The sequence below is a fragment of the Xiphophorus maculatus genome, chromosome 18 (genome assembly GCF_002775205.1).
Source record: "Xiphophorus maculatus strain JP 163 A chromosome 18, X_maculatus-5.0-male, whole genome shotgun sequence".
Lineage (NCBI taxonomy): Eukaryota > Metazoa > Chordata > Actinopteri > Cyprinodontiformes > Poeciliidae > Xiphophorus > Xiphophorus maculatus.
This window is the reverse complement of record NC_036460.1, coordinates 3,890,777-3,962,580: the sequence shown is the minus strand read 5'-3', so window position 1 is coordinate 3,962,580 and position 71,804 is coordinate 3,890,777. Positions and strand designations below refer to the sequence as shown.

Sequence of the window (71,804 nt, the reverse complement as noted above, 5' to 3'; positions counted from 1 at the left end):
GGGCTGGTCTCCTGCAACTTTTAGATGTATCTTTACTTCAACACACCTGAGTCCAGTAATGAGATCATCAGCAGGATTCTGGAGAACTTGACTGCACTTAGGAGGTGATTCACCTATTGGATTCAAGTGTGTTGGACCAGGGTTGCAGGACACCGGCCCTCGAGGACCAGGATTGCTCATCCCTGTCCTAGTTGAACGAGGGGAGTCTGAACTCTCGTTCCCAGTACTTCTGACCAACAGGACCCATAAGAACCTTAATAACTTTCATCATTGGGTGAAAAATGGTTTCAAACTTTTACTGGGATGAGCTAAATTTATTATTTTTTTACAAGGACAGGCTCAGGCTGTGGTTGAAACAAGATTAATGTAAAAACTCTAGTAGGGGAGTGTTACGGCCCTGGGCCTTAAGGGCTGGGCTGCAGGTGTTGTTTTTGTTTGTCTTTGTGCTCCTCCCCTTTGCAGGTGTTTCTGATCCGTTGATTTGGAGCGCAGAGTATTTGAAACTTCTGGGTCGCCTTCGGCGTCCAATCTGCCGCTTGACGCTTGTGGTGTTTTGTTGCCAGGCCTCAGCTCCCCTCGTTTGTCTTTGTTTTTGCACTTCAACACTTCCATATGCACTCGTACAACACATCCAAGCATTTGCATTTAACCACTGATACTGACATCCACAATCCATTGTTGTTTGTGTTAATAAATATTCCTTTTTTTTCGCCCCGCAAGGGGTCTTTTTGTGGGCTCTAGTGTCCCTTTGTCCCTTTTTTCAAAGTAGGCTGACAGGAAAGGGGGAAGGAGAGGAGGGAAGACATGCGGTAAACGTCGTCGGGTCCGGGAGTCAAACCCGCGACAGCTGCGTCGAGGCTACGTTTTTGCCTGAATGTGGGTCGCTCTAACCCCTCCGCCACCACGGCACGCCCCTAAATAAATATTCCTTTTTATGCACTTTAACCACTTTATCCACTGCATGGTCTCCCACCATTAGGACGTCGACCAAGAGTGAGCCGACATCTCCACAACACCAGAAGGTCACATCACTGCTTTACAAAGTTTCTCTAGGATTCTCCTCATCACATAATGACCAACAAAACATGGAGAGTCACACCCACAACAACCCCAGCACGGTCCAGCACCATAGTCTTAAGGGATTCAAACAACATAACGACAGACAAGTGACAACTTAATGCAAAATAAAAACTCCAAAAGCGACCACCTGCAGTGTGTCCCCGCTAACTGCCTAGCGAAGAAGCTTACAAACTCAACCCTAGTCTTCGGGAGGCGTAGCGATGGGTTTTTATGCTATTTAAAAACCAGTGGCACGATAAAGGCGACCAGCAGGCTGTCACCCCCTCGAAACCATGGAATGGTGCCGAGCCGATGAAGGGAAAGGGGAAGAAGGAAGCTCTACTCGCCGTTCCAGTGAAACCCTGTTGGGAAACGCCACTAAAACCTGCAAGGGGACACCTGCCCAGAATTTCTCACAAGTGCAGATTAAATACTTGACAATTACCTATATTGTGAAAATCAAATCCATGGAAAAGCATCCCCCTCCAATATCACAAACAATGCGCCACATGTTATCCAAAGCACCTGCTTATCCCCACAAGAGAGCACGTGTCCACATAAGGACAATTAAGTCACGTTACGTTTATTTTTAGAGAAATAAAAACATGGAACTCACTTCCTTAATCTGTTATAAATATTAGAACTTTTAAGAGTTTAATTATTTTATCACATAGTGTTATATTGTGCACTTATGAAAACATGCTGTTTCTAAAATAGCTTTGTTATTTTATTATATATAGTCTTCTAATTGTGCATTTATGAATTTGTATGCTATGTTTCTAATTTTATGTTAAATATTGTTAAGGAAGAATATTTTATAAATTAACTTAGAGAAAGAAAAGGCAAAGACAGACAAGGACGCGTCTTTGGAGAGAGCTGATGCAAAAAAGCAAAATAGTGGCAGCTATCTGAATTGTTACTCCTGTGCACAAAGTCTTATACTGAAGGTGTGTCTTTCCTTTCTAATATATTCAATTAAGGCGTACCTCTGGTTGACCAACTGGAAGCTACCTTGGACACTCAGAGAAACTTAGAACTCCCCCTAATTTACGCCAAAGATCAAAGGCCATTTGCTCTCTGGTTCGACAAAAAGAGCCAACAGCTGCATCCTGGCCTCTGGGTTCTATGGTCATTTTGCGTAAAGAGAAACATAAGATAAGATTTCACAGATACCTGTGGAATCCGGAGTCTCTCCCATTATCTCTCCTTACATAAATTCTCAGGACAAACTTAAATCCAGTAATTTGGTTCAAGGAAAGGTTATCTTCCCAAAACCCAGTTTTTGCTCCTCTGCACCCAGCACCTCAAAAGATTGAGTCTTGCCAAAAATAACACATAAAATCAACAGAACAAAATGAGGTATAATTCCTGAGCAATTCTCTAATACTAAACAAAACATTTTCATTCAAACAATTTCCATTTGATTCTCATATTGTCACAGATAGTACAATTTTCAAATACATTCATCATTTACTAGATTAGTAGTTCTAAAATTAGATAATACATTCTTCATTAAAAACATGCTATTATTACTTAGAAAAATTTCTTAGAAATTAAATGTTAGTGGTTTCAACATTCTATGTTGTATTCAGTTTTACACCATCCCAGATGTTGGTTCTGGAAGACTTTTGATCTTCTGTGAACCAAACAGACTTCTCTCCTCCAGGCTCAAGTGATGGTGCCCTGCAGGAGATGCTAATTTTATGGCCTCCTGTCCTCTGATAAAACAGCAGGAGCCTCATTGAGAGATCCCCTTTGATCTGCATTCGTTCCTGTAGTTTGAATACTTACCCATCTGGTTTAGTTTTAAATCCTTAACACAAACCTGTTCAAAATTAAGAATTGTGTTCAAAATAAGAATGTTCAATATACCTTTTAGACATGCCGTAAGATTAACTGTATTAAGCACTAAAAATAATCATTTTTCCTCAACAGTCCCCCTTTTGAGGTCTGAGACACACAGACATCACAAAAAACTGATTAAGCCTTCTAATAGAGGAACCAAAAACTATGTAGTAAACTAAGAAAAGAAACTAAAAGAGTAGCCTAATTATATAATAGTCCCCCTTTTTAAATAGAACCTCCCAGCTTCACAACTGTCTCATCAGGAGCACCACGAAAAAGCATCTGATAGGGAGGCGGAGCAGGTGGGCCACTGCTTCCCTTCTCAATTGAAACTGTAATAAGCCTAATGATAAGCGAACGGATGCACGGAACACAACAGCATCCACATGTGACCACTATGACCACAAAAGTAGCCACAGAAACTAGCAATGACATGACAATCCCTTTCCATTTACCAAACATATTAGACAACCACCTGTCAATTGTAATCCTGCGCTATCCAACAATTTAATACTCACCTGTTGAACCACAAATTTGTAACCAGTAAAAACTAAGAGTAAAAAATACCTATCATTTTAAAAATATGAAAAATCATAAAACTCAATTATCACAATACAACCAAGCAGCACCACTGCTAAGGTATGCTCTTTTCTTTTATTCCAATATATAATGTTAATAGTTTGTCTGTACTCCTACTGCAGTGACTTAATGGCCTACTCTTCTGTATCTTTAAGGGAGAAGCTTACACAAGTGCAGCTTCAGCTGGGCATGCAAGCAACCAAGCTGATGCAGGAGGTGGAAACAAGATGGAACAGCACCTACTTGATGCTGCAACGTCTGGTGGAGTTGAGGGAGCCAGTAGGAGCGGCATTGGCTGGATTACACACTGACATTCCCTTTTTCACCGACATTGTTGTAGAGTGCCTTTCTTTACTCTCTCCTTTCTATCACGCCACCACAGAGCTCTCTGCAGAAGAACACGTGTCGGCATCAAAAGTTATCCCCCTCCTGAAGATGATAGAGAAAGCCCTTCAGGAGGAAGACACCAAGTCGGCACCTACAGTAGCAGTGGAAATAGGAGAGCAGCTCATCAGACAGCTCAGGGAGAAGCTGCACATGCTCCAGTCAATGAGCATCTTGTTGCTGGCTACACTCCTGGACCCACGATTTAAACTTATAGCATTTTTCAGCAACACAAAAGCTGCTGAAGGAGCGAAGCGCTTGACTTCAGAGTGTGCCACCGTCATCCGACGGAACACAGAAGAGAACACTCACGAGATTCCCCAGGCTTCCACCTCTCAAGAATTCACTGGAGGTAATCTTTAATATTACATTTTGAGATTACTTATTCCTATTACAACACTTACTAACATGACCTGTGGTTTCCATTTAGGTAGCAGACTTTGGCAAAGATTGGACACTAGTGTCATGGAGGCAAAGAGGACTCAAAATGTGTCAGCAGATGCCACCGTAGAGATCCAGCGCTACCTGTCAGAGGCAAACATAAGCAGGCTGGAGAACCCCCTGGAGTACTGGGCTAATCATCGGTCACTGTACCCCAATCTGTACAAACTTGCACTTATTTATTTATGCACCCCGGCATCATCTTTGCCATGTGAGCATTTCTTTTCAAAGGCTGGAGAAGTAGTGTCAAAAAAGAGAAATCGTTTGAAACCAAAAACTGTGGAGAAATTGTTGTTTCTTAATAAAAATGAATGAAATCATCCAAGTTACACAAGCATTAGCCTATTCACTACCCCCTCCCAAGTTCCACGAGCACTTTCACTGTCCTCTGCCTGATTAAGCCCAGGCCATTTTTCTAGAGTCACAGAAAAACATTATTACACAACATGCCATATCACATGACACTACTAATTTGGGAGTAATTACACACAGAGGATACATTCAAACAATATTTTATTATACACATATGTGTATACATAATTCATGTAGACAAATGATTTCGTCCTACACCTTTTGTGACGTCATTCCCAAGAGCCATAATAGACAAAATTCAATGCATCACACATGTTAAGATACAGCTGGCTGTGATTATACACCTGGCCAGTAGGTGGTTTTGTGTGCACATGAAGCTTCAAGAAATGAACCCTTTCTCGAACCAGTTGGCTCAAGTGGTTCAATGCCTCATGAGGCTTCATCTCACCATCACTACCGGTAGCACTGGAGCCAAGAAGGACACGGCCACACAGCGAACAAACGACAAGGACCCGACGAGGACGCAGACACACAGGTGGCATTAAATACACAGAGGGTAATCACAGAAACGAGACACACCTGGGAATGATCAGGGGGAGACAGGACGGCACAGAGACTCAGAAAACTCAAAACACATAGAAAAACACAGATCCTGACAAAAACACATTTAGGGTTAAAACTGAAGAAGTTTACTCTGGTTTAGAGGAAAGTTTGTGTTTTATATCTGCAGATTTGTACAAAGTTTAATAGGATTAAAGAGAATTTAAACCATGACATGAAGTTTTTTGGTGTTTTTGTGTTTACTGATGATGTTATTTTTAAAAATCAGCTTCAAAAGCAAATATTTTGCTTTGTGCTGTTGCTTTTCTTCTGCAGAGCATCAATGCCCCTCCCCCACCTAATGCTGCAAGTCAGCTGACTGCAATGAAGTTTTCCAGGTTGACTGATTGGAAAAACTTCCTCCAAAAGGAGAAAAATGTCTTTTCTTTTGTGTTTAACTTAGCTTTAGTGCTAAGCTAAAAATTAGCTCAACTAATAGATTAGTGGAATTTGCTGCTAATTATGACAGAAAAGAATAAAAATTTAACTCAGAAGTTCTAGTTTAATCTGTTGGGGGATTTTGAAGTCAGTGACTTTTTGCTTAGTGGCGGATATTTCATCATTCAGTACATTGAGTCAGCCAACGCAGACGGAAACTGTGATACTATCCCAAGATGATAATCAGGCAAAAAATATGTGTTAAGAAAAACTGTGAAGGTAGAAATGAATTTAGTGCAAAGCAGCAATTAGTCATGGTTTCTATGTCAAAAAAACCTGCTGGCTTATTAAAAATGTACCACAGAAGCCCGACCCGACTATCAAACAGGTAACTTTGGTCCAACCGGGCTCAGATTTTGGGTCAGAACCTCAGAGGTTCAGCTAATGTTTTAGATTTTCATGTCTCTTCATTCATTGTTTTATGATATAAATGCATGTTGCTGCAGCAACATAAAGGGGCTGGTAGTGTTTAATATTCTAAATAATAAATGTTTTGAGTTAAATGGGCCTAAAATATCTCAGCTCTTTGAAATAAACAACTTTTTCCAGTTGAAGATCTAAAGTTTAGATTTACCCTGAAAAACCTGGTTATGTTGCAACAAAGCTGATAATGTTGCTGAAGTTTCAATCCAGATTAGCATCACTCAGCATGCTCACGCCAGCACACAGAGGCTGAACTACATGCAATTGGAAATAATTACAAAATGGGGCTGCACAGTGGCACAGTGGGTAGCACTGTTGCCTTGCAGCAAGAAGGTCCTGGGTTCGATTCCCGGCCCGGTGTCTTTCTGCATGGAGTTTGCATGTTCTCCCTGTGCATGCATGGGTTCTCTCTGGGTACTCCGGCTTCCTCCCACAGTTCAAAAACATGACTGTCAGGTTAATTGGTCTCTCTAAATTCTCCCTAAGTGTGAGTGTGTGTGAATGGTTGTTTGTCCTGTATGTCTTTGTGTTGCCCTGCGACAGACCGGCGACCTGTCCAGAGTGACCCCCGCCTCTCGCCTGGAATGTAGCTGGGGATTGGCACCGGCAACCCCATTAGGGACAAAGGGTGAACAGAAAATGGATGGATGGATGTTCCAGATTTATAATCTGAAGATGTTCCATCAATCCTCCTGGAGGACAAACTGAAAACTTCTGCTTCTTTCTCCTACTGCTCTCCATCCTTGAATGTCTGCAGATTTTGCTGACATTAAGTTTATGTTTTCTCTCTGTTCCTTCTCTTCATAGCAGCTACACCTGGGCTCATTTCTGTTTAGCTGTGACCCCTTCCTGGAGGGAAGCTGAGCTACTGCTGCCAACAACATCAGGTTCCCCTTCAGTGGATCACACACCTGGATCCACTCCGGCCACATGCAGAACAAAGACTGAACTAAACACAGGAACAACAGAGACTGGTGAAACCCCTGAATCCCAGTAGGCCCAGTATGAACCCATCTTCATGATGAGCTCCTAGGAAGGAGGCGTTGTCTCTGAAAGCAGCCAAAGACCTGAACTGTGACGTTCAGGAAGTAGCAGATAAAAAAGCTTAAAGTAGGAAGTGTTCAGAGTTTGGAGCCACATCCTGATCACATCAAGAGACGAAGCTTCACTCCACATCCAGAGGAAACATGGACCAAACAGCTCTGATGCTGCTTCTGTGTCTCTGCAGCTCAGGTAGGACTCCGCTTTCAAACAAAAACACTAATATTCACTAGAGTTCAAATTAAAAATGATCGACTGATAAACATGTTAAATTTTACAAACAAAAAACTGGAAACTGTTTCTAGTCTCAGATCATAGAGCTGCTGCTACACAGTTAGTGATGTTTATATTGTCTACTTGCTGCTAAGGAGCCAATAAAATCAAGAATTGTTGGTTTTTGTGTTTTTATGATGTAAAGCACTTTGAACTGCCTTGTTGCTGAAATGTGCTATAAAATAAATCTGATTGATTGATTGATAAGGAGAAGCTGCAGAAACTCTGCACCAGCGCTGAATCTGCGCAGTAAACAGGTGGAGCCACATAAAATGGCTCCTTCTGCATGAATTCTGTCATCTTCCTCTTGGCTCCACAGGTTCTCTATGAGGTTCTGGTCAGGCCCGTTTGCTGGCCAACCGAGCCCAGTAGCACCACGGTCATTGGACCGGCTTCTGGTACCGCTGGTTGTGTTGGTGAAAACGTTTGAGCTCCGTCTGACGTGGGAGTGTCTCAGGCAGGATGTGGAACTCACCTGCTGCAGATTAGAATCAATCAACCAATCGATCAGTTTATTTGTAAAGCACATTTCAGCACCAAGGCGGTTCAAAGTGCTTTACGTCATAAAAACACAAAAAGTCCTAAAGACACCACACAGTAAACCAGTAAACAGTACATTTTGTCAAAGTGTCGTCGTTACACATCAAAATGTTGTTCAGTGTTTCATTTATTATGTTTCTAAAGCAAATCTGACCAGCTGGGTTTTTAGTCCAGATTTAAAGGAACTCAGAGTTTCGGTTGTTTTGCAGAGTTAATTGTTGAAACAGCTTTTCAATAATTTAGCTGATGAATGAAAGGTTGGAGATCGGCCTGTGATTCTGCAGTAATGATTTGTTCAGATCGTTTTATTTTTTATATCAGTGGTTTGAAAACTGCTGGGGGAAAAAACCTGATGGGAGCAAAGAGTTTAATATTTGAATCAGATCAGATGAAATGACAGGCAGGACTTTCTGAAGAAAAGTTGTGGGTGTTATTATCTTTGGGCATAGCATCCATATTAGATTTTGTGTGGCAGTGAATGTTGACCCTCTAATATTTTTAATTTTCTCTGCAGCGTATTTGGCAAATTCATTGCAGGCCGAGTTTGATTGCAGGTCAGGTGGTTTGTCAGCCTGTCAACTGTGGCAAATAAAGCTCAATCATTGTTCATGTTTTTGTTTATGATTTCTGCAAAGAATGTTTCCTTTGCATGTTTTAGTGTGGAGTGATAGCTTCACAGTCTTTCTTAATAGATTTCATAATAAACAAAGTTGAGTTTTACTCCATTTACGTTCGGCCCTACAGCTAAATTGTCTTGCAGATCTAAATGTTTGAACATTTTTCCATGGAGGTTTGTTCCTACCAGACACGACCTTCACTTTAATTTAGGCAACGAAATCAATGACATCTGAAATTTTACGATGGAAGTTATCTACCAGCTCATCTACAAGGTTAGATGAGCTGCTCTGATTCTGATTGCTCTGCATTCAGAATCAGAATCTGTTGGATTTGACAACTTTTTACACAAAAACAATGAATTTAACTTTGGTTGGTTTCAGTAAAGACATAAAATATAAATGGGTAGAAAAGGTGAATAATAAGAAACATTTCAGGTCTTACTACAGAGTGTAAATAACATTTAGGTCTGTGCTTTAACTAGGCCATTCCAACATAAAGATGCTTTGATCAGAACCATCCATGATAGCTCTGCCTCTAACAGGAGGAAGAAACAAGAGAAGATCAAATAAACACGATCAACAGGATCCTGTCAACACATCCTGAATCTGTCTTTGCTTTTTGTAACCCAACATGTAAATGTTGTTTCTTCCAGCGCTGCCTGATGAATTCAGACTGGTAGCAGGAAGGAGTCGCTGTGTTGGCAGACTGGAGAAGAAGAATCTGGGAGACTGGGAACCAGTGAATTATTGGAACTGGAACTTTACATCAGCAGCTGGAGCTTGCAGACAGCTCCACTGTGGATCTGTGGTGTCGTTACAAAGAGATAAGGACGGCAATGTAGAGATCATCTGTTCAGGTGATTTCATATCCTGGCCATTGCCTTCCTGTTCTGCTTCCAACTCCACTTTAAAAAAATTCTCACTTCCAGGTCAGTCTGGGCTTCTTCCACTTCACCTGGATTCTCTCTGGTAGATTTTCTACCGGACCAATCAGCGAACAGAAGGAGAAGTTTGAACAATGATTTATTTTCTGTTATTTTAGAAACATAGTCTCTGTAGTTTTAGCAATGCAGTGGAGGAAGTTCAGTCCATGGTGGCCACACTTCCAAATATTGAATTAACTTTAACGGCTCTTCTCTGTTTTGTGGTGGACAAATTATTGTAAGGTAATATCTGCTGGTTGTATTGTCTTCATTCTAAATGCTAGTGATTCTCACCAAATGAAGCTGTTTGGGTTGCAAGCACAAGGTTGGGAGATGTTTTCCTGCAGCTGCATGAGAACCAGAGCGTCTCTCCCTCAGCCTTGGTATAAAACTCCTGCTGTCTCTGCCTGAAAGAGTTTTCAATCGGAAATGTTTCACTATTGATCCTCTTATATGATCTCTGTATTGTGCACAATATGCTAGTAAACCTGATTGAGTGATTCCATCTAACAGTGCTTGGTAATTGATTTTTTCTACATGTTTACAGCCCAGGAAACTTCCAGTAAACTTCTTAGTGTGGATCTGGTGCATTGCATGTCATGGACAAACGTTAGCAACTGGGTGAAATTTAAAAGCTCAACACAGTCCAGACTCTCTGGATGAATCAAAGTGTAGTTACAGAGTGGCTGGTTTTTACCAGGTTAGTGATTTAATGAAGTTTGATTAGATTAAAGGGGAACCAGTGGAGCAGATTCAGGGTTATAAAAACCTCAATGTCATTGAGAAGAAGCTGATCAAATATTGAACTTCCTCCACAAATTAAGTTTAAAGTGTAAAAAGATGATAGTTTTCTATTATTCTGTGATTAAATCTGTCCTCACATTTGCTTTGTAGAAGACAAGGATGAAATATTAATAATTGATAATTCATAGGTTCTTTGTGATGTTGTAGTGTAATTTTCTCTGTTTGTCTTAAGTTTTTTTCCCACCCATCTCCAGGGCCGGCCTGCAGTATAAGCAGATGCTAAAAGTGTAAAGAATATTAAACAGTAGATTTTAAAATAACAAAACTCTGCCCAGCTCCCCTCTCCACCCGTTCTCCACTAGTTGGTTGGTTCCTCCACACAGAGTCTGCTCTGTATTGGAGCTTTGCTGAACAAACTGGAACCAAATTCAGTGAAAATGTTGAAGAAACTTTTTTCTTTCTGCATCCACAGACTCAGTCAGGCTGGTTCAAGGGACCAACCGGTGCTCAGGCAGACTGGAGGTGAAGACCAACCAGTCGTGGTCCTCAGTGTGTGAAAAAGACTTTGACCTGCAGGATGCAGAGGTGGTCTGCAGGGAGATTAGCTGTGGGCCTCCTTCAGTCCACCATGGGGCGCTCTATGGAGAAGCAGAGGCTCCAGTGGGGAGCAGAGAGTTCCTGTGTGAAGGCAGTGAGTCTGCTCTGCTGAACTGCAGCAGCAGGAAGAGTTCAGGTAGAAACAGCTGCTCACCTGGTCAAGCTGTTGGACTCACCTGTTCAGGTAGAGGAGGATCTGCAGACCTGCTGCTGTTCACTGCTTCACTTCCTTCATTAATGAACTCTCTGTCTCTGCTCAGATCAAGACAACATCAGGTTGGTGGGAGAGGCCAGCCGATGTGCCGGGAGACTGGAGATGTTATATCATGAAGAGTGGAGACCAGTGACTGTTTGGTATCGTTACTGGAACATGAACTCAGTTGCTGCAGTTTGTGCTGAACTGGACTGTGGTTCTGCTGTTTCAGCAAGAAAGTCAAAGGAAGCTTCAAAGAGACCAGTTTGGTGGATCAGTTCTAACTGTTTCCAGTTACGATCTGCATTAAAGAACTGTTTACCTTATAATAGAAACAGTGATCAGAGCCATGAGTTCATCTGCTCAGGTAACTCTGAACTCTCATATTTATTTCTTTTAAAATGTTTCTTCCATCAGGTTCCAGATGTCTGCAGAGAAACCGTCACCTTTAACTAAGAACCTGAAACCTTGAGGAGAGAGAAACTGAAATAATTTAAATATCCAGATAAAGTTTTCAGTTTAGCCACATAGATGAACAAAAACTCATCATTTTAATAACTTTTAATCTCTGCTGCTTTGAAGTCGATGCATCAAAATCCCAGGAGGAGTTCAAGGAAATCAGACATTTTCAAAACATGAAAATTAACAGAAAATTAACTTTGATCCAAAATGGTGGACTTCCTGTTTTTAGTGAAAATAGCAGGAAAACCTTTTGTTTGTTATGGTTGTTGGCCTGGCTGATCTAGGGGGCGCTGTTCAGCCGTATTTCCAAATTTATTTTTAATTCAACTTTAATATTAACAATTTCACAGAGTTTAAAGTTTGTTTGACATTTAGTGAGTTTATTAACATGTTTATGTCCCATAAATATGATAATTTCAGCAGAAATAAAAATGAAGGATAAAATTCCAGGTACAGTCGGTTTCACTTCACCTTTGATGCTCTGAGTTTTTCTAGTTTGGTTTTCTTGGCCTTTATTTTTATCAAACTCAGAGATGTTTCCATGTGTATCTATAAAAATAAAGTTCTGAAATATTTTAAACCTTTTTTCTTTCTGCATCCACAGACTCAGTCAGGCTGGTTCAAGGGACCAACCGGTGCTCAGGCAGACTGGAGGTGAAGACCAACCAGTCGTGGTCCTCAGTGTGTGAAAAAGACTTTGACCTGCAGGATGCAGAGGTGGTCTGCAGGGAGCTTGGCTGTGGGCCTCCTTCAGTCCACCAGCAGAGGCTCCAGTGGGGGGCCTATGGAGAAGCAGAGGCTCCAGTGGGGAGCAGAGAGTTCCTGTGTGAAGGCAGTGAGTCTGCTCTGCTGAACTGCAGCAGCAGGAAGAGTTCAGGTAGAAACAGCTGCTCACCTGGTCAAGCTGTTGGACTCACCTGTTCAGGTAGAGGAGGATCTGCAGACCTGCTGCTGTTCACTGCTTCACTTCCTTCATTAATGAACTCTCTGTCTCTGCTCACATCAAGACAACATCAGGTTGGTGGGAGAGGCCAGCCGATGTGCCGGGAGACTGGAGATGTTACATCAAGAAGAGTGGAGACCAGTGGCTGTTTGGTATCGTTACTGGACCATGAACTTAGCTGCTGCAGTTTGTGCTGAACTGGACTGTGGTTCTGCTGTTTCAGCAAGAAATTCAAAGGAAGCTTCAGAGAGACCAGTTTGGGGGATCATGTCTGACTGTTTGCAGTCAGGATCTGCATTAAAGAACTGTTTACCTTCTGATGTAAACAGTGATCAGAGCCATGAGATCATCTGCTCAGGTAACTCTGAACTCTCATATTTATTTCTTTTAAAATGTTTCTTCCATCAGGTTCCAGATGTCTGCAGAGAAACCGTCACCTTTAACTAGGAACCTGAAACCTTGAGGAGAAAGAAACTAAAACTGGTTTAAATATTACTGACAGACTAAATATCTATCATAAAGGTGCTAGTAATCATGTATAAACATGCTAGTAACCATGGCAACCAGTCTGTGATCAGCTCCTGTCTCCATGCCATCTTGTTTTCCACCTCAGATTAGATCCATTTGTCTCTGTGTTTCCTCTGCGTTCCCAGGTCTGCTGGTTGAGCCGCTCATCTTCCTCTCTTCCTCCACTGACGGGGTCTCCACAGGCAGAAAGCAGGGGTCTGAGCTCCTCATTGGCTCACATTTCAGCATCATCTGCTCCATCAGACCTCAGTATGAAGGCGGCTCCTTCCAGCTCATCTTCAGCACCTCTAACTACACTCAGAACCAGACCCTGCCAGCTGTTAATCACTCCGCCCTCTTCCTGTTCTCTGCTGCTGGCCACGCCCACCAAGGAACCTACCGCTGCGTTTACCACGTCTACGTTTTCTCCTATAACTTCTCCTCTATCAGCCAGCCTCTCAACCTCACTGTCTCAGGTAAAGTCATGGAGTCCATCAGGAAAAGTTCTGCTTCAGGTGAACCAGCAGCTGTCTGCCTCATTCATGAGGTCAGAGAGGAGGATTGATGATATTAATGTTCATGATCAGATCTACAGGCAGCAGGAAAACAAGGGTCTATATGATTATTTTCTAGCTGGACTCATCTGATGAAAGCTGATCCTGAATCTGTTTCATTCAGTTTCAGCCTCTCCCACTGCTTTGATCATCAGACTGGTTGTCGTCCTGCTGGGTATGCTGGGATCAGTCCTGGTCCTCTACTTTAAGGTACTGCATGTATCATGCATGATGTGTTCAGTTGGGAAAGTTCTTGCATTGAAGCTGAACCATCCTCTGTTTCCAGGCCAGGAGAAACCAGAAGTCTGGACCAGAAAACAACCATCATGATGAAGGATCCAGAGCTGAAGGCAGCTTAGAGGAGGAGACTGCAGTCTGAAGGAACCAGGAGAAAATGATCTTCATTTCACATCCGCAGGAAGGAGCAGAGACATGTTTCAGACTCCTGGAAATCTATCCGTCTATGTATCTATGATAAAATGTCTCTGTGCTCCTGCAGCAGGAAGGAAGTTCAACATTCAGAAATTTGTATCTGGACTAAACCTACTGAAGTTAAACTTATATAAGAAGGGAACACAAAACAAAACATTCAACAAACAAAATATAACAGAAAACCCACTTCATCAAAATCTGATCTTCATCAACCTTGCAAGGATAGCATATGATAGGATATTTGGGGTCAAAGGTCAGGTAGCCAATTCCATCAGGCCCTGAACCCAGCTTGTGTCCTTGTCTTAGTTGAATTGTGTGACAAATGTAATATAGTTGATCCTGGCTTGTAATACTTTGTCCTGCCTGTAGGTGGTGTATGTCATCACTGCCATGATAACCCATCCAATACATCCAGTTCCCACAAGTCTGAACCAGATGTGATCTGCGCCATCTTAGTAGGGAAGTGCATGCACAATGCATAGTGGACCCATGGCTCCGAGACCAACACAAAGAAAACATGCCGACCCTCTTGACCAATGTGAGAGAGAGATACATGAACAAAATGGCTGCCGTCGAGATCGGCCCGTCTGAGACGGAGAAGGAAAATTTATCAGATGATGTGGACAAGCTGCCTCTGATCTCGTACTACGATAAAGTTAACTACGTAGTCAACACAAAGAGTGCATACGCCGTAAACGAGCTTCACTGCCTGAAATTCATGGACGCATATAATTAGTATTTCAACAGCTTTTTAAAGGAGAGAAAATCTCTCTGTGTGAATAATGAGGTTCTGGTGACTGGCAGACCAAGTACATGTAGCAACAAACATGTAGGCTACATGTCTGCTTAGCTTGCAGATGGGATGGAACATTTTATAGTTACTATGATTATGAGTGAATTAATGCATAACAGTGTTATGATTCTTGTGTAAAGCATGAGCTCATGGGAAAGTCTTCTGAAGCTGTTTCTCTGAACTCTGTATTATTATAAAGTTGTAGAATATTTTCTTCTTTGCATTCATATGACATCCTTAAATGTTTAATATGCTTTATGAAGGAAAATGCATATGCTTGCAGTCAGTTTTGTAGCTAAGTAGATTGTTAAACTGTGTGAATTTAATGAAACCTTTCCTATAAAACAATATGCTGTGTTTTGCTCGAGGCTCTTTCTCCTGACTGTGTTCAGTGAGCAGAGACTCCAAACGCTGTAAAGCCTTCAAATAAATATTGACAAAGAATTTATATATTCTCTCTGGTTTTTGATAGTTTTTCCTCAGTCTGTTAAAGATCATTTCTACCACAAACAGGATCCAGCGAGTTGGAGAGGTCGAGGGCGACGGGAGATCGGATGCATCGACCAGCCAAAGGAGATAAACTTCAGGCCACCTCCTAGTTCAGTGGTGGGCAACTCCAGGCCTGGAGGGCCGGTCTCCTGCAACTTTTAGATGTATCTCTACTTCAACACACCTGGGTCCAGTAATGAGGTCATCAGCAGGATTCTGGAGAACTTGACTGCACTTAGGAGGTGATTCACCTATTGTGTGTTGGATAAGTGTGTTGGACCAGGGTTGCAGGACACCGGCCCTCGAGGACCAGGATTGCTCATCCCTGTCCTAGTTGAATGAGGGGAGTCTGAAGTCTCGTTCCCAGTACTTCTGACCAACAGGACCCATAAGAACCTTAATAACTTTCATCATCGGGCAAAAAAATGGTTTCAAACTTTTACTGGGATGAGCTAAATTTATTATTTTTTTACAAGGACAGGCTCAGGCTGTGGTTGAACCAAGATTAATGTAAAAACTCTAGTAGGGGAGTGTTACGGCCCTGGGCCTTAAGGGCTGGGCTGCAGGTGTTGTTTTTGTCTGTCTTTGTGCTCCTCCCCTTTGCAGGTGTTTCTGATCCGTTGATTTGGAGCGCAGAGTATTTGAAACTTCTGGGTCGCCTTCGGCGTCCAATCTGCCGCTTGACGCTTGTGGTGTTTTGTTGCCAGGCCTCAGCTCCCCTCGTTTGTCTTTGTTTTTGCACTTCAACACTTCCATATGCACTCGTACAACACATCCAAGCATTTGCATTTAACCACTGATACTGACATCCACAATCCATTGTTGTTTGTGTTAATAAATATTCCTTTTTTTTCGCCCCGCAAGGGGTCTTTTTGTGGGCTCTAGTGTCCCTTTGTCCCTTTTTTCAAAGTAGGCTGACAGGAAAGGGGGAAGGAGAGGAGGGAAGACATGCGGTAAACGTCGTCGGGTCCGGGAGTCAAACCCGCGACAGCTGCGTCGAGGCTACGTTTTTGCCTGAATGTGGGTCGCTCTAACCCCTCCGCCACCACGGCACGCCCCTAAATAAATATTCCTTTTTATGCACTTTAACCACTTTATCCACTGCATGGTCTCCCACCATTAGGACGTCGACCAAGAGTGAGCCGACATCTCCACAACACCAGAAGGTCACATCACTGCTTTACAAAGTTTCTCTAGGATTCTCCTCATCACATAATGACCAACAAAAGATGGAGAGTCACACCCACAACAACCCCAGCATGGTCCAGCACCATAGTCTTAAGGGATTCAAACAACATAACGACAGACAAGTGACAACTTAATGCAAAATAAAAACTCCAAAAGCGACCACCTGCAGTGTGTCCCCGCTAACTACGTAGCGAAGAAGCTTACAAACTCAACACTAGTCTTTGGGAGGCGTAGCGATGGATTTTTATGCTATTTAAAAACCAGTGGCACGATAAAGGCGACCAGCAGGCTGTCACCCCCTCGAAACCATGGAATGGTGCCGAGCCGATGAAGGGAAAGGGGAAGAAGGAAGCTCTACTCGCCGTTCCAGTGAAACCCTGTTGGGAAACGCCGCTAAAACCTGCAAGGGGACACCTGCCCAGAATTTCTCACAAGTTCAGATTAAATACTTGACAATTACCTATATTGGTAAAATCAAATCCGTTTGATTTTAGGCTCGAAATAAGCAAATACACTCTGGTCCATTTTGTATACAGTCACAAGTGTCAATTTAAAATGTCATATATATACACATTTAAAGAGCGTCGGTGAAAACGTGTTTTTAACTCTTTGGTGCAGAAAACTGATTGAAAATGTATTTATTCACTGCATTTTAATGTCTGTCTGTGTAAGGTTGAGATGGAACTGCACATGAAAACGGCCCTTTACTCAGACTAACAAAAGATACAATCAAGACTTTGTTACTTTGAATCCTCTACCTTAATACACGCTAACCGTTTACTCGCAACTTCAGCATAACTGAACTTGGACTACAAAATCACTGCAAGAAAAAAAAATGGCAGACTCAATAAATATTGAGATTGTACGATTTAAACATGTTTATATGGAAAATATTTAATTCAAACCAAATTCATTTATGTTCAACATGAGATTTCAAACATGCCTGTCATTATTTGCTGTGTTTTAGTCTTAAATGTCTTATTTTCTGTTTTTATTGCTCTGGGATAATTTCCATTAGGTTCATAATGTTGACTGAAATTAAAATGACCAAGTCCACTCTGACCATCTGGGTCCAGATCCACCGCAAAGATTTTATGTTTTTGTTTAGTTTTATTTAGTTACTTGAATAGTAAAGTCAAGATAAAAACAGAAACAGCTGGGTAGAAACATTTTTTATAGACAGAGATATTAAAAAGTCTACAGTCAGAACATTAAATCTGCAGTAGTTTGAGTCTGTATGACAGACACTTTATACACAAACTCACTTTTTAGACGTTTTAAAACCAGATTCAATTGGTCAGAAATTTAAAAAGCTTATTAAACTAATCAAATGATTTCTGATAGCAGTTAGTTGTTCAACATAGTCTTTCAACTCAGTTTGCAACTGCTCAAGGGAAGGTCCTTTAAAATGTAACCTCCATTGCGGCACAGTCTGCCAGTTAGCCTTTCATGAGGGGTTAAATGCGTGCTTCTGTGCATTTGCATGCGGTAGCTCATTAGTGCTAGTGGCAAAGCATCTACCCAGTTTAGTTTAGTTGATGCACAAATCTTCCGAAGTTTTGCTTTGAACGTGGCGTTGATGTGTTCCACCAATCCTTGGCTCTGAGGACGGTAGACTGAGCCAAAACGCTGTTTGATTTGTAGCTTTTGCAAAATGCCTTTAACGACTTTTTGTACAAAAGCTGAGTCATTGTCTGAACTGATTTCAGATGGTACTCCAAATCTTGGAATCACTTCTCTTGTCAGAAACTTGATAACTGTGTCTGCTCCTAAGGTTTTTGATGGTACTGCTTTGACCCATCGACTGAAACGATCAATTATCACCAACATGTACCTTTTACCTTGAACTGGTTTGAGCATGTCTACGTAATCTATCACCAGGTGTTTGAAAGGCCCTTCTGGAACTGGAATGTGTCCAATACATGGTTTTATGCCTTTTCAAGCACTGTTTTCGGCTTCACTACATTTCTATAGAACCGTCCAACTTTTATCGTCACTTAGAAAAGAAGCTCAAAGAAAGGTGAGCTCTGGATGTGATGCTAGCAAAGCTAGCTGTTCACGGCTTTAACATGAAACAACGCTGTCACTGTGCTGAATTACTGTGAATTATTGTGTTGACTGACATGTTGCATGTATGGGACAACACTGTGACCAAAAGTCTGCAATATAGTGGTGCCATCAGTAGGCCTTGGTTAGACCTCCATAAGCCGTTTTCACTCATCGTAGCACCTCTGCGCACCCAAAGGTTGCGTTCACTGCTACTTGCTTGTTGCTGCATCAAAATGACATCTTCTGGTGTTAAGGCTGGTTCTAAGGCTACTACAAGTGCCAAGATGGCCATTTGGCTCCTGGATGCCATTTTTGCCGATTCATCTGCCATGTTATTACCTCTTATTAAATGTCATTACCTTTGCGATGTGCTTGACATTTGATCACTGCCAGCTTCGAAGGAAGCATCATGGTGGCAATCAATTCTTTCAATTGTGCTTTGTGTTGTACTGGGGTTCCGTCTGCTCTTTTGAAACCTCTTTGCTTCCATATTGCCGCAAATAAAAATCAAACGCCGTGGGCGTAGGCAGAATCAGTGAACACATTTGCGGACTTTGATTTAGCCATTTTACAGGCTTCAGTTAATGCTTTAAGTTCTGCAAGTTGTGCAGAACATGGTTGGTCACATTTTTCAGCTTTGACGGTTACAAAATTTTCACCTAGTTGTTGTACCACTGCAAAACCTGCGTGATTTCCAAGGTGGTCTCTGAAACATGACCCGTCGACAAAATATGTGACTTCTGCGTCAGGCAATGATGTAGACTCCAAATCAGGTCTGAGTCTAGTGTATTTCATTGTTTCTGCTACACACTCATGTGGTTCTCCGTCACAATCCAAAGGAATCACATTTGCTGGATTGCTGGTGATGCATCTTTAAATTGTTATGTCTGGATATGTCAAAAGTAGCATGTATTGCAAACTTCTTGCGTGTGTTACAACAAACTTTGTTACATTCGGCTTAAAGCAGAACTTACAATACACACAAGGGAGATCTGTCCCAGGAATCAGGTAAGGTATGCTACCCCCTTAATTTGTAAAAATAAATAAATAAATACCCAATCACACATAAGAAATAAGTTGATCCTTAGCAACAATGATTTATTCAAAAAGAATTTCAATATAATATAATAATAATAGTTATCTTGATACATAGATCGATAACCACATTCCCTCAAAAAAATAATTATGTTCAGTTGGTTTGAATCAGCAAAAGACCTAATTAATTAAATGTCCAAAATTTCCCCATCCTTTGTTCAAAGAGATTATTGTCCACAAAGCAGTTCCATATCCTCAAAAAATAAACAAAGTCCTGGAAGTATTTCCCCGTTTTGATCCAAAGTCCCGATCCAAAATGAAAAATCCTAATGTCCAAACCCCTCCCAAAAAAGATACGGAAAAAGAGTGGTACCACCAAAAATCCCCAAAAAGAAAAGTACCGTCCAGATCTCACCGGGAGCGTTTTTCTTTCCCCTCGGTGGCGTCCTCTCGCACTGGAGGCGTCCACTTGCACCGGGCGCCGTTTCCTGGGTGCAAACTCCGATCCAGTTCCTAAATTACCATCTGTGGCACGGGGTGAAACTTTGATCGCTGTTTTTTAAGTCTTTCCTTTGATTTTTACTAGTTTTAAACGTTCAGACCAGTCAAAACTCCCGCTGCACAGATCCCACGGTGAGCGTCTTCCTCCCCGCTTGCGCCTCCCTGCGCCGACGCACACGCCCCTTTTTAATTACTAATTTGTTTCACACACACCTGAAAACATCAGGATTTACCCGAAATCAGTTATAAACAGTGGAAATTGGAATACTTTTTAACAATGAAATCACAGCAACTGTTCTACACGACAGGTTGATACATTTACTTTTTAATGTATTTATTCAGAAAAAAACAAACATAGTGGTTATGTTACAACTTCCCTAGGTTTATTAACTTTATTTAATTTTGTGGTGAGTTAATATTGTAACTGGATAACCCATTGTAATGGTGGAAGCTTTTTCATAGGCATGGCAGACTGCTGCTAGCCCTTGATAGCATGGTGGCCAGCCTTGTGCTACATTGTCCAATTTTGTGCTGTAATAAGCAATTGGTTGTTTTTTCCGACCTGCACATGTTTCTTGCATCAAAACTGCTGTGACATACATGTCTTTTTTGTTTGCAACATATAGGTAAAATGGTTTATCATAGTTGGGAACTGCTAGTGCAGGGGCAGTCTGCATTTCACATTTTAGAGTTTCAAAAGCTACTTTTGCTTCAGTTGTCCATTTTAGCAAATTCTTTTGGTTTTGATGACCTGGTTCTTTCATGAGTTCTCTGAGTGGTGCTGTTTTTTCTGCATAACTTTCAATCCAATCAGCATTGAAACCTGTCATGCCCAGGAATGTCATCATTTCTCCAACTGTTCGTGGGCATGGAGCTTCGCTGACACCCTCTAATTGAGAAGGTGATATGCCGATACTCCCTTCTGAGAGTTGTCTACCCAGGTATTCTACCTGTGTCTGACAATACCGTAGTTTCTCTTTGGAGGCTTTGTATCCCCCTTCAGCCAGTCTTTCAAGGACTTTTATCAAATCACGATGGCAATCATCCAATGAAGGTGATGCGATTAGAATGTCATCAACACATTGAAGCAATGTGCTTTTTATTTCCAATCATTCTAAGTCCTGCCTAAGAGTTTGATTAAACACATGTGGACTGTGTTTGAAACCTTGTGGTAATCTAGTGTAGCTGTACTTCTTACCTCTGTAAGTGAATGCAAACAGGTATTGAGATTGTTCTGCTAGAGGGATGGTAAAAAATGCTGAACACAGATCAATTACTGTGAAAAATTTTGCTTCAACAGGAATTGCAGTTAAAAGTGTGTGGGGGTTGGGCATTTCTGCCCAAGATCTATCTTCCACCACATCGTTTATTGTGCGAAGATCATGTACTAGACTAGGTGTGGGCAATCCTGGTCCTCGAGGGCCGGTGTCCTGCAACTCTTATATGTCTCCCTGGTCCAACACACTTGAATCCAATAGCTGAATCACCTCCTAAGTGCAGTCAAGTTCTCCAGAGTCCTGCTAATGACCTCATTATTTGACTCAGGTGTGTTGAAGTAGAGATACATCTAAAAGTTGCAGGAGACCGGCCCTCGAGGCCTGGAGTTGCCCACCCCTGTACTAGACGATACTTTGACTTATCTGCTTTAAGAACTGGAAAAATTGGAGTATTGCATGGACTTTCAATTTCCACCAACACTCCTGCTTTTAATAATTCTTCAATAGTTTTGCTGATTCCTTCTTCTGCTTCAGTTTTTACTGAATATTGAGGACGAAATGGAAGTTTAACATTTGATTTCAGTTCTACCTTAAATGGGTTGGCTGATTTTACCAGTCCTACATCTGTTTCATGTTTTGACCACACTGGTTCAGGAACTTGTCTCAACATGTCATGCATTAACGGATTTTCATCCAACTCATCTTTTTCTTCTGTTTGTTCTGTGTCATTAATTGGTACAGTTACCACCTGTGGTTTTGCTGTCATAGAAGTTTCACTTATTATTTTAATCATTGTTGCATCATCTGATTGAAAAATTAATGGGCTTTCTGTTTGTTCCCATTTAATCTGTGTCGCAGTTTTCATCATCGGTCCAAGATCTTTGGCATGGAAGTTTTTATTTACAAACAATGTTATGTGTAGTACAGATTCTGCAACGTTGTACCATTGCGAAATGAAATCATTCATCTCTACATTGGGAGCTGCTCCGTTTCTCCCAACGACAATATATTGGGACACAAGGTTCACTGTTTCACCTTGCGTTTCTTTGTCCCATTTCAAACTCTGTGCTTTTTGAAATGTCATAGTACATTGTGCAATGATAATCTAGAAATGGTTTTTTAGCTTCAGGAATTTGTATTTGAATGTATTGACCCCATTTAGAAATTACTTATACAATTGAGTTATTTATGTCTCCCAACCAATAAACTTTAGCTTCATTTTGTTGCATGTACATTTGAAGATCCACACCTTCTTTCTCAACATACACCCCCTGAGGAGAACATCAGATTTTTATTTTTAATTTGCATAGAGCATCTCTTCCCAACAGATTAATTGGTGTTTGATCAGATACCAAAATTGGTATTTTTATTTCATTGTCATTAGTTACAAGTCCAACAGGAGCTGTCATTTGGATTAATTGTCTTGATCCCGAGAACCCTACTGTTGATACAAATTTATCAGACATGGGGAGATGCGTTGCATAATTTTTAACTCACACAAGTGTAAGCTGCTCCTGTATCGACCAACATTGGAGTTTCTCTGTTTTCAATTTGAATTTTCAATATTGGTTCATCGTCCGCACCTGTGGTTAGAATTGGGTACTGACTTTCTCCCCTTGGGTCCTCTGGGCATCCTTAGTATCCAAAATTCAGTGGATTGTATTGAGCTGGTGAATTTTGTTGGACTGGTAAATCGTATTGGACTCCTTGTGAGTCGTATGGAGTTTCCTGTTGATTATAAGGAACTGCTTGGTGATTGTATGGAGCTGTCAGTGGACCTGGTCTGGCTCTACCACGCGGCCGTCTTTGGAATGAGTTGTCACCACTTCGACATTGGTCAGAGCGATGTCCAAAAACATCACATGTCCAGCATGCTCCGGGTGCTCTGGTTGGACCGCCTCGTCCTCTGTTAGGCCATGAGGGGCTTCTTTGCTGTCTTCCTCGGGGCACAAATGGACGTGAGTTCCATGGTTGTGGGTAAACATTCACCACTGGTTGAGAAGGTTGAGTTATTTGTGGAGCTGGAGGATACATCTGTGGAGCTGTACTCACTGCGTTGGGAAGGTTGGCCACATTCGGGCTAGGATGTTGGTCTCCCCTCACCACTGCAGCTTGAGTCTTTGTCTTGCTGCTACTTTGAAGTTCTCCAAGTTGCAGCTGAGCCAGTTTCCTTGGAATGTTTTTGTCTTGGTCAGTGAGTTTTTGTTCATCTCTTCTGGATTTTTCTATTGCATGCACCACATGATCGCGAAATTCCTTGTGCGGCATTGACATCAGAGCCACCACGTCTTCGAGTTTGGTGCGCACTAGTTGTGGCATCACGTCCACTATTGATTTCGGAAACACAGCTGCAATCATTGGAAATTCATTAACACCAGACTCCATGTCCTCCTTCCACCTTCTCAGCTGTCTGGTGACGTAAGATGCTGGATTCTCTGAGTCACCGATAGGGTCCACTTTGTTAGGAAATTCTGCCCTTAAGGCAGCTCAGATTGCCGTCCGGCAAATATTAAATTCAATTCCATCTGCTCGTTCTTGCAGCATCCATGGATGGTTTTTCAAAACGTTCTGCATGGTGGCAGTTCCGAGAACTTTTGCAAAAATGGCTTTGATGTCTCCCAGTGCCAAAATTTTGCCAACTGTTTCTTCTTCTAGTACTCTTATCCATTTTCCTGCACCATCATGAATGTCTGGCAGCCGCGAGACTAACCCGATCAGATCCATCGAGGCAAATGGTAAGTATTGAGCAACGTCTCCTTTTAATATGATTGGTAATTGCTTTGAGGGGTCGTAACGATCAGGTTTGCGTATGTTAGGTCTGGATCTCAAATTGTATTCTTTTTGTTTTGGGGCCATGTGTTGATTTTTTATCAGGTGTGCTCGTACATGGACCAGCTATTGCTCCGTCTTGGTCATCTTCGCATCCTGGCTCCTGTTCAGCTAATCATGCAAGGCTTTCATCAATTTCCTTTTCCACTTCCTGTATCAGTGTCTGATTTTTATCACGTTGCAAATCAATGCCTCTGTGGTCTAAGCTTAACCAATAAGCATCTCCGCTTCTGCGACTTCCTGCATGACCGACTGGTAGCAGTCAAGAATTTTATTATTTCCAACTGTCCGTGTTGAGGAGCATCCAACATTAGTGGTTTGAATTCCGGTTGGAATTGGTGGCATTGATGTAGAATGTCTGCCAGCTGGCTTGTAGCCATCTGCATTTGCATGTGATGTTGATGATTGCATACTCTTTGCATGCTTATTAATTATGCTATAGTTTCGTTGAGGTGGACCTTCATCTTCCGGTGAGCTTGAGTTCGTCTGTGGTGCACCTCTGGATGGAACTGGTGTTTGAACTACTGTTGGCAGTGCTGCATGCACTGTGGATGATGTATCTGATTGAGCTTCCTGCTCTTTATTTTGAGGTGATTCAACATTACTTTGTCTAGAATTCATTAGTTGGTCATCGGTCCTGTATCCAAAATCACCTGTAATGTTCAGGACTCCTTTCAGGGCTGGATACAACCCTGCAGGATTCATTTCGTCATCTTTGGGTTTTTCATAATTATTTTTGAGCTCAATAAGCTGCTGCTTTAAGTTCTTCCTGTATTTTTCACCTTCTTCCTTGAATAGTTGTAAAATGTTAAATTCTAATTCTCTTTTAGCTTCTCTTTTCTTACTTTTATTTTTTGCTCTGTAGTCAGTGATTCTCACTTCCATTTGTTCGCAAAGGGATAAGTCAAAGCTCCCATTTTCCGGCCACGGCGATGGAAGTCCTTTTGTTCGCTTCTGCCATTTCTTGGAAATTTTAGGAATTTGAGAAACATATTCTGGGTTTTTTGAACCAACGATCACAGTCGGTATGTTGCTCCTCTTGTGTGTTTAAGCAGTTGTTTCACTTTTTGAAATTCAGTTTAGGTTTTTCTGTCAGTTGCAGTTTTCTTATTATTCAACTTTTTATTTTTTGAAGTTAGTTAAAAATAAATTGATAATTTAGTTATTTGTGCTTGCTGTATTTGTTCCTTGTAGTATTGTTTGCTTATTGTTGCTAAATATTTCTAAGTATGTTATGTATTCGTCAATAGATATTGCAGTTTAGCAAGTTTCATGCAGTTATTCAACTCTATTTACAGTAAAAATATACATTTGAAAGATGTTCAACATAGTTCAGTGTCACAGAAACAATGATTATTTGGAGTAAAGTCTGTTTGAGTTAATTTAAGGCTTATGCTTTAAACTTCTTCTTCTGTATTAGAACAGATAGGAGAGAGAAAAAAGGAAAAAAGCTCACTGCTGATGCTGCAGTCCGAGAGAAAGAAACAGAAAGGGCGGGAGGGAGGCGAGACCGACAGGGAGGGGTAAGCAAAAGGAGAGAGAGAGAAACAGAGCGGGGTAGAAAGGGTGGGAGGAAATGTTCGTGTGTCTATTTCTTGGAAATCTGCCAAAAAATGTCTTTCTTTCTTCCTTACTTTACATTTGTGAATCAAGCCAGCAGAAATGGCTATATTTTCCTTTCTTTTATTACGCAAGTTACGAACAGGATAGAACAATTGCAAACAAAATTAAAGACCAAATTTTAACTCTTAAGCAGAGCACGGCTTCAACGCTTCAACGTTACCTTGAAAGCAAATCAGTCATTTAAAAAGCAAAAACATGCACATTTCAAAGTTTACAGTATATACAGAGCATGTCGTTTGAATACTTACACAGCAGACACATTTATATTTCTTCCTCCTATCCCCAGAATCTCAGTCATTCTGTTTTATAGAATCTCATTTTCACTGGTGTAAGTTGGTAAGTAAAGTTCAAAATAAGAGCATGAATATCAACATGTAACTACTTTATGTATTCTTAACAGTCTATAAGCAACACAGATGTTATATTTCATTCAACTGAAGATTTACAAAATAACCAAGTAAATTAGTGATTTAGAGTTAATGTGGAAAATTTTATTCAGGGGGATCAAGTTTGCTAAAGGTTTTCAAAGTTAAATTTAGTGCTAAGCTAAAAATTTACTCAACTAATAGCAGATTAATAGAATTATGAACTCAGAAGTTCTAGTTTAATCTGTTGGGGGATTTTGAAGTCAGTGACTTTTTGCTTAGTGACGGATATTTCATCATTCAGTACATTGAGTCAGCCAACGCAGATGGAAACTGTGATACTATCCCAAGATGATAATCAGGCAAAAACATGTTTTAACTAAAGTTATGGAGGTAAAAAATGACATTTTTTCCAACAGAGCAATTAGTAATGTCAGAAAACCTGCTGGCTTATTAAAAATGCACCACAGAAGCCCGACCCGACTATCAAACAGGTAACTTTGGTCCAACCGGGCTCAGATTTTGGGTCAGAACCTCAGAGGTTCAGCTAATATTTTAGATTTTCATGTCTCTTCATTCATTGTTTTATGATATAAATGCATGTTGCTGCAGCAACATAAAGGGGCTGGTAGTGTTTAATATTCTAAATAATAAATGTTTTGAGTTAAATGGGCCTAAAATATTTCAGCTCTTTGAAATAAACAACTTTTTCCAGTTGAAGATCTAAAGTTTAGATTTACCCTGAAAAACCTGGTTATGTTGCAACAAAGCTGATAATGTTGCTGAAGCTTCAATCCAGATTAGCATCACTCAGCATGCTCACGCCAGCACACAGAGGCTGAACATCCAGATTAATGTTTAGATTTCTCTCTCTGCCTCTATGAAGCCTTTCTGCTCTGATGGTCAAAGACTAAAACTGAAATGAAATGACAGAAAAATGTCTCATGAAAAAAATCTATTTAAATGTTCCAGATTGATAATCTGAAGATGTTCCATCAATCCTCCTGGAGGACAAACTGAAAACTTCTCCTTCCTCTCAGGGCCGTGCAGAGACGTATGGAGGGTCAGGGGCTCAAATTTAAAAAAGGGGCACATTGAACAAAAACTCCGTACAGCAACATAGCAACAACCCATATTAATCAGGAATCTAATTGGATCCTACTGTATCATCGCCATCATGCGGGGAAATGCAAAGCAAATCTAGTCTATATTTTCCCCAACAGGTATAAAGTTTCTGTTTCTGCTGCTGACAGTCCTGGAGGGCTGAGCTGATCTGAGACTGTAGCTGTTAAACAGACCAGAGGAGAGAAGGTCAAAGGTTATAAAGTTATGAAATCAGCTAATTTGCTGCCATTTTACTAATTAAGCCCTAAAAATATCTATTTAACCTCTAGAACAACCTGGCTGCAGACTGATTTATAGATCAAAAACTCAAAGGGGTTTTAATCTATATAATAGTTTGATGTTAAACCTCTAGATCTAGAATTATAAGACTGAGATATCAAGGCAAAGAAAACTCAGTAGCTGCTGGTAGGGGCCATTCAGGGGCCTCCAGACACTCAGGGGCCTCCAGACATTCAGGGGCCTCAAGACACTCAGGGGCCTCCAGACACTCAGGGGCCTCCAGACACTCAGGGGCCTCAAGACACTCAGGGGCCTCCAGACACTCAGGGGCCCCTAGAAATGGTTTAATTGTAACACAGACCGTAGATCTAAACCTGTAGCATCATTTATAGAGAATAACAATGTTATTACATTTTATTTAATGCATTCAGCTGAGAAAAATAAATAGTACATTTAGGATTTAATTAGAAAGTTTACTTTGTAAAAGTTTAAAGAATCATCTTGATAGTTTGATTGTTGTGTTACCATGGCTACAATATGGTGTAATCTTTGTGTTTGAATTGGTTTGTTCACAAATACATCACAGCAAATAACCAATAATCAGTGATTGATTTTAAACTGGGCCAATAAACCTGGTCTCCTTCTCACAGATTCACTTGATCGATATTTAAACATGTTAGTGATGCTGAGGTTCTTAGTAGGACGGGTTCTGGAGGGAGGGGGGTTCTGTCTAAGGCCCCATATTACCTTGGGCCGGCCCTGGAAGAACAGCTGCTGCGATGCACATCTCTGGAATCTACCTGGAATCTACCTGGAATCTACCTGGAATCTACCTGGAATCCACCTGGAATCCCCCGGTGGCCCCTATCAGTCTCCCGATGCCTTGGAGACATTTTGATTCATTTCATTGCGGCATGTTTGGCTTTTTGCTGCGGTTCTAATTATTGCTACAATATTTTCTCTGATGTTTATTTTGTGACTCTAAATGGGCCGAATCTTCCTTTAACACTTGAGGTTCTGCAATAACTTCTATTTACAGCCCAGAACCTCCAGCCCAGATCCTGTCAGCAGCGGCTTTAACCTGCCTGGTAGAAACGTTAAGGAGAAGCAGAGCGAACAGAGAGCTGGTGGTACCAGGTGGTACCAGGTGGTACCAGGTGGTACCGGGTGGTACCACCTGGTACCGGAGCTTTGAGCTGCATTGCGACTCGCGGTGACAGTCGGTACCGTGTCTTATATCAGGATGTCTGATATAAAGACAGATATTCTTTCTATCTGTCGGTGGACCGACCCAGACTGCCTGTAGCGAACCGGGCCTTTAGCAGAATGATGAAGTTAAAGTCACAAGTTTCTCTGCAGCTGAAGCGTTTCTGTGTTTATGGGTCAGGCGGGTTTTGTCCCGCTATTGCAAGGACGATTATAAAAATATAAATAGAAACAGTTTTTCTAACGTCAACATCAGACCTACGTTTTTATTCACAAACCAGTGGATGAAAAAATATTCTGGCCCATAATTTGATAGTTAGAGGCCCAGGTCAGTCCTCCTCCTCCTCACCATGGACCCGGAGTCTGAACAACATGGAGGCTCTGAGAGTCATTATTAGACTGAGGGCAGCCAGACTAGTTTATTTTCACTAAATTATTATATTTAGCTAAATATTATTGCTGAGGGGCACAAACAGGCCTTCTGACATACAGATTAAAAATATTAAAAAAAATTTAAAATTTGAAAAAAAAAAACTCAAAAAGGGCACTAGGGGCATCAAGGATAAAGAGGGCAGGGGCTCAAGCCCCCCTCATCCCCCCTCTACACGTGCCTGCTTCCTCTGCTTCTTCCTCCTACTGCTCTCCATCCTTGAATGTCTGCAGTTTTTGCTGACATTAAGTTTATGTTCTCTCTCTGTTTCTTCTCTTCATAGCAGCTACACCTGGGCTCATTTCTGTTTAGCTGTGACCCCTTCCTGGAGGGAAGCTGAGCTACTGCTGCCAACAACATCAGGTTCCCCTTCAGTGGATCACACACCTGGATCCACTCCGGCCACATGCAGAACAAAGACTGAATTAAACACAGGAACAACAGAGACTGGTGAAACCCCTGAATCCCAGTAGGCCCAGTATGAACCCATCTTCATGATCAGCTCCTAGGAAGGAGGCGTTGTCTCTGAAAGCAGCCAAAGACCTGAACTGTGACGTTCAGGAAGTAGCAGATAAAAAAGCTTAAAGTAGGAAGTGTTCAGAGTTTGGAGCCACATCCTGATCACATCAAGAGACGAAGCTTCACTCCACATCCAGAGGAAACATGGACCAAACAGCTCTGATGCTGCTTCTGTGTCTCTGCAGCTCAGGTAGGACTCCACTTTCAAACAAAAACACTAATATTCACTAGAGTTCAAATTAAAAATGATCGACTGATAAACATGTTAAATTTTACAAACAAAAAACTGGAAACTGTTTCTAGTCTCAGATCATAGAGCTGCTGCTACACAGTTAGTGATGTTTATATTGTCTACTTGCTGCTAAGGAGCCAATAAAATCAAGAATTGTTGGTTTTTGTGTTTTTATGATGTAAAGCACTTTGAACTGCCTTGTTGCTGAAATGTGCTATAAAATAAATCTGATTGATTGATTGATAAGGAGAAGCTGCAGAAACTCTGCACCAGCGCTGAATCTGCGCAGTAAACAGGTGGAGCCACATAAAATGGCTCCTTCTGCATGAATTCTCTCATCTTCCTCTTGGCTCCACAGGTTCTCTATGAGGTTCTGGTCAGGCCCGTTTGCTGGCCAACCGAGCCCAGTAGCACCACGGTCATTGGACCGGCTTCTGGTACCGCTGGTTGTGTTGGTGAAAACGTTTGAGCTCCGTCTGACGTGGGAGTGTCTCAGGCAGGATGTGGAACTCGCCTGCTGCAGATTAGAATCAATCAACCAATCGATCAGTTTATTTGTAAAGCACATTTCAGCACCAAGGCGGTTCAAAGTGCTTTACGTCATAAAAACACAAAAAGTCCTAAAGACACCACACAGTAAACCAGTAAACAGTACATTTTGTCAAAGTGTCGTCGTTACACATCAAAATGTTGTTCAGTGTTTCATTTATTATGTTTCTAAAGCAAATCTGACCAGCTGGGTTTTTAGTCCAGATTTAAAGGAACTCAGAGTTTCGGTTGTTTTGCAGAGTTAATTGTTGAAACAGCTTTTCAATAATTTAGCTGATGGATGAAAGGTTGGAGATCGGCCTGTGATTCTGCAGTAATGATTTGTTCAGATCGTTTTATTTTTTATATCAGTGGTTTGAAAACTGCTGGGGGAAAAAACCTGATGAGAGCAAAGAGTTTAATATTTGAATCAGATCAGATGAAATGACAGGCAGGACTTTCTGAAGAAAAGTTGTGGGTGTTATTATCTTTGGGCATAGCATCCATATTAGATTTTGTGTGGCAGTGAATGTTGACCCTCTAATATTTTTAATTTTCTCTGCAGCGTATTTGGCAAATTCATTGCAGGCCGAGTTTGATTGCAGGTCAGGTGGTTTGTCAGCCTGTCAACTGTGGCAAATAAAGCTCAATCATTGTTCATGTTTTTGTTTATGATTTCTGCAAAGAATGTTTCCTTTGCATGTTTTAGTGTGGAGTGATAGCTTCACAGTCTTTCTTAATAGATTTCATAATAAACAAAGTTGAGTTTTACTCCATTTACGTTCGGCCCTACGGCTAAATTGTCTTGCAGATCTAAATGTTTGCACATTTTTCCATGGAGGTTTGTTCCTACCAGACACGACCTTCACTTTAATTTAGGCAAAGAAATCAATGACATCTGAAATTTTACGATGGAAGTTATCTACCAGCTCATCTACAAGGTTAGATGAGCTGCTCTGATTCTGATTGCTCTGCATTCAGAATCAGAATCTGTTGGATTTGACAACTTTTTACACAAAAACAATGAATTTAACTTTGGTTGGTTTCAGTAAAGACATAAAATATAAATGAGTAGAAAAGGTGAATAATAAGAAACATTTCAGGTCTTACTACAGAGGGTAAATAACATTAAAGTGTGGGCTTTAACTAGGCCATTCCAACATAAAGATGCTTTGATCAGAACCATCCATGATAGCTCTGCCTCTAACAGGAGGAAGAAACAAGAGAAGATCAAATAAACACGATCAACAGGATCCTGTCAACACATCCTGAATCTGTCTTTGCTTTTTGTAACCCAACATGTAAATGTTGTTTCTTCCAGCGCTGTCTGATGAACTCAGACTGGTAGCAGGAAGGAGTCGCTGTGGTGGCAGACTGGAGAAGAAGGATCTGGGAGACTGGGAACCAGTGAAAGGTTGGAACTGGAACTGGAACTTTACATCAGCAGCTGGAGCTTGCAGACAGCTCCACTGTGGATCTGTGGTGTCGTTACAAAGAGATGAGAACTACAATGTAGAGATCGTCTGTTCAGGTGATTTCATATCCTGGCCATTGCCTTCCTGTTCTGCTTCCAACTCCACTTTAAAAAAATTCTCACTTCCAGCTCAGTCTGGGCTTCTTCCACTTCACCTGGATTCACTCTGGTAGATTTTCTACCGGACCAATCAGCGAACAGAAGGAGAAGTTTGAACAATGATTTATTTTCTGTTATTTTAGAAACATAGTCTCTGTAGTTTTAGCAATGCAGTGGAGGAAGTTCAGTCCATGGTGGCCACACTTCCAAATATTGAATTAACTTTAACGGCTCTTCTCTGTTTTGTGGTGGACAAATTATTGTAAGGTAATATCTGCTGGTTGTATTGTCTTCATTCTAAATGCTAGTGATTCTCACCAAATGAAGCTGTTTGGGTTGCAAGCACAAGGTTGGGAGATGTTTTCCTGCAGAAAATGTTGAAGAAACTTTTTTCTTTCTGCATCCACAGACTCAGTCAGGCTGGTTCAAGGGACCAACCGGTGCTCAGGCAGACTGGAGGTGAAGACCAACCAGTCGTGGTCCTCAGTGTGTGAAAAAGACTTTGACCTGCAGGATGCAGAGGTGGTCTGCAGGGAGCTTGGCTGTGGGCCTCCTTCAGTCCACCAGGGGGCGCTCTATGGAGAAGCAGAGGCTCCAGTGGGGAGCAGAGAGTTCCTGTGTGAAGGCAGTGAGTCTGCTCTGCTGAACTGCAGCAGAAGGAAGAGTTCAGGTAGAAACAGCTGCTCACCTGGTCAAGCTGTTGGACTCACCTGTTCAGGTAGAGGAGGATCTGCAGACCTGCTGCTGTTCACTGCTTCACTTCCTTCATTAATGAACTCTCTGTCTCTGCTCACATCAAGGCAACTTCAGGTTGGTGGGAGAGGCCAGCCGATGTGCTGGGAGACTGGAGATGTTACATCATGAAGAGTGGAGACCAGTGACTGTTTGGGATGGTTACTGGGACATGAACTCAGCTGCTGCAGTTTGTGCTGAACTGGACTGTGGTTCTGCTGTTTCAGCAAGAAATTCAGAGGAAGCTTCAAAGAGACCAGTTTGGTGGATCAGCTCTGACTGTTTGCAGTCAGGATCTGCATTAAAGAACTGTTTACCTTTTGATGAAAACAATTATCAGAGCCTTGAGATCATCTGCTCAGGTAACTCTGAACTCTCATATTTATTTCTTTTAAAATGTTTCTTCCATTAGGTTCCAGATGTCTGCAGAGAAACCGTCACCTTTAACTAAGAACCTGAAACCTTGAGGAGAGAGAAACTAAAATAATTTCAATATCCAGATAAAGTTTTCAGTTTAGCCACATAGATGAACAAAAACTCATCATTTTAATAACTTTTAATCTCTGCTGCTTTGAAGTCGATGCATCAAAATCCCAGGAGGAGTTCAAGGAAATCAGACATTTTCTAAACTTGAAAATCTACAGAAAATTAACTTTGATCCAAAATGGTGGACTTCCTGTTTTTAGTGAAAATAGCAGGAAAACCTTTTGTTTGTTATGGTTGTTGGCCTGGCTGATCTAGGGGGCGCTGTTCAGCCAATTTGCCTCATTTATTTTTAAATCCACTTTAATATTAACAATTTCACAGAGTTTAAAGGTTGTTTGACATTTAGTGGATTTTTTACATGTTTATGTAAAAAAATCTGATAAATTCAGCAGAAATAAAAATGAATGATAAAATTCCAGGTACAGTCGGTTTCACTTCACCTTTGATGCTCTGAGTTTTTCTAGTTTGGTTTTCTTGGCCTTTATTTTTATCAAACTCAGAGATGTTTCCATGTGTATCTATAAAAATAAAGTTCTGAAATATTTTAAACCTTTTTTCTTTCTGCATCCACAGACTCAGTCAGGCTGGTTCAAGGGACCAACCGGTGCTCAGGCAGACTGGAGGTGAAGACCAACCAGTCGTGGTCCTCAGTGTGTGAAAAAGACTTTCACCTGCAGGATGCAGAGGTGGTCTGCAGGGAGATTGGCTGTGGGCCTCCTTCAGTCCACCAGGGGGCGCTCTATGGAGAAGCAGAGGCTCCAGTGGGGAGCAGAGAGTTCCTGTGTGAAGGCAGTGAGTCTGCTCTGCTGAACTGCAGCAGCAGGAAGAGTTCAGGTAGAAACAGCTGCTCACCTGGTCAAGCTGTTGGACTCACCTGTTCAGGTAGAGGAGGATCTGCAGACCTGCTGCTGTTCACTGCTTCACTTCCTTCATTAATGAACTCTCTGTCTCTGCTCAGATCAGGACAACTTCAGGTTGGTGGGAGAGGCCAGCCGATGTGCCGGGAGACTGGAGATGTTACATCAAGAAGAGTGGAGACCAGTGGATGTTTGGTATCGTTACTGGAACATGAACTTAGCTGCTGCAGTTTGTGCTGAACTGGACTGTGGTTCTGCTGTTTCAGCAAGAAATTCAAAGGAAGCTTCAGAGAGACCAGTTTGGGTGCTCCAGTCTGACTGTTTCCAGTCAGGATCTGCATTAAAGAACTGTTTACCTTCTGATGTAAACAGTGATCAGAGCCATGAGATCATCTGCTCAGGTAACTCTGAACTCTCATATTTATTTCTTTTAAAATGTTTCTTCCATCAGGTTCCAGATGCCTGCAGAGAAACCGTCACCTTTAACTAAGAACCTGAAACCTTGAGGAGAAAGAAACTAAAACTGGTTTAAATATTACTGACAGACTAAATATCTATCATAAAGGTGCTAGTAATCATGTATAAACATGCTAGTAACCATGGCAACCAGTCTGTGATCAGCTCCTGTCTCTTTCTCATTCATGCCATCTTGTTTTCCACCTCAGATTAGATCCAGTTGTCTCTGTGTTTCCTCTGCGTTCCCAGGTCTGCTGGTTGAGCCGCTCATCTTCCTCTCTTCCTCCACTGACGGGGTCTCCACAGGCAGAAAGCAGGGGTCTGAGCTCCTCATTGGCTCACATTTCAGCATCATCTGCTCCATCAGACCTCAGTATGAAGGCGGCTCCTTCCAGCTCATCTTCAGCACCTCTAACTACACTCAGAACCAGACCCTGCCAGCTGTTAATCACTCCGCCCTCTTCCTGTTCTCTGCTGCTGGCCACGCCCACCAAGGAACCTACCGCTGCGTTTACCACGTCTACGTTTTCTCCTATAACTTCTCCTCTATCAGCCAGCCTCTCAACCTCACTGTCTCAGGTAAACTCATGGAGTCCATCAGGAAAAGTTCTGCTTCAGGTGAACCAGCAGCTGTCTGCCTCATTCATGAGGTCAGAGAGGAGGATTGATGATATTAATGTTCATGATCAGATCTACAGGCAGCATGAAAACAAGGGTCTATATGATTATTTTCTAGCTGGACTCATCTGATGAAAGCTGATCCTGAATCTGTTTCATTCAGTTTCAGCCTCTCCCACTGCTTTGATCATCAGACTGGTTGTCGTCCTGCTGGGTATGCTGGGATCAGTCCTGGTCCTCTACTTTAAGGTACTGCATGTATCATGCATGATGTGTTCAGTTGGGAAAGTTCTTGCATTGAAGCTGAACCATCCTCTGTTTCCAGGCCAGGAGAAACCAGAAGTCTGGACCAGAAAACAACCATCATGATGAAGGATCCAGAGCTGAAGGCAGCTTAGAGGAGGAGACTGCAGTCTGAAGGAACCAGGAGAAAATGATCTTCATTTCACGTCTGCAGGAAGGAGCAGAGACATGTTTCAGACTCCTGGAAATCTATCCGTCTATGTATCTATGATAAAATGTCTCTGTGCTCCTGCAGCAGGAAGGAAGTTCAACATTCAGAAATTTGTATCTGGACTAAACCTACTTAAGTTAAACTTATATAAGAAGGGAACACAAAACAAAACATTCAACAAACAAAATCTAACAGAAAACCCACTTCATCAAAATCTGATCTTCATCAACCTTGCAAGGATAGCATATGATAGGATATTTGGGGTCAAAGGTCAGGTAGCCAATTCCATCAGGCCCTGAACCCAGCTTGTGTCCTTGTCTTAGTTGAATTGTGTGACAAATGTAATATAGTTGATCCTGGCTTGTAATACTTTGTCCTGCCTGTAGGTGGTGTATGTCATCACTGCCATGATAACCCATCCAATACATCCAGTTCCCACAAGTCTGAACCAGATGTGATCAGTGTTGTATAAAGTACTGAAATCTCAGAGTCAAGTAAAAGTACAAGTACCTCTCCAAAATACGACTTTGGTAAAAGTCCAAGTCACTGACTGAAATGTTACTTGAGTAAAAGTCTTAAAGTATCTGAAACTTCTTGTACTTAAGTATGGGAATTACTGTAAAAATGGATGTACTCAAGTAATGTAATGAAAAGTACAAGTAAAAAGTAAAACAAGGCAAGTTTGAATGACATTTCTTATATTTTGGTAAACTTGTCAAATAAACTTAAAATAATGTACCCAACCAAGTGCAGGCAAAATGAAACCTGCTAATAAATTGTTCCAGTTTTAAAGAGTAGCACATGTTAATGGTTTGTGGTTTAGAACTTGCATGCCTTTCCTATATTCGTTAAATTCAGTCTAAATTGCTATCGCTATGGCTTCTGTCCCCCATTGAACTAGGGTGACCAGACGTCCTCTTTTTCCCGGACATGTCCTACTTTTCAGACCTAAAAAGATGTCCGGGGGGAATTTGAAAATTGTCCGGGATTTTGGTCAACTGCCTCAAACACATTACATAGCTTACAGTGCATTATAGGGCACGGCGCTGCGTGTCACGTAATCCCTGAGCCGCGTCAGTGCGGGCAGCACGCTTCTCTGTTGGACCCTCCCACCCGATGCAAGGTGTTCTGATTTCTAATTTCCCCAACACTGGGAGAAGCTAAGCAGGTGTATCCTATTGGAGGTGATGAACAAGCCCAGGCAAGCAGGCTACGGACTTTGTTCGGTAGCCTGCTTGCTACTTGCTAATCAGCAGGTGGGATCAAAACACTTTGTTTCTCTCTCTCGCTTTTTTGTAACGAGTAACTAAACCACACATTGAAAATGTATCGGAGTAAAAGTACGCAATTAAGTTCGGAAATGTAGTGAAGTAAAAGTGAAAGTCATCAAAATTTTTCATACTCGAGGAAAGTATGAAGTACTCCAAAATATACTTAAGTAAAGTAGTGAAGTATTTGTACTTTGTTACTATACAACACTGGATGTGATCTGCGCCATCTTAGTAGGGAAGTGCATGCACAATGCATAGTGGACCCATGGCTCCGAGACCAACACAAAGAAACATGCCGACCCTCTTGACCAATGTGTGAGAGAGAGATACATGAACAAAATGGCTGCCGTCGAGATCGGCCCGTCTGAGACGGAGAAGGAAAATTTATCAGACGATGTGGACAAACTGCCTCTGATCTCCTACTACGATAAAGTTAACTACGTAGTCAACACAAAGAGTGCATACGCCGTAAACGAGCTTCACTGCCTGAAATTCATGGACGCATATAATTAGTATTTCAACAGCTTTTTAAAGGAGAGAAAATCTCTCTGTGTGAATAATGAGGTTCTGGTGACTGGCAGACCAAGTACATGTAGCAACAAACATGTAGGCTACATGTCTGCTTAGCTTGCAGATGGGATGGAACATTTTATAGTTACTATGATTATGAGTGAATTAATGCATAACAGTGTTATGATTCTTGTGTAAAGCATGTGCTCATGGGAAAGTCTTCTGAAGCTGTTTCTCTGAACTCTGTATTATTATAAAGTTGTAGAATATTTTCTTCTTTGCATTCATATGACATCCTTAAATGTTTAATATGCTTTATGAAAGAAAATGCATATGCTTGCAGTCAGTTTTGTAGCTAAGTAGATTGTTAAACTGTGTGAATTTAATGAAACCTTTCCTATAAAACAATATGCTGTGTTTTGCTCGAGGCTCTTTCTCCTGACTGTGTTCAGTGAGCAGAGACTCCAAATGCTGTAAAGCCTTCAAATAAATATTGACAAAGAATTTATATATTCTCTCTGGTTTTTGATAGTTTTTCCTCAGTCTGTTAAAGATCATTTCAACCACAAACAGGATCCAGCGAGTTGGAGAGGTCAAGGGCGACGGGAGATCAGATGCATCGACCAGCCAAAGGAGATAAACTTCAGGCCACCTCCTAGTTCAGTGGTGGGCAACTCCAGGCCTGGAGGGCCGGTCTCCTGCAACTTTTAGATGTATCTTTACTTCAACACACCTGAGTCCAGTAATGAGGTCATCAGCAGGATTCTGGAGAACTTGACTGCACTTAGGAGGTGATTCACCTATTGGATTCAAGTGTGTTGGACCAGGGTTGCAGGACACCGGCCCTCGAGGACCAGGATTGCTCATCCCTGTCCTAGTTGAATGAGGGGAGTCTGAAGTCTCGTTCCCAGTACTTCTGACCAACAGGACCCATAAGAACCTTAATAACTTTCATCATTGGGCAAAAAAATGGTTTCAAACTTTTACTGGGATGAGCTAAATTTATTATTTTTTTACAAGGACAGGCTCAGGCTGTGGTTGAACCAACATCAATGTAAAAACTCTAGTAGGGGAGTGTTACGGCCCTGGGCCTTAAGGGCTGGGCTGCAGGTGTTGTTTTTGTCTGTCTTTGTGCTCCTCCCCTTTGCAGGTGTTTCTGATCCGTTGATTTGGAGCGCAGAGTATTTGAACCTGGCTGTCTCCACCTTCTGGGTCGCCTTCGGCGTCCAATCTGCCGCTTGACGCTTGTGGTGTTTTGTTGCCAGGCCTCAGCTCCCCTCGTTTGTCTTTGTTTTTGCACTTCAACACTTCCATATGCACTCATACAACACATCCAAGCATTTGCATTTAACCACTGATACTGACATCCACAATCCATTGTTGTTTGTGTTAATAAATATTCCTTTTTATGCACTTTAACCACTTTATCCACTGCATGGTCTCCCACCATTAGGACGTCGACCAAGAGTGAGCCGACATCGCCACAACACCAGAAGGTCACATCACTGCTTTACAAAGTTTCTCTAGGATTCTCCTCATCACATAATGACCAACAAAACATGGAGAGTCACACCCACAACAACCCCAGCATGGTCCAGCACCATAGTCTTAAGGGATTCAAACAAAACGTGGGCTAACTCCTCCACCAGAACAGTCATTTCACAACCAGGACAAATCACACTTTTTCCTTACACTGAACTTAAAGCTCAAACAAATCCGTTTGCTGCCCACCAGACAAACTAGTGACACTCATCATTAAAGACGGAGACGAGGTTAGACAAGGCTTAGACACACCTCAACATCAAACAAATTTAAAATTTCTAAAAGTGCCGATCACATTTTCACACTCAAGGCAAGTTCATAACTGCTCCTAGCACACATCTCCAAGATGGTTTTAAGCATTAAAAGCTTCAACCTGATCCATGGTTTATAACGACAGACAAGTGACAACTTAATGCACAATAAAAACTCCAAAAGCGACCACCTGCAGTGTGTCCCCGCTAACTGCCTAGCGAAGAAGCTTACAAACTCAACCCTAGTCTTAGGGAGGCGTAGCGATGGGTTTTTATGCTATTTAAAAACCAGTGGCACGATAAAGGCGACCAGCAGGCTGTCACCCCCTCGAAACCATGGAATGGTGCCGAGCTGATGAAGGGAAAGGGGAAGAAGGAAGCTCTACTCGCCGTTCCAGTGAAACCCTGTTGGGAAACGCCGCTAAAACCTGCAAGGGGACACCTGCCCAGAATTTCTCACAAGTTCAGATTAAATACTTAACAATTACCTATATTGCTAAAATCAAATCCATAGAAAAGCATCCCCCTCCAATATCACAAACAATGCACCACATGTTATCCAAAGCACCTGCTTATCCCCACAAGAGAGCACATGTCCAAATAAGGACAATTAAGTCACGTTACGTTTATTTTTAGAGAAATAAAAACATGGAACTCACTTCCTTAATCTGTTATAAATATTAGAACGTTTAAGAGTTTAATTATTTTATTACATGGTGTTATATTGTGCACTTATGAAAACATGCCGTTTCTAAAATAGCTTTGTTATTTTATTATATATAGTCTTCTAATTGTGCATTTATGAATTTGTATGCTATGTTTCTAATATTATGTTAAATGTGTGTAACCATTTTTGTTACAAAAGTTTTTTCTTTATGATGTGGACCCCAGGAAGAGTAGCCATTGTTATGGCAACGACTAATGGACCTTGTCACAGGGGCTGCTTTTCATTGGCTGATGCCCATGTAACAGTTGTGGAAAGGATCACACAGGAATCAAGCTCTGCGTTGATTTATTCCTATAAAACAGTGTGGGACACACTCAGCACCGGGTATGATACATAAAACCACCGTCACAGTCCAGCAGCTCAGTTAGGCAGCTTCTGCTTTTATATATATATATATTAACAACAAATGGAATAAAGAAAAGCAAAATCATGTACAAATCAACATCAAACTACAACAAAAATCTGTGTATCCATTACATACCTATAAAACAGTGGGACACACTCAGCACCAGGTATGATACACACAATCACCGTCACAGTCCTGCGGCCCAACAAACACAATTTGGAGGGAAACTTTATACAAACTTAATAAACGTAACAAATTAACTTTAACCAACACGAAAGTTTTTTTTAAAAAACACTTACACAGTTAACATTGTATTTTTATGCAAAACAAAAGCTGTGAGAACTATTTTTAACAATATAAACATTATTAAAAGTGAGAGGTAGCTTCCTGGCTGCAGCTACGTCACTGAACGTTGCTTTGTGCAACACTAATAACTTCCCCCCAAAAACAATATTTACATTAGGAACTAAAAATAAAAGCAGTATAAAACAGAAATAGCCATGTCAGCAGACATGTTAATTTGACAAAATAGAAATAAAAATGTTTTGAGAAGGTTCATAAAATAAAAAATAAACAAATAAATAAAATTAACTCAGCTACACCCATTCTACGTGGTCACGTGCGCTGCCGTCTCACAAACACACTTAGCTTCCCGTTAGCTAAGTGCAGCATAATGGCAGCACTGATATAACTTCTACACCTTGAAGCCTGTCTGCTACACAGTCTTACATTAGCTAAACAGATCAATATGCAATGCGTCTGTATCTTCTTCTTCTTCTTCTTCTTCTTCTTCTTCTTCTTTTCTATTATGGCGGATCACAAGCAACTTTAAGGTGCATACCGCCACCTACTGTACATGAGTGTGTAGAAGCATTACTTCACATCTATTAAATTCTATTTTTTAATTTTGTATTCTTAAGATAAATAAATAATGCTTTCCTTAATTTGTGAATATCTGTTATGTTTCCTTCATTTCCTAATATACCTTTAAGATTCCATTCATGCCCTATATTACTAACTATTCTCTTTAATTCTTCCCTTTCGAGTTCATATGACTTACATTTCATCAAGATGTGTTCTACATTTTCTTTCTCTCCACATCTCTCACATTTATCATTATTTTTCCTCCCTATTGTATAAAGCATGATTTCCCTTCGTGATTTCCCTTCGTGATTTCCCTTCCCCTTTCCCAAAAGGAATTGAAATTGTTATTTCCCCCTCTAAAGCCCTTTTAGCTAATTTATCTGCCTTTTCATTGCCTTTTACTCCTTCATGTGCTGGCACCCAACAAAACCAAACATCAATGCCACCCCTATATAATCTACATAAAATATGATGAATTTCTAATACTAAATCTTTTCTATCGTTTCCTTCTTCCTTAATACTTTCTACTACTGCTTTGGAATCTGTGCACACCACCACCCTGTCTGGTCGGACCTCCTCAACCCATTGCAAGCTTAATATAACTGCCACCATTTCTGCTGTAAAAACCGACAATTGATCTGATATTCTTTTAGAAATAAATTTATTAAACTCTGATATATATATATTCCTATTCCCACATATCCTTTTAGATTCTTAGAACCATCTGTATAGATTTTAAGATAATTGTTATATGTATTTCATGAATAAATATCAGCCTTGATCCCTATTTCATTTCAATTCCAATCATTTTTCATTGTAATAATTTTCAAATCTACATTAACCTCTGGTATTAACCATGGAGGAATAACGCTAATTGGATTAAAATGAGCTATTTCCTTGTCCTCTAATCTATACATTTTAATCTATTTCCTAACCATCCATCCAAATCCATTACTTTGGAACTTCAAATATTCCCAACAATTCTGTAAAATAATTGAATTCACATTATCATCTTTATTACTTTTAATTTTCATCCAATATGCTAAAGCTAATTTAATTCTCCTCATTTCCAGTGGAGTTTCCCCAGTTTCAATTAGAAGAGCATTAATAGGTGTTGTTTTTACTGCTCCTGTACATATACGTAAAGCCCTACACTGTAATCTGTCTATTTTTTGTAATGATGTTTTAGCTGCTGCTCCATATATTATACTGCCATAATCTATTATTGATCTCATGAGAGCCCTGTATAAGCTTAATAATGACTGTCTATCTGCACCCCAATTATTTCCAGCCACAGCCTTTAATAGATTAATAACTTTTTTACACTTGGTTTCTAAGTTATCTAAATGTGTTTTCCATGAATAAGAACTATCCAACCATAAACCTAGATATTTATATTCTGTTACTCTTTCTAACGTTTGTCCATATAATGTTATTGTTTCTATATTAATATTTCTCTTCTTTGTGACAACCATATAACAAGACTTGCTTGCTGATAATTTAAAACCCCATTCATAAGACCATTTTTTTACTTTTCTAATTGCTTTTTTAATATTTCCTACCACATATTTAATATTTTTCCCCTTCATCCATATGACCCCATCATCTGCATATAGTGCAGATCAGTGTTGTATAAAGTACTGAAATCTCAGAGTCAAGTAAAAGTACAAGTACCTCTCCAAAATACGACTTTGGTAAAAGTCCAAGTCACTGACTGAAATGTTACTTGAGTAAAAGTCTTAAAGTATCTGAAACTTCTTGTACTTAAGTATGGGAATTACTGTAAAAATGGATGTACTCAAGTAATGTAATGAAAAGTACAAGTAAAAAGTAAAACAAGGCAAGTTTGAATGACATTTCTTATATTTTGGTAAACTTGTCAAATAAACTTAAAATAATGTACCCAACCAAGTGCAGGCAAAATGAAACCTGCTAATAAATTGTTCCAGTTTTAAAGAGTAGCACATGTTAATGGTTTGTGGTTTAGAACTTGCATGCCTTTCCTATATTCGTTAAATTCAGTCTAAATTGCTATCGCTATGGCTTCTGTCCCCCATTGAACTAGGGTGACCAGACGTCCTCTTTTTCCCGGACATGTCCTACTTTTCAGACCTAAAAAGATGTCCGGGGGGAATTTGAAAATTGTCCGGGATTTTGGTCAACTGCCTCAAACACATTACATAGCTTACAGTGCATTATAGGGCACGGCGCTGCGTGTCACGTAATCCCTGAGCCGCGTCAGTGCGGGCAGCACGCTTCTCTGTTGGACCCTCCCACCCATCCGCTGCAAGGTGTTCTGATTTCTGATTTCCCCAACACTGGGAGAAGCTAAGCAGGTGTATCCTATTGGAGGTGATGAACAAGCCCAGGCAAGCAGGCTACGGACTTTGTTCGGTAGCCTGCTTGCTACTTGCTAATCAGTAGGTGGGATCAAAACACTTTGTTTCTCTCTCTCGCTTTTTTGTAACGAGTAACTAAACCACACATTGAAAATGTATCGGAGTAAAAGTACGCAATTAAGTTCGGAAATGTAGTGAAGTAAAAGTGAAAGTCATCAAAATTTTTCATACTCGAGGAAAGTATGAAGTACTCCAAAATATACTTAAGTAAAGTAGTGAAGTATTTGTACTTTGTTACTATACAACACTGGTGCAGATTTTATACATTTATCAGAATCATAGAAAATATCATTGATCATAATATTGAATAAAATTGGACTAATTACACTACCTTGAGGTATTCCATTTTCAACATTAAATTCTTTTGAATAATCATTCCCAATTTTTACTCTTATTTTTCTATCTAGCAGAAAATTTGCTATCCAATTATACATTCTCCCACCTATTCCCATCTGTTTCATTTTTATAAGTAATCCTTCTTTCCATAGTGAGTCATACGCTTTTTCTAGTGTCTGTATCTGACACACACTAAAGATTTTATTTTAGCAGAAAAGGCTTCGGACTAAACTGTTACTCCTGTTAGCCACGTTAGCACCAAGTACAGCTAGTCAGTCAATCGTCGCTGTGTTCAGGGAAGCGCTGATTAATAATCGAGAAATAAATATCAAGCCTGGAAACTTGATATCGTAACGGACTGAATGTTATGTTTTTAACGTAATCTTTGCTCGTCTTGCGGGGCGCAGGCGGTTGCCACGGTAACAGGTGTGCTTAAACTACAAAGAGAGAGTAAAAAGGTAGGAGTGGTTTTGAGTTGATCATATTAAAAGAGGATAATTTAATGTTAACTTTGGACAAAACGTTTGGCTCTTTCCTCCTTAAACTTCCCGGATCCTCAGCAGGCGGCAGCATGCTGCTAAAGTGAAACAACAACAAAGCGCGTTGACGTCACAGATCACAGAGTTTAATTCCATACAAGCAATCAACAACAAAGCTGCAGAGGAACAGAGATATGCATTTTTCTCATAAAAATAAAGACAGACAAGGGGAAGACAGACAAACACAAAACAAAGACGAACAAAAAGGCAAAGACGCGTCTTTGGAGAGAGCCGATATAAAAAAGGCAAAATGTTGGCCGCTCTCTGTATTTTTTCTCCTGACACGTAATCTTATAGTAAGGAGGTGTTTTTCTATTTAATTTATGCACTCAAGGCGTTCCTCCTGTTGACCAACTGGAAACTCCCTTAAGCACTCAGAGAAACTTGGAACTCCCCCTGATCTACAGCAAAGATCAAAGGGCCATCTGGATTCTGGCGAAACAAAGAGCGCATCGCTGCGCCCTGACCCCCCCCGTGGCTCCCACGGTCATTCTGAGTACAGAACAATCCTGAGATAAGACTTCACAGATACCTGTGAAATCTAAAGTCTCTCTGCTGCCGGGAATGCTAATTTTATGGCTGCATGGTTTGACCTCACAGCAGGGAGGCCCCATTGAGTGATCTGCATTTTGGCCCCTGTTTGTCTGAATGCCTGCTCATCTGCTCAATCCCAAATGCTCGACACAAAGCTGTTCCAAATAAGAGTGTTGAATATATCTTTTACACATGTCGTAAGATTAACTGTATTAAGCACTAAAAATAATCATTTTTCCTTAACAGTCCCCCTTTGAGGTCTGAAAAAACAGACCTCACAAAAATTGATGAAGCCTTCTAATACAGAACCAAAAAACTATGTATTAAACTAATAAAAAGAAAAAAACCGAAAAAACCAAAAATAAAAAAAACCCAAAAGAGTGACGTAGCCTAATTATATAACAATCACCTGTTCTGGTTATTTTACCTTTGTTTACCTTTGCTGTGGCGCATTACAGCCGCTGTAGTTTCTAAACGTTGGACTAATTACCTCGTTCGTTTTTGAGTTTACGTCATTCACAACAAACATCAGATAGAACAAATATATTTCATAAAATTTTAAAGAAATCTCTTCTACCGTGGTAATTATGTGAAATTAAATTAATTATATCCCAACTTCAGAAGATTTGCCTTTACCTTTACAGAGCTCTTTGGTTCCTCCTATCAGTCTGTAGCTTCTCATATTGACGTCATCAAACCAAATTTCAGATCTACCATAACTAACTGACACCTGCTGGCCTCAGGTTTGCAACCAGCTTGTGACTGAGAAACCAGTAGTGACGTTACGTGATGTGCCGAGGCTTCGAGGCGTGTCGAGTAATGGAGGGGGCGTTTCCGTAAAGCGCGTATCGAAGCTTGCTTCATTTAGGGGAGGAGCCGAAAACGATGACGTCCGAAGCCTCGCTGCCCGGCTGTACCACGTGACTTACGGTGACCAGACGTCCTCTCTTTCCCGGACATGTCCTACTTTTCAGACCTAAAAAGATGTCCGGGGGGAATTTAAAAATCGTCCGGGATTTTGGTCAACTGCCTCAAAACACATTACATAGCTTACAGTGCATTGTGATTACATTGCCACTCCGATCCACTACTCCATTCCAGGTTTCTTTGTATGGCAAATTAGTCACGCCCTTCTCCCCAAATCCAATCAGGTTGCATTATGTGTGCGAGTGTGTGTGGGAAAAGTAAAGATAGCTGAGTTGACTTGTACACCAGCCGCTAGACTAGTTAAACCTTAAGTGTGACAGGCGATAGCACATGTGTGTCCGCCGATTCTACGGCAAAAATGCCTAAACGAAAATGTACGTTTACGAAGGAATTAAAGAAAAGATTCCCGTGCTTTCGTCAAGGTTGTGATCCCTATGAGGCGGAGTGTTTGACGTGTAAGGCAGGCACTTATGTGTCTGTGGCAAATAAAGGTGCCAACGACCTGCAAGTGCACATGAATTCAGCAAAGCACGCGAAAGCAGCCAGGGGCGAAAGCTCTTTGGCGAAAGTCACAGATTTCTTGTGACATTTCCGAAATGTCCTGTTTTTTTAAATTTCCTTCATTGGACCATTAAATTTACAGGCACTAGGGCACTGCGCACGGCGCTGCGTGTCACGTAATCCCTGAGCCGCGTCAGTGCGGGCAGCCCTGTTCTTAATCAGAAGGTAGATAGCGTGGCTGTCAGTACGCCAACAACATGCCAAAGCCCAAATGTATGGTGCTCCTAATATGGTGGCATGCGTGAGAGAGCTGAAGCTTCGCCACCACATTTGTGTTGCTCACACCCTCAATCTTGTTGTGAAGAGGGCGCTTGACCAGCACCCTGTGCTCTCTGGCCTCCGGGCCAAAGCAAGGAAGCTGGTTGGCTACTTTAGAAGCAGCACCACTGCTAAGGTATGCTCTTTTCTTTTATTCCAATATATAATGTTAATAGTTTGTCTGTACTCCTACTGCAGTGACTTAATGGCCTACTCTTCTGTATCTTTAAGGGAGAAGCTTACACAAGTGCAGCTTCAGCTGGGCATGCAAGCAACCAAGCTGATGCAGGAGGTGGAAACAAGATGGAAGAGCACCTACTTGATGCTGCAACGTCTGGTGGAGTTGAGGGAGCCAGTAGGAGCGGCATTGGCTGGATTACACACTGACATTCCCTTTTTCACTGACATTGTTGTAGCGTGCCTTTCTTTACTCTCTCCTTTCTATCACGCCACCAGAGACCTCTCTGCAGAAGAACACGTGTCGGCATCAAAAGTTATCCCCCTCCTGAAGATGATAGAGAAAGCCCTTCAGGAGGAAGACACCAAGTCGGCACCTGCAGTAGCAGTGGAAATAGGAGAGCAGCTCATCAGACAGCTCAAGGAGAAGCTGCACATGCTCCAGTCAATGAGCATCTTGTCGCTGGCTACACTCCTGGACCCACGATTTAAACTTATAGCATTTTTCAGCAACACAAAAGCTGCTGAAGGAGCGAAGCGCTTGACTTCAGAGTGTGCCACCGTCATCCGACGGAACACAGAAGAGAACGCTCACGAGATTCCCCAGGCTTCCACCTCTCAAGAATTCACTGGAGGTAATCTTTTATATTAGATTTTGAGATTACTTATTCCTATTACAACACTTACTAACATGACCTGTGGTTTCCATTTAGGTAGCAGACTTTGGCAAAGATTGGACACTAGTGTCATGGAGGCAAAGAGGACTCAAAATGTGTCAGCAGATGCCACCGTAGAGATCCAGCACTACCTGTCAGAGGCAAACATAAGCAGGCTGGAGAACCCCCTGGAGTACTGGGCTAATCATCGGTCACTGTACCCCAATCTGTACAAACTTGCACTTATTTATTTATGCACCCCGGCATCATCTGTGCCATGTGAGCGTGTCTTTTCAAAGGCTGGAGAAGTAGTGTCAAAAAAGAGAAATAGTTTGAAACCAAAAACTGTGGAGAAATTGTTGTTTCTTAATAAAAATGCATGAAATCATCCAAGTTACACAATCATTAGCCTATTCACTACCCCCTCCCAAGTTCCACAAGCACTTTCACTGTCCTCTGCCTGATTAAGCCCAGGCCATTTTTCTAGAGTCACAGAAAAACATTATTACACAACATGCCATATCACATGACACTACTATTTTGGGAATAATTACACACAGAGAATGTATTCAAACAATATTTTATTATACACATATGTGTATACATAATTTATGTAGACAAATGATTTCGTCCTACACCTTTTGTGACGTCATTCCCAAGAGCCATAATAGACAAAAATTCAATGCATCACACGTGTTAAGATACAGCTGGCTGTGATTATACACCTGGCCAGTAGGTGGTTTCGTGCGCACATGAAGCTTCAAGAAATGAACCCTTTCTCGAACCAGTTGGCTCAAGTGATTCAATGCCTCATGAGGCTTCATCTCACCATCACTACCGGTAGCACTGGAGCCAAGAAGGACACGGCCACACAGCGAACAAACGACAAGGACCCGACGAGGACGCAGACACACAGGTGGCATTAAATACACAGAGGGTAATCACAGAAACGAGACACACCTGGGAATGATCAGGGGGAGACAGGACGGCACAGAGACTCAGAAAACTCAAAACACATAGAAAAACACAGATCCTGACAAAAACACATTTAGGGTTAAAACTGAAGAAGTTTACTCTGGTTTAAAGGAATGTTTGTGTTTTATATCTGCAGATTTGTACAAAGTTAAATAGGATTAAAGAGAATTTAAACCATGACATGAAGTTTTTTGGTGTATTTTGTGTTTACTGATGATGTTATTTTTAAAAATCAGCTTCAAAAGCAAATATTTTGCTTTGTGCTGTTGCTTTTCTTCTGCAGAGCATCAATGCCCCTCCCCCACCTAATGCTGCAAGTCAGCTGACTGCAATGAAGTTTTCCAGGTTGACTGATTGGAAAAACATCCACCAAAAGGAGAAAAATGTATTTTCTTTTGTGTTTAACTTAGCTTTAGTGCTAAGCTAAAAATTAGCTCAACTAATAGATTTTGCTGCTAATTATGACAGAAAAGAATAAAAATTTAACTCAGAAGTTCTAGTTTAATCTGTTGGGGGATTTTGAAGTCAGTGACTTTTTGCTTAGTGACGGATATTTCATCATTCAGTACATTGAGTCAGCCAACGCAGATGGAAACTGTGATACTATCCCAAGATGATAATCAGGCAAAAAAAATATGTGTTAAGAAAAACTGTGAAGGTAGAAATGAATTTAGTACAAGGGAGCAAATAGTTATGGTTTCTATGTCAAAAAACCTGCTGGCTTATTAAAAATGCACCACAGAAGCCCGACCCGACTATCAAACAGGTAACTTTGGTCCAACCGGGCTCAGATTTTGGATCAGAACCTCAGAGGTTCAGCTAATATTTTAGATTTTCATGTCTCTTCATTCATTGTTTTATGATATAAATGCATGTTGCTGCAGCAACATAAAGGGGCTGGTAGTGTTTAATATTCTAAATAATAAATGTTTTGAGTTAAATGGGCCTAAAATATTTCAGCTCTTTGAAATAAACAACTTTTTCCAGTTGAAGATCTAAAGTTTAGATTTACCCTGAAAAACCTGGTTATGTTGCAACAAAGCTGATAATGTTGCTGAAGCTTCAATCCAGATTAGCATCACTCAGCATGCTCACGCCAGCACACAGAGGCTGAACATCCAGATTAATGTTTAGATTTCTCTCTCTGCCTCTATGAAGCCTTTCTGCTCTGATGGTCAAAGACTAAAACTGAAATGAAATGACAGAAAAATGTCTCATGAAAAAAAAAATCTATTTAAATGTGTCAGATTTTAGAGGTTGGAGGATTTTTCTTGTTTTTGGCTAAAGACCATGAGCCGTTTCTCCTGGTAGCGCTAGGCTGGCATGTTTGTTTTGCTTGTATTTACCCAGAATGCCCTGCACTGTAGTCCACTTACTTGGAAAACAAATTAGAGTTCAATTAATTGTGGACCAAACAGGACTGGTGTCAATGTATGTCATTGTATTTTGGTCGTTGATTAAAAAAAAGAAAAATAAATTTCTGCCAAAAACTTGAACATTTTCTAGGAGAAAAATCCAATTTGTGAGTTTGAAAAGTCAAAAATTTGCTAAGGAAAAACTGAAATTAATCTCAGAAATTTTCTAGAAAACATCTTGGAAAGAAACATTTTTCAAAGTTTGAAGCCAAAATTTCCACGATTATTTAAAAGTTCAGGATTTTTTTGGTCTAAATTTAATTATTTTTTGTCTTTCTGTCTACAACAGCCTTAGTATGCTGCCACATAAATGGACCTTAGTTTGAAACTACATAATAGATTCAACTGGCAACAGAAATCTGACAGATTAGGAGGATTTTTAACAAAAGGATAATTTTTTTAAATTAGGTTAAACACTAAGATGGTTTCTCTCTTTCGTTGAGTCAATTTATGCTTTAATAGATTAAATTAGATTAAATTTGACGAGCCCTGACTCTGGTCCTGCCCTTTTTACCAAATAGAAAAAGTGATTTACAGATTCTTTCTCTACACAAATAAAACAACTTTACTGCATTTCTATTAACATTTTGCATGTTTTATTTGTAAAACACTAAAACGTTTGGACACAGCTGGTTAATCGTTTCTAGCAGGAATGAACGTTTGAAAAAGTTTATAAAATTGTAGCTTTATTGTCTGTTTTAGTGAAGTATTTAAAGTTTAAAGGTCAAACATGTTTTTGTTAAAGATGGAAGTTTCTGCACTCCATGTTCTGATTGTCAGATTTCTTTTTAAATGAATGATTGTATATTTGCTGTGTTAAATCACCACTGTTTGTTTGGGGAGTTGAAGTTATACTGTTAGTTACCATAGAAACCGTATTTAAAAATAAAACACATTTAGGGTTAAAACTGAAGACGTTTACTCTGGTTTAAAGGAATGTTTGTGTTTTATATCTGCAGGTTTGTACAAAGTTTAATAGGATTAAAGACAATTTAAACCATGACATGAAGTTTTTTGGTGTATTTTGTGTTTACTGATGATGTTATTTTTAAAAATCAGCTTCAAAAGCAAATATTTTCCTTTGTGCTGTTGCTTTTCTTCTGCAGAGCATCAATGCCCCTCCCCCACCTAATGCTGCAAATCAGCTGACTGCAATGAAGTTTTCCAGGTTGACTGATTGGAAAAACTTCCACCAAAATGAGAAAAATGTCTTTTCTTTTGTGTTTAACTTAGCTTTAGTGCTAAGCTAAAAATTAGCTCAACTAATAGATTAGTGGAATTTGCTGCTAATTATGACAGAAAAGATTGAAAATTTAACTCAGAAGTTCTAGTTTAATCTGTTGGGGGATTTTGAAGTCAGTGACTTTTTGCTTAGTGACGGATATTTCATCATTCAGTACATTGAGTCAGCCAACGCAGACGGAAACTGTGATACTATCCCAAGATGATAATCAGGCAGAAAAAATATGTGTTAAGAAAAACTGTGAAGGTAGAAATGAATTTAGTGCAAAGGAGCAAATAGTTATGGTTTCTATGTCAAAAAACCTGCTGGCTTATTAAAAATGCACCACAGAAACCCGACCCGACTATCAAACAGGTAACTTTGGTCCAACCGGGCTCAGATTTTGGATCAGAACCTCAGAGGTTCAGCTAATATTTTAGATTTTCATGTCTCTTCATTCATTGTTTTATGATATAAATGCATGTTGCTGCAGCAACATAAAGGGGCTGGTAGTGTTTAATATTCTAAATAATAAATGTTTTGAGTTAAAAGGGCCTAAAATATTTCAGCTCTTTGAAATAAACAACTTTTTCCAGTTGAAGATCTAAAGTTTAGATTTACCCTGAAAAACCTGGTTATGTTGCAACAAAGCTGATAATGTTGCTGAAGCTTCAACCAGATTAGCATCACTCAGCATGCTCACGCCAGCACACAGAGGCTGAACTACATGCAATTGGAAATAATTACAAAATGGGGCTGCACAGTGGCACAGTGGGTAGCACTGTTGCCTTGCAGCAAGAAGGTCCTGGGTTCGATTCCCGGCCCGGGGTTTTTCTGCATGGAGTTTGCATGTTCTCCCTGTGTATGCGTGGGTTCTCTCCGGGTACTCCGGCTTCCTCCCACAGTCCAAAAACATGACTGTCAGGTTAATTGGTCTCTCTAAATTCTCCCTAGGTGTGAGTGTGTGTGAATGGTTGTTTGTCCTTTATGTCTTTGTGTTGCCCTGCGACAGACTGGCGACCTGTCCAGGGTCACGCCCGCCTCTCGCCTGGAATGTAGCTGGAGATAGGCACCGGCAACCCCATTAGGGACAAAGGGTGAACAGAAAATGGATGGATGGATGTTCCAGATTTATAATCTGAAGATGTTCCATCAATCCTCCTGGAGGACAAACTGAAAACTTTTCCTTCCTCTGCTTCTTTCTCCTACTGCTCTCCATCCTTGAATGTCTGCAGTTTTTGCTGACATTAAGTTTATGTTCTCTCTCTGTTTCTTCTCTTCATAGCAGCTACACCTGGGCTCATTTCTGTTTAGCTGTGACCCCTTCCTGGAGGGAAGCTGAGCTACTGCTGCCAACAACATCAGGTTCCCCTTCAGTGGATCACACACCTGGATCCACTCCGGCCACATGCAGAACAAAGACAGAACTAAACACAGGAACAACAGAGACTGGTGAAACCCCTGAATCCCAGTAGGCCCAGTATGAACCCATCTTCATGATGAGCTGCTAGGAAGGAGGCGTTGTCTCTGAAAGCAGCCAAAGACCTGAACTGTGACGTTCAGGAAGTAGCAGATAAAAAAGCTTAAAGTAGGAAGTGTTCAGAGTTTGGAGCCACATCCTGATCACATCAAGAGACGAAGCTTCACTCCACATCCAGAGGAAACATGGACCAAACAGCTCTGATGCTGCTTCTGTGTCTCTGCAGCTCAGGTAGGACTCCACTTTCAAACAACAACACTAATATTCACTAGAGTTCAAATTAAAAATGATCGACTGATAAACATGTTACATTTTACAAACAAAAAACTGGAAACTGTTTCTAGTCTCAGATCATAGAGCTGCTGCTACACAGTTAGTGATGTTTATATTGTCTACTTGCTGCTAAGGAGCCAATAAAATCAAGAATTGTTGGTTTTTGTGTTTTTATGATGTAAAGCACTTTGAACTGCCTTGTTGCTGAAATGTGCTATAAAATAAATCTGATTGATTGATAAGGAGAAGCTGCAGAAACTCTGCACCAGCGCTGAATCTGCGCAGTAAACAGGTGGAGCCACATAAAATGGCTCCTTCTGCATGAATTCTCTCATCTTCCTCTTGGCTCCACAGGTTCTCTATGAGGTTCTGGTCAGGCCCGTTTGCTGGCCAACCGAGCCCAGTAGCACCACGGTCATTGGACCGGCTTCTGGTACCGCTGGTTGTGTTGGTGAAAACGTTTGAGCTCCGTCTGACGTGGGAGTGTCTCAGGCAGGATGTGGAACTCGCCTGCTGCAGATTAGAATCAATCAACCAATCGATCAGTTTATTTGTAAAGCACATTTCAGCACCAAGGCGGTTCAAAGTGCTTTACGTCATAAAAACACAAAAAGTCCTAAAGACACCACACAGTAAACCAGTAAACAGTACATTTTGTCAAAGTGTCGTCGTTACACATCAAAATGTTGTTCAGTGTTTCATTTATTATGTTTCTAAAGCAAATCTGACCAGCTGGGTTTTTAGTCCAGATTTAAAGGAACTCAGAGTTTCGGTTGTTTTGCAGAGTTAATTGTTGAAACAGCTTTTCAATAATTTAGCTGATGGATGAAAGGTTGGAGATCGGCCTGTAATTCTGCAGTAATGATTTGTTCAGATTGTTTTATTTTTTATATCAGTGATTTGAAAACTGCTGGGGGAAAAAACCTGATGAGAGCAAAGAGTTTAATATTTGAATCAGATCAGATGAAATGACAGGCAGGACTTTCTGAAGAAAAGTTGTGGGTGTTATTATCTTTGGGCATAGCATCCATATTAGATTTTGTGTGGCAGTGAATGTTGACCCTCTAATATTTTTAATTTTCTCTGCAGCGTATTTGGCAAATTCATTGCAGGCCGAGTTTGATTGCAGGTCAGGTGGTTTGTCAGCCTGTCAACTGTGGCAAATAAAGCTCAATCATTGTTCATGTTTTTGTTTCTGATTTCTGCAAAGAATGTTTCCTTTGCATGTTTTAGTGTGGAGTGATAGCTTCACAGTCTTTCTTAATAGATTTCATAATAAACAAAGTTGAGTTTTACTCCATTTACGTTCGGCCCTACGGCTAAATTGTCTTGCAGATCTAAATGTTTGAACATTTTTCCATGGAGGTTTGTTCCTACCAGACACGACCTTCACTTTAATTTAGGCAAAGAAATCAATGACTTCTGAAATTTTACGATGGAAGTTATCTACCAGCTCATCTACAAGGTTAGATGAGCTGCTCTGATTCTGATTGCTCTGCATTCAGAATCAGAATCTGTTGGATTTGACAACTTTTTACACAAAAACAATGAATTTGACTTTGGTTGGTTTCAGTAAAGACATAAAATATAAATGGGTAGAAAAGGTGAATAATAAGAAACATTTCAGGTCTTACTACAGAGTGTAAATAACATTAAAGTCTGGGCTTTAACTAGGCCATTCCAACATAAAGATGCTTTGATCAGAACCATCCATGATAGCTCTGCCTCTAACAGGAGGAAGAAGCAAGAGAAGAGCAAATAAACACGATCAACAGGATCCTGTCAACACATCCTGAATCTGTCTTTGCTTTTTGTAACCCAACATGTAAATGTTGTTTCTTCCAGCGCTGTCTGATGAACTCAGACTGGTAGCAGGAAGCAGTCGCTGTGGTGGCAGACTGGAGAAGAAGAATCGGGGAGACTGGGAACCAGTGAATTATTGGAACTGGAACTGGAACTTTACATCAGCAGCTGGAGCTTGCAGACAGCTCCACTGCGGATCTGTGGTGTCGTTACAAAGAGATAAATACGGCAATGTAGAGATCGTCTGTTCAGGTGATTTCATATCCTGGCCATTGCCTTCCTGTTCTGCTTCCAACTCCACTGTAAACAAAATTCTCACTTCCAGCTCAGTCTGGGCTTCTTCCACTTCACCTGGATTCACTCTGGTAGATTTTCTACCGGACCAATCAGCGAACAGAAGGAGAAGTTTGAACAATGATTTATTTTCTGTTATTTTAGAAACATAGTCTCTGTAGTTTTAGCAATGCAGTGGAGGAAGTTCAGTCCATGGTGGCCACACTTCCAAATATTGAATTAACTTTATCAGTCTCCTCATTCGGCTCTTCTCTGTTTTGTGGTGGACAAATTATTGTAAGGTAATATCTGCTGGTTGTATTGTCTTCATTCTAAATGCTAGTGATTCTCACCAAATGAAGCTGTTTGGGTTGCAAGCACAAGGTTGGGAGATGTTTTCCTGCAGCTGCATGAGAACCAGAGCGTCTCTCCCTCAGCCTTGGTATAAAACTCCTGCTGTCTCTGCCTGAAAGAGTTTTCAATCGGAAATGTTTCACTATTGATCCTCTTATATGTTCTCTGTATTGTGCACAATATGCTAGTAAACCTGATTGAGTGATTCCATCTAACAGTGCTTGGTAATTGATTTTTTCTACATGTTTACAGCCCAGGAAACTTCCAGTAAACTTCTTAGTGTGGATCTGGTGCATTGCATGTCATGGACAAACGTTAGCAACTGGGTGAAATTTAAAAGCTCAACACAGTCCAGACTCTCTGGATGAATCAAAGTGTAGTTACAGAGTGGCTGGTTTTTACCAGGTTAGTGATTTAATGAAGTTTGATTAGATTAAAGGGGAACCAGTGGAGCAGATTCTGGGTTATAAAAACCTCAATGTCATTGAGAAGAAGCTGATCAAACATTGAACTTCCTCCACAAATTAAGTTTAAAGTGTAAAAAGATGATAGTTTTCTATTATTCTGTGATTAAATCTGTTCTCACATTTTCTTTGTACAAGACAAGGATGAAATATTAATATTTGATAATTCATAGTGTTGAGGAAAAATGATTATTTTTAGTGTTTAATACAGTTAATCTTACGGCATGTGTAAAAGGTATATTAAACACTCGTATTTTGAACAGGTTTGTGTTAAGCATTCAGACAACCAGGGACAAATGCAGATCACTCAATGGGGCCTCCCGCTGTGCGGCCAGAACACACGAAGCCATAAAATTAGCATTTCCTGCAGGGCAGAAGCACTGGAGCTTGGGGGAGAGACATCTGGTCTGTCCACAGCAGTTAAAAAACCTGCAAGAAACCAACATCTGGGATGGTGTGAAATTTAATGCAACATAGAAGATTGAAACCGCTAACATTTAATTTCTAAGTATTAATACCATGTTTTTACTGAAGATTGTATTATCTCATTTTAAAACTACTAAATGATGAATGTATTTGAAAATTGTACTATCTGTGACAATATCAGAAGCAAATGGAAATTGTTTGAATGAAAATGTTTTGTTTAGTATTAGAAAATTGCTCAGGAATTATACCTCATTTTGTTCTGTTGATTTTATGTGTTATTTTGGCAGGACTCAATCTTTTGAGGTGCTGACTGTAAGGGAGCAAAAACTGGGGTTTCTAAAGATAACATTTCCTTGAACCGCACTGAATTTAAGTTTCTTCTGAGAATTTATGTAAGGAGAGATAAGGAGAGAGACTTCAGATTTCACAGGTATCTGTGAAATCTTATCTCAGGTTTTTTCTGTGCCCGGGATGGCCGTGGAACCACAGGGGGTCAGGACGAAGCGGTTTGCCCTTTTGTTTTACCAGAGACCAGATGGCCCTTTGATCTTTGCCGTAAATTAGGGGGAGTTCCTAAGTTTCTCTGAGTGCCTAAGGGAGTTTCCAGTTGGTCAACTAGAGGAACGCCTTGAGTGCATATATTAAACAGAAACAACACCCCCTTAGTATAAAATTTAGTGTCAGCACTAAAAATTCAGAAAGTTGCCACTATTTTGCTTTTTTGCAGCAGCTATCTCCAAAGACGCGTCTTTGCCTTTTCTTTGTTTTTTCTTTCTCTATTTTTCCTGTCTCATGGTAATGAATGAATATCTCTGTTTCTCTGTAGCTTTGTATGGGATTAAACTCTGTGATATTGTGACGTCAACGCTCAGTGTTGTTGTTTCCCTGCTGTGCTGCACGCCGCCCGCTAAGGACCCAGGAGTTTAAGGAAGAGAGAGCCAAACGTTTTGTCCAAAGTTAATATTAAATTATCCTTCCTTAATAATAGGTTCTTTGTGATGTTGTAGTGTAATTTTCTCTGTTTGTCTTAAGTTTTTTTCCACCCATCTCCAGGGCCGGCCTGCAGTATAAGCAGATGCTAAAAGTGCAAAGAATATTAAACCGTAGATTTAAAAATAACAAAACTCTGCCCAGCTCCCCTCTCCACCCGTTCTCCACTAGTTGGTTGGTTCCTCCACACAGAGTCTGCTCTGTATTGGAGCTTTGCTGAACAAACTGGAACCAAATTCAGTGAAAATGTTGAAGAAACTTTTTTCTTTCTGCATCCACAGACTCAGTCAGGCTGGTTCAAGGGACCAACCGGTGCTCAGGCAGACTGGAGGTGAAGACCAACCAGTCGTGGTCCTCAGTGTGTGAAAAAGACTTTGACCTGCAGGATGCAGAGGTGGTCTGCAGGGAGATTGGCTGTGGGCTTCCTTCAGTCCACCAGGGGGCGCTCTATGGAGAAGCAGAGGCTCCAGTGGGGAGCAGAGAGTTCCTGTGTGAAGGCAGTGAGTCTGCTCTGCTGAACTGCAGCAGCAGGAAGAGTTCAGGTAGAAACAGCTGCTCACCTGGTCAAGCTGTTGGACTCACCTGTTCAGGTAGAGGAGGATCTGCAGACCTGCTGCTGTTCACTGCTTCACTTCCTTCATTAATGAACTCTCTGTCTCTGCTCAGATCAAGACAACTTCAGGTTGGTGGGAGAGGCCAGCCGATGTGCCGGGAGACTGGAGATGTTACATCATGAAGAGTGGAGACCAGTGGCTGTTTGGTCTCGTTACTGGGACATGAACTCAGTTGCTGCAGTTTGTGCTGAACTGGACTGTGGTTCTGCTGTTTCAGCAAGAAATTCAAAAGAAGCTTCAAAGAGACCAGTTTGGTGGATCTATTCTGACTGTTTCCAGTCAGGATCTGCATTAAAGAACTGTTTACCTTATGATGAAAACAGTTATCAGAGCCATGAGTTCATCTGCTCAGGTAACTCTGAACTCTCATATTTATTTCTTTTAAAATGTTTCTTCCATCAGGTTCCAGATGTCTGCAGAGAAACCGTCACCTTTAACTAAGAACCTGAAACCTTGAGGAGAGAGAAACTAAAATAATTTAAATATCCAGATAAAGTTTTCAGTTTAGCCACATAGATGAAGAAAAACTCATAATTTTAATAACTTTTAATCTCTGCTGCTTTGAAGTCAATGCATCAAAATCCCAGGAGGAGTTCAAGGAAATCAGACATTTTCAAAACATGAAAATTAACAGAAAATTAACTTTTGATCCAAAATGGTGGACTTCCTGTTTTTAGTGAAAATGGCAGGAAAACCTTTTGTTTGTTATGGTTGTTGGCCTGGATGAACTAGGGGGCGCTGTTGAGTAATTTTGCCACATTTATTTTTAAACCCACTTTAATATTAACAATTTCACAGAGTAAAGTTTGTTGGACATTTAGTGAGTTTATTAACATGTTTATGTCCCAAAAATCTTGTAAATTCAGAAGAAATAAAAATGAAGGATAACATTCCAGGTACAGTCGGTTTCACTTCACCTTTGATGCTCTGAGTTTTTCTAGTTTGGTTTTCTTGGCCTTTATTTTTATCAAACTCAGAGATGTTTCCATGTGTATCTATAAAAATAAAGTTCTGAAATATTTTAAACCTTTTTTCTTTCTGCATCCACAGACTCAGTCAGGCTGGTTCAAGGGACCAACCGGTGCTCAGGCAGACTGGAGGTGAAGACCAACCAGTCATGGTCCTCAGTGTGTGAAAAAGACTTTGACCTGCAGGATGCAGAGGTGGTCTGCAGGGAGATTGGCTGTGGGCCTCCTTCAGTCCACCAGGGGGCGCTCTATGGAGAAGCAGAGGCTCCAGTGGGGAGCAGAGAGTTCCTGTGTGAAGGCAGTGAGTCTGCTCTGCTGAACTGCAGCAGCAGGAAGAGTTCAGGTAGAAACAGCTGCTCACCTGGTCAAGCTGTTGGACTCACCTGTTCAGGTAGAGGAGGATCTGCAGACCTGCTGCTGTTCACTGCTTCACTTCCTTCATTAATGAACTCTCTGTCTCTGCTCAGATCAAGACAACATCAGGTTGGTGGGAGAGGCCAGCCGATGTGCCGGGAGACTGGAGATGTTACATCAAGAAGAGTGGAGACCATTGGATGTTTGGTATAGTTACTGGGACATGAACTCAGTTGCTGCAGTTTGTGCTGAACTGGACTGTGGTTCTGCTGTTTCAGTAAGAAAGTCAGAGGAAGATTCAGAGAGACCAGTTTGGTGGATCAGGTCTGACTGTTTGCAGTCAAGATCTGCATTAAAGAACTGTTTACCTAATGGTGAAAACAATGATCAGAGCTATGAGATCATCTGCTCAGGTAACTCTGAACTCTCATATTTATATCTTTTAAAATGTTTCTTCCATCAGGTTCCAGATGTCTGCAGAGAAACCGTCACCTTTAACTAAGGACCTGAAACCTTGAGGAGAGAGAAACTAAAACTGGTTTAAATATTACTGACAGACTATAGATCTATCATAAAGGTGCTAGTAATCATGTATAAACATGCTAGTAACCATGGCAACCAGTCTGCGATGAGCTCCTGTCTCTTTCTCATTCATGCCATCTTGTTTTCCACCTCAGATTAGATCCAGTTGTCTCTGTGTTTCCTCTGCGTTCCCAGGTCTGCTGGTTGAGCCGCTCATCTTCCTCTCTTCCTCCACTGACGGGGTCTCCACAGGCAGAAAGCAGGGGTCTGAGCTCCTCATTGGCTCACATTTCAGCATCATGTGCTCCATCAGACCTCAGTATGAAGGCGGCTCCTTCCAGCTCATCTTCAGCACCTCTAACTACACTCAGAACCAGACCCTGCCAGCTGTTAATCACTCCGCCCTCTTCCTGTTCTCTGCTGCTGGCCACGCCCACCAAGGAACCTACCTCTGCGTTTACCACGTCTACGTTTTCTCCTATAACTTCTCCTCTATCAGCCAGCCTCTCAACCTCACTGTCTCAGGCAAACTCATGGAGTCCATGAGGAAAAGTTCTGCTTCAGGTGAACCAGCAGCTGTCTGCCTCATTCATGAGGTCAGAGAGGAGGATTGATGATATTAATGTTCATGATCAGATCTACAGGCAGCATGAAAACAAGGGTCTATATGATTATTTTCTATCTGGACTCATCTGATGAAAGCTGATCCTGAATCTGTTTCATTCAGTTTCAGCCTCTCCCACTGCTTTGATCATCAGACTGGTTGTCGTCCTGCTGGGTATGCTGGGATCAGTCCTGGTCCTCTACTTTAAGGTACTGCATGTATCATGCATGATGTGTTCAGTTGGGAAAGTTCTTGCATTGAAGCTGAACCATCCTCTGTTTCCAGGCCAGGAGAAACCAGAAGCCTGGACCAGAAAATAACCATCATGATGAAGGATCCAGAGCTGAAGGCAGCTTAGAGGAGGAGACTGCAGTCTGAAGGAACCAGGAGAAAATGATCTTCATTTCACATCCGCAGGAAGGAGCAGAGACATGTTTCAGACTCCTGGAAATCTATCCGTCTATGTATCTATGATAAAATGTCTCTGTGCTCCTGCAGCAGGAAGGAAGTTCAACATTCAGAAATTTGTATCTGGACTAAACCTACTTAAGTTAAACTTATATAAGAAGGGAACACAAAACAAAACATTCAACAAACAAAATATAACAGAAAACCCACTTCATCAAAATCTGATCTTCATCAACCTTGCAAGGATAGCATATGATAGGATATTTGGGGTCAAAGGTCAGGACCCAATTCCATCAGGCCCTGAACCCAGCGTGTGTCCTTGTCTTAGTTGAATTGTGTGACAAATGTAATATAGTTGATTCTGGCTTGTAATACTTTGTCCTGCCTGTAGGTGGTGTATGTCATCACTGCCATGATAACCCATCCAATACATCCAGTTCCCACAAGTCTGAACCAGATGTGATCTGCGCCATCTTAGTAGGGAAGTGCATGCACAATGCATAGTGGACCAATGGCTCCGAGACCAACACAAAGAAAACATGCCGACCCTCTTGACCAGGGGTGGGCGCTCCTGGTCCTCGAGGGCCGGTGTCCTGCAACTCTTAGATGTCTCCCTGGTCCAACACACCTGAATCCAACAGCTGAATCTCCTCCTAAGTGCAGTCAAGTTCTCCAGAGTCCTGTTAACGACCTCATTATTTGACTCAGGTGTGTTGAAGTAGAGATACATCTAAAAGTTGCAGGACACCGGCCCTCGAGGACCAGGAGTGCCCACCCCTGCTCTTGACCAATGTGTGAGAGAGATACATGAACAAAATGGCTGCCGTCGAGATCGGCCCGTATGAGACGGAGAAGGAAAATTTCTCAGATGATGTGGACAAGCTGCCTCTGATCTCCTACTATGATAAAGTTAACTACGTAGTCAACACAAAGAGTGCATACGCCGTAAACGAGCTTCACTGCCTGAAATTCATGGACGCATATAATTAGTATTTCAACAGCTTTTTAAAGGAGAGAAAGTCTCTCTGTGTGAATAATGAGGTTCTGGTGACTGGCAGACCAAGTACATGTAGCAACAAACATGCAGGCTACATGTCTGCTTAGCTTGCAGATGGGATGGAACATTTTATAGTTACTATGATTATGAGTGAATTAATGCATAACAGTGTTATGATTCTTGTGTAAAGCATGTGCTCATGGGAAAGTCTTCTGAAGCTGTTTCTCTGAACTCTGTATTATTATAAAGTTGTAGAATATTTTCTTCTTTGCATTCTTATGACATCCTTAAATGTTTAATCTGCTTTATGCAGTGGTGGGAAGTAACGAAGTACAAGTACTTCGTTACTGTACTTAAGTACAATTTTCATGTATCTGTACTTTACTTAAGTAGATTTAATAATGGGTACTTTCTACTTTTACTCCACTACATTTTACAGTAAGTATCTGTACTTTCTACTTCACTACATTTCTACAAAAGTGTCGCGTTACTCGTTACATCCAAGTCGCACTGCTCTCTTTTTGTCCGTTAAAATATGAAGTTCAGGGACTTTAAGGTGGCGCCGTAAAATCCAAGCAATAACTTGACTTGGTGTCTGTTGTCACCTATCGCCTCCCCCTTTACTAGCACGCGGAGCTCCAGACATGCGCAGTGGTTTCCTCTGAGCGGGAGAAGATGTCTAACTAATCGATAATAGCTGCATAAATCATAAGATATGACGACATGCAAAACCAGCAGCGCTTCGCTTTCACAGACGGTGGGACTTTGTCCAACTTTTAGCGTCACTTGGAAGGAAAGCTTAAAGAAAGGTAAGATCTGTGGACGTGATGCTAGCAAAGTTAGCTGTACTGAGACACTTTGCATCTGCGATGAAAAAAAGTTGTCACTCATGCGCTGAATTATTGTGTGGATTCAGGAACGATCCGATTTTTCTGGACGGATCTTTACTAAGGTTGATGGGACTGAAACATCACTGAGAGCCGTTCTTTGTTCTTGTATACACTGCAATAGCTATATATATATATATATATATATATATATATATATATATATATATATATATATATATATATGTACACACACACACACACATTTATTTAATTGCCGAATAAGTAAAAGTTGAACGTATGAACACAGAGCATGCTCATTGATTGATTTTGTCTCCTGTCATGGTGGCAAACATGCAGTGGGAGGGAGGATGAGAACAGTCATGGTGCTCCTTCTGCTTGTTGCGCCGTTGGACAGTGTTCATAGTGTTGTTGTAATGTTACAATTACAACTGTAATTGTAACATAGCAATTACAGTTAATTGCTATGTTTCATGGTTTAATGGTGCAGACAGTTGTGGTTTCTGACATGGGCAATATGGGCAACCGCCCAGGGCGTTATTTTTATAGGAATGGCAGGCGACCTCTGCGGATTGTAGCACAGCGATGAAAGCAAAACAGAATGAAATGAGTTGTAATTGATACTGGTTAAATATATTTCAGCTCTAAGTATTTATATCTAGGTGTTTTTATGGAAATGTGGATCTTTCAGATCAATCTGAGAACCAATTTTGATAGGTGCACTTCATTTTATTGTGTCATGTAGCGCAGGGCGCTGGTCTTGGTCTCGTGTTCAGTGGTCTTGACTACAACTCTGCTACGTGGCTCCTCGATTGCATGTCTTCCCCCCCACACCTTCGTTCCATCCCCTTTCAGTTGGATTTCTTTCTAAATAAATGTCACTAATGAAGTTCATGCTACGTTAGGACAGGAAATAAGATGTTTCCATCCCTGAAATTATGATGCATAGAATCACATATCTAAGTCTAAACTCTTACAGAGAATAAACACAATAAGAACATGTGTAATCTGTGACATTGTTTATTAAAATGGCACATTTATGATGTATTCAAATTAAATACTATCGGCACACTTAATGATATTAGCGATTAGGTTATGTATTCAGCAAGTACTTTTACTTTTAATACTTAAGTATTTTTGAAAGCCAGTACTTTTTTACTTTTACTTAAGTAAAATGTTAATGTGGTACTTTGACTTTTACTTGAGTACATTTTTGCCTGTGTATTTGTACTTTTACTTAAGTACATTTTTTGAGTACTTTCTCCACACACAAAAAAGAAACAAAAGTTCTTTTAGAGTTCGCAAAAAACGAAAACACGCAATAAAAAGGATAAGTTAATGTTGATCCTCTTGTAGCCTGATCCTTCGTGTACCCGTCTTCCTCCTCGGTTGTAAACCTCAGGTTTCCACCTGAGCGCCGTCGCTCACTGAAAATTGGATTATTATGCCAATATAACAGTGAATTTTAAGGAGAGGGTGAAATCTCCTTTTCTCAATGGAAGGACATCGGAACAGGATTATTGTGCCTGTCCGAGCCTTTTAAGCCTTGAATTTCAGGAATATGAAGTGGTCGTGGCAGGTATCCCTGCTACACTCCCTCCTGGAACTGCAGATCCTCCTCGGTTCCTGGAAGTGCCTGGAGATGCTCCTCGTCAGAAGATTGAAGCTGCAGATCTTCTTGTATGTCTCGGAGCGCGCGTTGTGGCTCCTCGGCTGCTGTGCACTGACTCCAATGGAACCAGGTGTCTCCTGTCCCTTGTAGACGGACAGCATGAGACGTCCTCTCCACGACTCGGTATGGTCCGGTGAAGCGAGGTTCAGACCACTTTCTTTTGATGACCTTCAGGCGCACCCAGTCGATTCCTGGAACTGATCCTGAGCCTGGATGTTCCTGTGTCGTCTGGTATTTTGCAAATTCCGCTGCCAGGATCTGTAACTCATTAAAGAAATCTTTATGAGATAAATGTGCAAGTTCATCTTTCCATCCTGGAATGCGGGTTGCAGGCCCTGGAAACATCTGTCCCGTCTGGAGCTCATATGGAGAGAACCCTGTTGATTGGTTAATAGACATTCGGACAGACATCAAAGCAATAGGCAAAGCATCTACCCAATTTAATTTAGTATGTGCACATATTTTAGCCAATTTTTGTTTAATAGTTTGGTTTAGTCTCTCAACCTTGCCTTGTGATTCGGGATGATATACTGTACCGAATGAATGTTTAACTCCGAGCAGCTGCTCCACTTTCTGCAGATCTTGGTTCCTAAAATGAGTGCCGTTGTCTGATCTTACCTTCTCTGGAAATCCATGGGTCGGAATGTAATGATTGATCAGACACTTTATGACAGTTTTGCTGTCCTTTTTTTTGCTGGCCATGCCTCCGGCCAGCTCGAATATGCATCCACACACATTAATACATACCTGTATCCTCTAACGGGTGTTATCATGTCTGTAAAATCAATAATAATTTCTTTACCCAGTTGTGTAGTCCAAGGGAAATGTCCCACTGGTGGTCTGATAGTTGGTTTTGCATTGTGTTGTCCACAAATTTCACATGATCCTTGACCATGTCCCTCAAAAATGGATGCCACCAGTGCTCTAGGTTTTTTAACATCTGTGCAATACCTACATGTCCGAGTCCGTGAGCTTCCTGAAGAACCTGGATTCTCATATTTGGAGGGAGAATTACTTTACCATTCGGTCCCCGCCAGAGTCCCTCAGAACGGCATTCACCGTCAGTTCTGTTACAGAAACATCCAAATAGAATTGTAAAGTATAGTCCGGAACAGCCAACTGCGTTACAGCAGCCATTTGTTGTTTCAGAGAGATAAAAGCATCTTCTGCCTCCATAGTTCAAGTCAGAGCATGGCTGAGCTTACGAATCCCATGCTCTCTGACTAACGCCCGTAAGGGGTCCGTCAGTCCAGTATAGTTAGGAACATAGTTCCTACTATATCCAGTCAATCCAAGAAAAGACAACATGTCCTTCACCGTATGTGGTTTGGGGTGATTGAGAATTGCAGATTTATGACTGGCCGACATCTGAGTGCCTGTCCCAGTGATAATCCGCCCCAAAAAGGAAACTTGCTTCCTAGCAATTTGCAACTTAGATCTGCTCACTTTAAAACCCCTGTCGGCTAGGTCTGACAACAATCGTCGCGTGCCCTCAATACAAAACTCCAACGTCTGTGCTGCCAGCATGAGGTCATCAACATACTGAATCAGGGTCACACCTTCTGGTAACAAACAGTCCGCTAACTGTTGTTTCAAAACTTGATTAAAAAGCCCTGGGGAGAGAGCAGAACCCTGAGGCAGATGTGTATATCTCAGCTGCTGACCCCTGTAGGTGAAAGAAAACACATCCCTACATTCCTCAGCCAATGGGAGACAAAAGAAAGCGTTAGCAAGGTCCACACAGGAGAACCAAGTCTGAGAGGGATCAAGGTTAGTTAATGCAACATGAGGATTAGGTACTGGCACCGTAGGGGTCAATAAAACAGAATTAATTGCCCTAAGATCATGTGCCATGCGGTATTTACCTGTCCCCTTCTTTTCCACTGGTAAAATAGGAGTGTTCCAGGAGGAGGTGGAAGATTCTAACACACCTGCCTCCAGAAGACCCCCAATAGTTTCTGCAATTCCCTCCTCTGCTGCCCGCCTATGAGGATACTGTGACCTCCAAATAGGAGGGCCCGGTTGTAGATCAAAAGTGACGGGTGTGACATCAACAAGCCCCACATCAGTGGGACCCATTGCCCACAAACACTCCGGCAGAGAAGTCAACATTGCAGCCGCAGTTGGATGATCAGTCAACTCCCTGCCATGGTGTCTAGGAAGTTGAACATGTTCCAGAACTACAGAGTCCACAGCCGAACACTTTATTTTGTACGTGTTTGTAGAAGGAGAGAAAGAGGTCAGGAGCAACAGTAGTCTGCCAGTCTGAAACTGCAAGGGAGCGTTTTACCACGCCCCCCAACTCCATGGCCTGATGGCCAGGATGCAGAGCCAAAGAAATATGTGGAACTGCTTCATCATGCATCTTATACCAGAACAACTGATCCTGAGTCAGATTAACTGCAGCAGCAACACCCTCCGGTGCCACATAAATGTCCTGTGAAAACACAGTCCAGTCACGACCGGCTAAATGCGCCTCAAACTGCTCCTAGAACCATTCAGTCTGGTCTTGGTCATAAAACAAAGTGACATGAGGAAAATCAGGAGTTGGCCCATACGGTGCAAGTTCTTGGATCCAGGGTTTCCAAAGCAGAAAACAGGACAGGATCCCAGCATGGTCAGTCATCTCTGGCTGTAAAAGACCCCAGTATATGTCAGCCAGGTGCTCCTCAGATTGTTGGAGCAAAAATTGTCCATGTGTATATACTTGAGAACAGGCATGGGAAGATCCATCAGGAAAGGTGACAAGTAGTCCATCAGGTCCACACAAAATAGTCGCCCCCAGAGCAATCAACAAGTCTCTCCCTAATAAGTTCACGGGAGATGAGGGGGAACACACAAAAGGATGTGTCACTCTTTGTCTGCCCACAACTGTGTGCAAAGGTGTGGAGATAGGCAGAGTTTGTTTCACCCCAGAAAAACCAACCACGGATATTGTCCGATCAGAAAGTTTTTGCAAAGGCATGACAACATTCATGGTGGAATATGTTGCTCCTGTATCCACCAAAAATGGCAATGTTTGTCCATCGACTGTCACATCAATCAGGGGATCTGCCAAAGCTCCCTGATACAGGTTCTTCTCCGGGGTGTGTCAATATTCTCCAGCCTGAAAGTACTGTCCAGGATGTTGCGGAAGTAATGCAGCATTCGGAAGTTGTTGTGGCGTCAGGTCCGGCAACGCACCATCTTGTGCAGGAACCGGTGTATAGTGAGGGCACTGCTGAACCCAGTGACCCTCCTCGCCACAATAAAAACACCTGTCTCTGCGTCTCAAGCCTCGTGCACCCCTTCCTCGCACACCTGACCATGCAGGCGCTCTCCTTCCTCCCCCATGCCACCCTGGAACACCAGACTGCCAACATGGAGCTACATACATGTGCGGACCAGGTTGTGCCACTGCAACAGGAGCCTGAGCCGGAACAGGAATTGATTGAGCAGCAGCTGTTAACATAGCTTTAGCCTCCTTCTGTTCCTGTTTTGCAAGATGAAGTTTCTGTCTAGCTTCACCTAATTGAAACTTCAGTAATTGTTTCTTAAAATCTTCCTGCTCCTTCTCCGCCTCTCTCTCCTCATCCTGAGAAATCTGCAAATTATGCAACAAATGCAACTCCCATTTTGCATGGTCACAAGATTACAACTCCGGGTTTTTCCTCATCAAAGCAGTGACAGAGGGAGGGACACCATTGAAAACAGCTTGGCGCAAATGTTCCCTCATTAATGTTGCACCAGTTGGATGAACCCCAGTTTGTCGTTTCCATATGTCTATGGCTTTATCTAAAAATACTTTTGGGTGCTCTTTGGAATCCCAGAAAAATTTAGGAATAAGTGCGAGAGACACAGGGGGAAACATGTCCCTTAAGGCTGCACCCACAGGAGTCAGAACAGCTGAAAGGGGCGTGTGATCAGGCTGATTTGTAGTTCCAGCAGACAGTTCGACATTATGGCAATTTGTTGTCGTTGTTGAACAACTTAAAATAGCTCTGAAATCCCCCAAAGCTAATGCTAACACCCCTGTTAGTGAATCCAATGCATGTAACCAAGGAGTAGCACCATCTACCAGAGAGGGTAACTTATCAATAAGGGTCTGTAAATCCCCAAAGGAGAACGGCTTATATCTCTGTCCTTGTTGAGATACTAATAAAGGCATAGCATGATTAGAGGAGCTCTCAGAATGTACTGACGGAGCCTCCGAATGACCCGATAAATTTTTAATGCGTGTGACCAAATTGTCCATATCACACTGCAGTTTCCCTTCCACTTGCAAAAGGCGTTCATGAAAAGAATCTACATCAGAGGGGGCAACCATAAACTGTGGTGTGCTAACATCACAAGGGGAGGGACTATCCTCCCTACTCTGCATGTCAATTGGGTTAAGCCCATCCCGATGCAACCTCAGAGTGGAGGTAAACCTCACAGCGCCTCTCAAATGTGGAGGAGAAGATAATGAGTTTCCCCGAGAAGGCGGGGCTTCTTCTACAAGACGGCCCACCAGGTTCATATCCACGCTCAGTTGTACCTCCCCCTGCTCCTCCTCCTGAGAGGGAGAGGCTAAGGCGGATGCGGGGCTGCTTAGTTGATGTGTAATTTGAGCCATACCTGGGGAAGCCGCAGAAGGAGGCAGGGAAAAACAAAGTTTTTCACGCTGGACCCGATCTGCCATAGGAAGACTATCAGAAACACAGCGAAAACTTACAAAGGATGCCGGGGATGAAGTCGTTAAATCGGGCGACTCCTTCACCGGTGGAGCACCAGAAATCGGAGGAGGCGCTCTCACAAGATCCCATTCTGCCGTGCCCATACGAACATCCAATACTGGGTACAACCCCGTGGAAGAGGGATTGGCATCATTATATGGAGGCGGAAGTGGAGCATCAGATGGACTAAGTACCTGTTTAGGTTGTTCAGAGCACACCTCCGGACGATCTACTTGGGCATGAAATGAGTCTGAAGTCTGTGTAACTGATCCCTTTTTATAAAGGTGATCTGTTCCCTGCCAACCCACCAGAAGTTTAGCCCACAACTGTCTATCTTGTTCCACGTTCTCCAACTTCTTAATCAATTTTTTTCTACCAAACAGACTAGCTTCGTCCCTTTCTACTCACACCGCATCCCTGTCAGCTAAGGCTTGTTTTGAACAGACATTCAAAATCAAACCCAAAGGCTTTTCAGCACTAAGAAGTTCATCCTGTTTGCGGACCGCATTTTCCAACATGATTTTCAATTCATCCGCCTTCACATTAAGTGAATCCAGACCAAGCTGTTGATCATAAATACTAATTAAGTCAGCAATCTGGTCCCGCAGAGTTTTCCATGGACCCAGACCATAGGAATGGCCTATAACATCTTTTTGCAACTCAGTGTCCATAATAACTTTACAATAAAAATGCAGCAAAAATCAACTCAAATCCGCACAAACAGCGCTTTTCAAACACAGCATTCCGCTCAGAGCAATCAGCACACACACACACACACACACTGTAAAGGAAAATGATTATTTTGGTGTTTAATGCAGTTAATCTTCCAACATGTGTTAATCACTCGTATTTGAAAAAACAGGCTTTGTGTGACCCTTCGAAAGAGGCCCGGAGGAGACAAGCAGACGCCTTCCACTGTCTGTTTAAGAGCATACAAAAGCCATAAAATTAGCATCTCCATGGAAACGGCAGCTGGAATGTAAGAGGAAGAAACTCCAGGGGAGTCGGCGAGATTTATAGCAGGACTTCGGTGCGGGGGATATTCGTGCAGGACTGGGGGGTTTCCCTCCGGTTTGCTTGGACAAAAAACAGAGCACCTTCGAAGCTGAGCTAAGGAGGGGAGTTTCCGGGGTTCTCTGGGGGGCCGAAACAGGTCTCTGAGTGGTCGAACAACAGACCGCCTTCTTTGCATATATTAAATAGGGAAACACCTCTTTCATTTAAAAGTACAGGTCAGCAAGCGAACAGAGAGTTTTTTCCATCTTTTTCTCCACGGGGGCGCCTTTGTTTGTCTGTCTTTGTGTTTCGTGTTGTCTGTTTCCCCTTGTCTGTATAAAATGTATATCTCTGTATCTCTGCAGCTTTGTTGTCGATTGCTTTGTATGAATTAAACTCTGTGATCTGTGACATCATTGTGCCTCGCCGTCTCCTTGCCAGCCGTGACGACATCCGCTCGGGACCCGGCTAACAGGAGGGAAGGAGAGCCATGCTTTTTCCAAAATTTAAGCTAACCTAATAACTTTCCTCCTTAACAACACACACACAGAGCTCTGCAGATTCAAACACCACACTCCACGGCAGCAAGCTCAAAAAACTCGCCACAAACAGAGAAATACAGAGAACACAAAACACAGTTTCAGACAAATGTAAAAGACAGAGAAGAAAAGAAAAATAAAAATAGAAAATCAGGCACCGGCTACAAGAATGTAAGATGCATCATTTTCCCAACTTCACTATTGGTCCTTTAATCTACCACAGAAAAGGTGATTCAACCTGCTCTTAGTCCTTTTATTTTCCACGAGTGATACAACTCGGTCCAATTATAAGTCCACTGGAGATGAGTCAAAATCTCCGGGCTGATCCAAGCCCAAGTTACCTGAATACACAAACTTCCAAAATTCTTTTAAAGAGGCCCAGGCATTGATCCTCCGGGAAAAGAACATAAATAAGAAACCCAGCTCTAGGAAAGAGGCAACGTAAACTCCTACTGCCTGAATGCGCCACGATCCCCTGTAATGTGTATTTATTCAAATTTTAAACAACAGACTCTTTTAGGAGAAATCTATATACCTCTGCAGCTTCCAAACTCTGTGTGGCTGCACACAACGACAGCAATCAACCCCGGCCCGACCACACGGCGCTGCAGACGACCAAAAAGTAATTAAATAGTGTCTTACCACACCGAATCCTCGGGCCGAAAACGGATCAATCCGGGACAAACAGCCACCCGCCAAGATTCCAGAACTGGCACAAGTCCCCAATTATTAAGGAAGAATATTTTATAAATTAACTTTGGAAAAAAGTTTGACTCTCTCTTCCTCTAGATCCCAGGTACTCTCAGCGGGCGACGTGCGGCCACAAAGAAAACAACAATGCATGTTGATCAAAGGCCATTTGCTCTCTGGTCCAACAAAAGAGCCAACAGCTGCATCCTGGCCTCCTGGGTTCTACGGTCATTTGGGTAAAGAAAAACATAAGATAAGATTTCGCAGATACCTATGGAATCCGGAGTCTCTCCCGTTATCTCTCCTTACATAAATTCTCAGGACAAACTTAAATCCAGTAATTTGGTTCAAGGAAAGGTTATCTTCCCAAACCCAGTTTTTGCTCCTCTGCACCCAGCACCTCAAAAGATTGAGTCTTGCCAAAAATAACACATAAAATCAACAGAACAAAATGAGGTATAATTCCTGAGCAATTCTCTAATACTAAACAAAACATTTTCATTCAAACAATTTCCATTTGATTCTGATATAGTCACAGATAGTACAATTTTCAAATACATTCATCATTTACTAGATTAGTAGTTCTGAACTTAGATAATACAATCTTCGTTAAAAACATGCTATTAGTCCTTAGAAAAATGTCTTAGAAATTAAATGTTGTGGTTTCAACATTCTATGTTGTATTCAGTTTTACACCATCCCAGATGTTGGTTCTGGAAGACTTTTGATCTTCTGTGAACCAAACAGATTTTTCTCCTCCAGGCTCAAGTGATATTGCCCTGCAGGAGATGCTAATTTTATGGCCTCCTGTCCTCTGATAACACAGCAGGAGCCTCATTGAGAGATCCCCTTTGATCTGCATTCGGTTCCTGTAGTTTGAATACTTACCCATCT

At 41.5% G+C, this 71,804-nt stretch overlaps 3 protein-coding genes and 1 long non-coding RNA gene across 5 annotated transcripts in view; all 4 read left to right on the top strand.

Moving 5' to 3' along the window:
* The window catches only part of LOC111611968 (scavenger receptor cysteine-rich type 1 protein M160-like), a 28,481-nt gene extending 13,333 nt beyond the window's left edge, over positions 1-15,148 (top strand). Inside the window, exons 8-11 of one of the 2 annotated variants that reach the window (XM_023351281.1) lie at positions 11,077-11,376; positions 13,068-13,397; positions 13,606-13,685; positions 13,762-15,148. In XM_023351281.1, the coding sequence (XP_023207049.1) occupies positions 11,077-11,376; positions 13,068-13,397; positions 13,606-13,685; positions 13,762-13,854 (803 nt within the window). In that variant the 3' untranslated portion in view covers positions 13,855-15,148. Of the gene's footprint in view, positions 1-11,076; positions 11,377-13,067; positions 13,398-13,599; positions 13,686-13,761 lie in introns of both variants that reach the window. The other variant, XM_023351278.1, reaches the window with a different exon arrangement.
* Positions 15,149-32,523: 17,375 nt separating this feature from the next.
* LOC111611978 lies at positions 32,524-35,885 on the top strand. The gene is made up of 5 exons (XM_023351299.1): positions 32,524-32,546; positions 34,005-34,304; positions 34,609-34,938; positions 35,141-35,226; positions 35,303-35,885. Exons 2-5 carry the CDS (start codon positions 34,061-34,063, stop codon positions 35,393-35,395), a joined length of 753 nt encoding a protein of 250 aa, XP_023207067.1. The 5' UTR covers positions 32,524-32,546; positions 34,005-34,060; the 3' UTR covers positions 35,396-35,885.
* Positions 35,886-57,547: 21,662 nt separating this feature from the next.
* LOC111611983 lies at positions 57,548-58,802 on the top strand. The gene is made up of 3 exons (XR_002754337.1): positions 57,548-57,594; positions 57,671-57,970; positions 58,669-58,802. It is a non-coding gene; the product is annotated as an uncharacterized LOC111611983 (long non-coding RNA).
* Positions 58,803-58,935: 133 nt separating this feature from the next.
* On the top strand, positions 58,936-61,004 carry LOC111611974. Its single transcript, XM_023351294.1, has 5 exons — positions 58,936-58,977; positions 59,054-59,353; positions 59,658-60,026; positions 60,190-60,275; positions 60,352-61,004. Exons 2-5 carry the CDS (start codon positions 59,110-59,112, stop codon positions 60,442-60,444), a joined length of 792 nt encoding a protein of 263 aa, XP_023207062.1. The 5' UTR covers positions 58,936-58,977; positions 59,054-59,109; the 3' UTR covers positions 60,445-61,004.
* The last annotated feature ends 10,800 nt before the right edge of the window (positions 61,005-71,804 follow it).

Bases quoted from the DNA above. Each gene is read 5' to 3' on its own strand.
- LOC111611978 (XM_023351299.1), top strand. From the start codon at position 34,061: ATGTTACATCAAGAAGAGTGGAGACCAGTGGATGTTTGGTATCGTTAC. The intron at 34,939-35,140 runs GTAAACTCATGG...TGTTTCATTCAG, and splicing joins TCTCAACCTCACTGTCTCAG to TTTCAGCCTCTCCCACTGCT. The intron at 35,227-35,302 runs GTACTGCATGTA...CTCTGTTTCCAG, and splicing joins TCCTGGTCCTCTACTTTAAG to GCCAGGAGAAACCAGAAGTC.
- LOC111611974 (XM_023351294.1), top strand. From the start codon at position 59,110: ATGTTACATCAAGAAGAGTGGAGACCATTGGATGTTTGGTATAGTTAC. The intron at 59,354-59,657 runs GTAACTCTGAAC...CTGCGTTCCCAG, and splicing joins CTATGAGATCATCTGCTCAG to GTCTGCTGGTTGAGCCGCTC. The intron at 60,027-60,189 runs GTGAACCAGCAG...TGTTTCATTCAG, and splicing joins GAGGAAAAGTTCTGCTTCAG to TTTCAGCCTCTCCCACTGCT.